Below are 72089 nucleotides of genomic sequence, written 5' to 3'. Positions count from 1 at the left end.
CTCAAAGATAAGGAAACTACCACTGCACCGCAAGATCCTCATACAATCTGATGCATCACAATAACCTATAGACTTACAAAGATCAAGGTACACCATTTTGATGTGAATTTGGATTATGTCTTAATCCCTTTGCTCATTAAAATTAAAATTGAATTAATTTCAGTGAAGTAAGGCTGGTGAAAAAGAAAGTCTGAATTCCTACTGGGTAGAATCCTCCTCCTCAACTTTTCACCATCTATTACTCGCCCTGCTTCAGTCTTAGGTGTATGTTAATAGTAAGCAGATTGACCTCATTTTGGATCAGTGTGATCAAATTGAATTCATTCCCCAGGGTGGAGGGATTTATTCAGATTCAAGTCCATTGCTTTAACCAATACTTCCTCCATGAACCCTTGCTAACTGTTCAAGTGTTCCCTATGGTCTTGGTGTAAACAAGATATACTTGCAGGATAGCCTTTCCTAGTTAGATATCTTCAGAATAAATAAAGTAAATTATTACAGGATGTTAGTTTATCTTAACTCTATATCCACTGTAAGTAACTGCATGTGTTTCTGGGTTGATTTTTATGGAACCTTGGGTTCATTCCAGATTTTATAAATGTTGTGATCTCAGCCAACTTTTGTGAGGTTTAACACTCTACTTATCTATAATCTACTCTGTATTCAAGGCCTTATTCCAGTGAAAAGAATTAGTACACTTAGATCGCAAATGAAAAAATCCATCAAATAAAATATCAATTTCATCAAGGAAACCACTTTTGGAATAAACTCTGTTTGATATACTTCCAATTACCAATCAGTTTAAGGCCCTTTACCTAGAACATTCCTGTGTTCACTATCTCTGTTTTTGAAACTGTTTATCCAGCATGAGCTTGTTTATTTTAAGGACTTTATTTGAAATTTAGTTGGTAATGATAGTTTATACCAGGCCATTTTCAGGATTGTAAATTTTACAACTCCATCTAGATTTGAAAAACGTGTGATTTTTATACTTGTCAAGAGATAGAATGCTGTGCAGTATATGATACAGGATCACCATTAATTGCTCTTAAGTTAGTTGTTCTATCATCTCAGTTCAGACCAAAGTGCAGTTCCCATGCTTCCTCCTACAATGAACATTTTCAGTCTCCTTCCACAATAGAATAGTCATAAACAGCTAAGAGGCTAACTCCTACTCCAAATTAGCAATCACTTCAGCCTTGTGCCAGGTATCATGAGCAGTTTTTGTTCTCTGGTTTTATATTAAACACCTAAGAGATGATGTAATCATAGAGAGAGTCACACAGTTTCTGCAACATGGTAAGAGGTCCTTCATGATGGCCCATCCTGAATGTGCCAGTCATTAAATATCCATCTGTATTAATCCCATTCTCCAGCATTTAGCCCATAGTCTTTTATGCTATGGTTTTCATCTGCTCATCTAAATAGCTCTTAAATGTCTTAAGGGTTCCTTTCAGCCTTTTAGTTCCAAATGACCATAACCAATTACCACCTAATGCAGGTTTCTAGTCACAAAGACATCCTTGACCTTCATACTCTGCTTCTAGCCACTAAACCATTTTTGCATCCAATTTGGCAAATTGCTCTGGGTTCCATGGACTCTTAGTTTCTTAACTAGTCTGTCATGCAAGACCTTGTCAAAAGCCTTACTAAGTCCATCAACTGCACTTCCCTCATTGACACAGTAGTCACCTCTTCGAAAAATTCAAATTTGTTAGACATGCTAAACCTTGCTAAACCTTCCAGACTATCCTTGATCAATCCATGCTTCACCAAGTGGAGATTAATTATGCTCCTCAGAAATGTTTCCAGTAGTTTCCTGATCCCAGGACTCACTGGCCTAGTTTCCTGGTTTACCACTCCTACCCTTTTTTGACTAATAGCACCACATTAGTTGCACTCCTTCATGAGCTCAGAGGATTTGGAGATTATTGTCAGAGCCCCTGCAATCTTCTCCAACGTGGCAACTCCCATTGCATTGAATCATAGAATCCCTACAGTGCAGAAGCAGCCCATCGAGTCTACATCAACCCTCCAAAAAGCATCTCACCCAGAACCACCCTCCCTTGTATTCATCTCAACTGGGCCTGGATATTTATCCATTTTCAACCTGTTAAAAACACTAATGCCTCTTCCCTCTCAAAATGCTAAATTGTTGAAGTTTATTACAACTCTCCCACCCCTCCCTGGCTTCATACCTACACCAACCTCCTCCATTCTGCATACAGCTACAAAGTACTCATTTAGAACTTCAGCTCTGTCTTCCAGTTCCACACGTTGATTGCCACTTTGCTCCCTAATGGGCCTTATTCTTTCCAGCGTTATTCTCTTGTCCCTAATACTCTTAGGAAATACCTTTGGATTATCCTAGATGTTATATGTCAGTGTTTCTAAATGTTCCCTCTTCTTTCTGTACTCCTCTATGACATCTACTGTTTTGAGCCCATGGCATCCTGCATAAGCTTCCTTCTTTTCTCGATCAAATCCTCTATATCCTTTTACGGGAACACATTGGGCCGGCACTTTCACCCTTACCCTTTTGAGCACCTCTCACTGCTCTGAAGTGTATTTTCCTGTAAGTAGCAGTTCTGAGGCACTTTGGCTAAAGCCTGTATACCCTATTAATATCAGCCTTGTCCCAGCTCAGAAACATGATTTCTGGTCTAGCTTTGTGATTATCCATAATTAACTTGCATCTTAGTGAATTATGGGCACTATCACTAAAATGTTCCCCCACAGCCACATCTATCAATTGCCTAGCTTTGATCTCTAAAATTAGGTCCCTTTCCATTGTAGGTCGTATGCATGCTGGATTTAAAAAGCTTTCCTGGACACAATCCAAGAATTCCATCGTCTCTAAGCCTTTCAAATTTGTCTAATATTGGGAAAGTTGAAATCTTCTACTATTATTAGCCTTTTATTTTTTCACTTCCCTAAGATTTGCCAACACGTATATCTTTCTATCTGTCTAGACTGCTTCACCATAATGTTAACTTTAGGACACTCTTCCCAGACTGTTTCACTGTAATACTGATTGCAAGACACTCTTTCCAGACTGCATCACTCTGTTGTTGACTGCTGGACACTCTTCCCAGACTGCCTAACCGCAATGCTGACTTCCAGGCATTCTGCCTAACTTGCTTCACTGTGATGCTGATTTCAGGAAACTCTTCCCAGATCCCCTAAACATCCACCAAAATGAATCATGGGCTGTCCAGAAATTTACCCAATTTAAACATAAGAAAGAAGAGTGCACAAGTAGAACATTTTGCCCCTTCAGTCATCAGATGTGGTTGCCTTCCCTCCATAATGCCTACATCAATCAAGATGCCTACCTTCAAATAAGTTTATTGGCCCAGCCTGGGGGTCGGAATTCCAAACACTAATCTCCCCAATTAATTTCATTTCAGACACTTTAGTGGAAGGATTCAAAAAATTTTTAATGTTATTTTTGATTATATCTGGGTCCCAGAAGTGAAAACCTGGTGTTTTAAATACCTGTCCATCTTCCTTCCCATCTATCCCTCCACCCTCCTCTCCGCCCTATCACCATCACCCCCAACTTCATCTACCTGTCGCACTCTCAGCGACCTTACCCCCAGTCCCACCCCCCTCCCATTTATCTCACCTCCCCCTCAGCTTGCCTCATTCCTGATGAAGGGCTTATGCCCGAAACGCGATTCTCCTGTTCCTCGGATGCTGACTGACCTACTGTGTTTTTCCAGCACCACATTCTTGACTCTGATCTCCAGCATCTGCAGTCCTCACTTTTGCCATTTTAATTTAACAAGCCATTCACCAATTCCTTTTATCAATATTCACATGCTTGGAAAACAACATTCAGATGTTTGCCCTAATTCTACAAATCCAAACTGGCTGTGCCAGATTAGCTCATGCGTTTCTCAGACAAAGTAATTTTTCTTGTCCCTTTTATTGTGCATAAGTACCTGTGCTTTATTTTGTGGTAGGCACTTAATATGTAGGTTCTGCAATCCACAGCTAACTGAAAATTCTCCCTGTCAGTAATTGGAGTTGACTGATTTTTTAAAAAATTATCCAGTCACAGGATGAGGGCGTCGATGGCTAGGCCAGCATTTAATGCCTTTCCCAATTGCCCAGAGGGCAGTTAGAAGTCAACCACATTGCTGCAGGTAGGCCAGACAAAGTAGGAATGGCAGTTTCCTTCCATAAAGGACATTTGTAAACCAGATGGGTTTTCCTGACAATCAACAATGGACCCATGGTCATCAATACATTCTTAATTCCAGATTTTAATTGAATTCAAATTCCACCATCTGCCATGGCAGGATTTGAACATTGCATGGGTCTGTGGATTACCAGTCCAGAAATAATACCACTAGCCCATTGCTTCCCCATGATGTCACTAAAGACTCAAGACCCTACTCTGCTAACAATGGTAGTTTGCTCTCCCCATGCACTTGATTGGTGGTGAAGCTCCTTATACAATTATGAAAATGACATCATTCAATGCTGAGACTCAAGTGAAGCTCGAGGCAGTTATACCGATTGCATGTGACATCAGTGACAGTCTGAGCTTTACAGAAACCTTCAATGTCAATGAAAAGCTGCAGTCTTGCTGCCTGCTGCCTCCTGGGAAAGGGGTTGGAGGAGGAGGCTAAAGACTCACAGTGGCTGTTTTGTTATTGCAGCAAAACATCGCTAAGGCTACACCACTAAGGCTGCACCACTAAGGCTGCATCACTACAGCTGCACCACTAAGGCTATACCACTAATGATTTACCACTTATGCTACACCACTAAGGCTACATCATTAAGGCCAGAGCACTAGGCTACACCACTAAGGCTACAGCGCTAGGCTACATTACTAAAGCTACACCACTAATGCTACACCACTAATGCTGCACCATTAATGCTATACCACTAAGGCTACACCACTAAGGCAAAACCACTAAGCTACACCATTAAGGCCAGAGCACTAGGCTACACCACTAAGGCTACACCTTCAAGAACCATTTGTCAAAATGGTAATCTAGTACTTCTCTCTTGTACATAAGATATAGGAGCAGAATTAGGCCATTTATTCTGCTCCACCATTCAATCATGATTAATATGTTTCTCAAACCCATTCTCCTGCCTTTTCCCTGTAACCCTTGATCCCCTTATGCTTATAATGCTTACATTTAAAAAGTCAAAAACCTCATTTTGCATTCCTGATCAAAAAAGCCAGAAATTATGACACCCCATGATAACTTAATTGGATTGAATCATTTCTGGGTCTCCAGGTCAATCATGGAAGCATAGAAACTAGAAGCAGGAGCTGACTGTTCAGCCCTTTGAACATGATCTGCTGTTCAAAATTATCCTCTATGTCATTCTCGTTTTTTCCCATTTCTCCTTTATGCCTTTAATATCTATAAATTTACCTATTTCTTTCTTGAATATATCCAGTTACCTGCCCTCTACAAGAATTCTGCAGGTTCACGACCCTTTGAGTGAAGTAATATTTCCTCCTCTCTAAATATCCTGAGATTGTGTCTCCTAGTTCCAGACTTCCCAACCAGGAAAACATCCACCTGCATCTAGTCTGTCCAGCACTGTTAGAGTTTTATACATTTCAGTCAGATCCACTTTCATTCCTCTAAACTCTAGTAAATACAGGCCTAGTCAAACTAATCTCTCCTCACAAGATCATGGTGTCAGCCTAGTGGACCCCCACTGCACTTCCTCTATGGCAATTGTGTTCTTTTTCAGCAAGGATATCAAAACTGCACACAGCATTCTCAAGTGTGGTCTCATCAAGGCCCTGTGAGACCTCTGAACTCAAATCCTCTTACAATGAAGGCTAACATACTATTCACCTTCCTAATCGCTTTCTGTACCTGCCTATTTACTTTTGTTGTCCTTTGTGCATCCACACTTCCCAATATATCACCACTGAACTAATATTGTCTTTTTTTTTTGCACTGAAAAGTAAATCTTCAGATTTAGCCTTCTATGTTGAAATCACTATCTGAAGCAAGCCAAAGCTTGTTCTTTTTTGATTGATGAGAAAATTGGAACTGTGATCTCCAGGAGTTTCTGATAAGGATCATTAAACATCTGAAAATGTTGGCACAAACAGTGAGTTTTGTATTACTGATGTGTACAGGTATAGGCCTCATTTAAAAGCCTTGCTGCAAGATTTCTCACTGTGCTAATCCAGTGAGAACCTGGCAAAAACAACTCAATTCCTAGGGCAGAATTTTACTTGAAAAATGAGGTGTCGGGGGGGAGGCCTGTAAAATTCTATGATTGACCTGTCCACTGACCTTCATTCCGGTTCACAATTTTATGAGCCTGAGTTGCCACTCTTAAGCAGGCAATCTTCAGGTGGACAGGAAAGGATGATGAGCAGGAGGGAGATCCAGAAGGTTATCCTGTGATACGACTTCACACAGAGAGAGAAGGGAGACCTCCTTTATCAGCTTAGCTCTTTTTCATCTCAGACAAAACATCAAAAGCTCTGTCCTTATAGATACTCCAGTTGCCAGGGGCAAACGTCCCAACTCCATCCAATCAAAATTGAGCAAAATGGCTGCAATATCAGCGGAGATGCATTCATTGCTGACTTTTCAGATGGATGGAAGGGAATTCCCAACATTCAAAAAAAATTGTGCCTCTGATTTCCAAACTCTTACCTTTCTACCTTCACTGAATTAAAATGTTGGACAATGTACAGTTTTCTGTGGAACTATCAGTTAGGTAGACTAAAATCTACTACTAGATCACTTGGCATCTGGTACAAAATATATTGAACCAACAGGAGTTCAAATATAGCAACATAGGAGCAGGAGTAGGCCACTCAGGCCCCTGACTCTGTTCCAGCATTTGATTAAACCATGTCCAACCAATATTCTAACTGTGTCTACCCACAACGACTATTAATCATTGCCAGGCGAAGATCTTGATTTTAAGAGTTTTAACTGGCCTATCCTAAACAGCTTTCACATTCCAGATTTCTACTGCCCTTTGAGCAAAGGTTTCTCCTAGCATCATTTAAATATCCCAACTATGATTTTGTTATACCCCCTTGCTCTAGGCTCCTGGAACCAAGCTTTCATCTATTTAACCTACGATTTCTTTAATCATATGAAACACCTCAGTAAGATTATTTTAAGTCCTCCATACTCTAGAAAATACATGCCTCGAATATGCAACCTATCCCTCTCATTTAAGCCAATATCCTTTCTATTAGTTGAATTAGAATTGGGTCCAACAAATGGATGTGATGTATCTATAATGTGGATGATGTGCGTTAGCAAGCTTCCCATTTCTGTGCCTTAACTTGCTTTTCATTTTCAGCCTATATCACTGGCTAGATGCAATGCAAAATAGAGAACTAAATGTGGGAGAGCTGTTGGCGTAGTGGCAATGTCACTAGGCTAGTAATCTCAAAACTCCAGGCTAATGTTCTGGGAGCATGGGTTTGAATGACACGGTGGGAAGATGGTGAAAGCTAAATTCAATAAATATCTGAAATTAAAAAGTGAGCCGAACGTCAATTATTGTTTGAAAATCTATCTTGTAGACCAATGACCTTTAAGGAAAGAAATCTGCTGTCCTTATCCAGTCTGTGATTGATTCAATTATAGCATTGTAGTGGTTCTCTGGACAGTTAGGGATGGATAATGAATGCCAGCCCAACCAGAGATGTCCACATCCCATGAATGAATTTTTAAAAAATGTACGTTTCTCTCTGTCACTCACAGTGTCTCCAGCTACCAGCCCTCAGAGGTGCCTCACCAAAGCAACATCCAGAAACTGGGTCCATCGTTCTCCCAAATTAAAACTTAAGAAGTGAGGTATACCAGGCACCCTCCAATGGGCATCACAAATTATCATTGGAGCAGTGTGTTAGAACACGCTGGAACTTTCAAGCCTCTCAAGAAATGAATTAATTTCCAATAATCTTTTTGAAAATTGATTTGGTTACAAAATTATTACAAATGGAGGGTAGGAAAAATGGTAGACTGGATGGTTGGGCTGGGGGGGAACAGGTCATGTGGTTAAAGTCTCTCAGAATATGTCTGACCCACTTGGAAAACATTCTGACACCTATCTGCTTTAATTGCCACATTCGTGTACATTACACTTAAATTTCAGAAATCCTTGTTTGCTATGTTTCAAGAGTCTTTGATCTAGCTTCGAGTTCAATGAAAGTTGGACACCTGATGATAACCCTTGAGGTCACATTCACCCATTTCTTCTTGCCAAGTAAATTTGAACTTTTGCTCAGCGTGTTGCAGGATCTGTTTGGCTTGTGTGGTCTAAAAGTGATTAAATAACTGCTGAGCTTCAGATTAGAAGCTACAGAATAATATAAACAAGAATGTAAGGTCATGACATCAGGGTAGAGAGAAAGCTTACATTTTCTGAAACTTCTAATGATTCTTTCTGAGCGACAGCCTTTGATAAAATCCCACCACTGATACCTAATACTTATTGTAACCAGTATACGTTTTTGATGGGATTGCAGCTGTCCTTTGCTGATTAGGACCTGTCAGGGAAATCAGTTAAACGATGGTTTAAATTTCTTTTTATCGTCTAAGTGCGAATGATGTACAGAGGGAAGGTGCTAAGGAGAGAGGGGCCTGAAATTGTCCTCCCTTTTTAGACCTATATTCGTCAGTGACTAATCATTTTCCAAACATTATATTATTTGCTTTAAAACCATAAAGGAGTATGTGTTCACAGAAGACATTCATCATATCAAAAAGCAGTTAGAGCCTAGTTTATATCTGTTTGCACTTTAAATTTTCAGAAACAGATATACCAATGGGGGAGTTCCAATGCTTTAAACAGGAAATAGTTTCAAGGTGCTTGCTAGGTGGAGGCAAAGGAAACCTCTCAATTGTGTCACAACATATGTCTTTTTTGTGAATTGAAGAACAGGATTGACAGAAGTTAGGGAGCAGCAAGTTCGACCAGCCACCATAATGCTGGACCAGGAACCGAAATAAATTTCTGGTTAGCACCATGTGGAGGAGCTGAATGTTTATATCATTGGTGACCAGTACACTCAATGCAAAGAGCCCTTATTAAGTATGTCAGTGAATGCCAAACAAAATGTAATATGGATTAATACAAATTATATGTCTAGGAAAGGGAAACAAGCACTAAGGGATAGGGATTAAATGCTGTACAGTATAGGATTGTATACAGGAAAGGGAATATTGGTGGATAGTTGGCTTTAACCTTTCAAATATGTCTCCTGGACCTGACTCCCCAACCTACAGAAATAATTGCTCATCACTTTATCTATCTGGTCCTTAAAATCTTGTCAATTTTGATCAAACATCTACTTTACATTCTAACTTTTAGGGAATGCAACTCCAGTTTATGTGAAGAAAAGCTGTAAGAACTGCAGATGCTGGAAATCAAAAATAAAAACAGAAATGCTGGAAAAACTCAGCAGGTTTGGCAGTATCTGTGGAGAGAAATCAGAGTTATTGCTTCGGGTCCTTTGGATACTGGTCACTGGACCCAAAATATTAACTCTGATTTCTCTCCACAGATAATGCCAGACCTACTCAGCTATTTCAGTCTTGTTCCTAACTTACATAATCTATTCTCATAACTTAATAATTAGCACCAAGATATCATTCTGATAAATCGGCACTGCATCTCCTTCAAGGAAACACATCATTTTGAAGATGCAATGGCCAAAACAGTTTGCAGCATTGCGGATGTGATTTAACCAGAATTTTGTACAGATGAAACATAACTTCTTCACCCTTGTATTTTCATCTTTAGGTATTAAAAACATTTAATTTTTCTCTTTTAATTATTGTGCATATCTGTTCATGACATTTTAACAAACCATTTATCAATGCACAGAGTCTCTAAGAATCTCTGCTATTGCTAATTGTTCATTATTTTGAATGTACCATATTATTCATTCAAGTTTCAAAGTGGAGGATTTTATACTTTCCAACAAGGAAATCCATTTGCCACTGTTTTGCAGTTTTAATCACTTTGTGATTTTATACTTTTGTTTACAATGTTTACAATAACACCCGTCTTTGTCATGGGAAATTTGGATGTATAATTTTCTATCTTCCTTCTTTCAAATTATTAATATTTATGAATAAATGAGGTTCCAGCTCAGATCCTTACAGAACACCACTATTCACAGCCTTCAAATTAGAGTAGAGTAATGGCCAACTTCCAATTTCCTAACAACCAATTTCCTAAGCAAGTTTTCAATTTTTTAAAAATTCACTCATGGGACATGAGCATCACTGGCTGAGCTAATATTTATAACCTACCCCTAATTGCCTTTGAGAAGCTGATGGTGAGCTGCCTTCTTGTACTGCTGCAGTCCATGTGCTGTAGCTGAACTCACTATGCCCTTAGGGAGGGACTTCCAGGATTTTGACTTAATGAAAGTGAAGGAACGGCAATATATTTCCCAGTCAGGAACGTGAGTGGCTTAGAGGGGAACCTGCAGGTAGTGCTGTTCCCATCTATTGCTGTCCTTCTAGATGGAGTGGTCATGGGTTTAGAAGGTTCTGACTATGAATTGTTGGTGAATTTCTACAGTGCATCTTGTAGATGGTACATACTCCTTCTCCAGAGCATCGCTGGTGAAGGGAGTGGATATTTGTAGATGTGGTGACAATCAAGTGGGATGCTTTGTCCTGGATAGTGTCAAGCTTCTTCAGTGTTTAATTTTTAATTAGATTCCCTACAATGTGGAAACAGGCCTTCGGCCCAACCAGTCCGCACCGACCCTCTGAAGGGTAACCCACCCAGACCCACTTCCCTCTGACTAACGTACATGGCACTATGGGCAATTTAGCGTGACCAATTCACTTGACCTGCACATCTTTGGACTGTGGGAGAAAACCGGAGCACCTGGATGAAACCCATGCAGACACAGGGAGAACGCGCAAACTCCACACATACAGTCGCCCGAGGCTGGAATCAAACCTGGGAGCCTGGTGCTGTGAGGCAGCATGACTAACCACTGAGCCATCGTACCACCCCAATTGTTGGAGCCCATCCAGGCAAGTGGAGAGCATTCCATCACACTCCTCACTTGTGCTTTGTAGATGATCATCAGGCTTTGGAGAGTCACCAGGTGAGTTAATCTTTGCAATATTCCTAATCTCTGACCTATTTTTGTAGTCACTGTGTTTATGTGTCCAGTTGAGCTTCTGGTCAATAGTAACCCTAAGGATGTTGATAGTGGGGGATTCAGTGATGATACATCATTGAATGTCAAAGGATGGTGGTTAGATTGTCACTGGTTGGAGGTAGTCATTACCTGACATGTGTGTGGTGCAAATATTATTTGCCACTGGTCAGCCCAAGCCTGAATATTGTCCAGATCTGGCTGCATTTCCTTAGTGCTAGGTGTGACCCCAGTGAATGGAGAGTTTGCTCCTTGGTTGATTCCAGTTTTGCTAGGGCTCTTTAATGCCACTCTCGGTCAAATGTGGCCTTGATGTCAAGTGCTATCTCTCTCGGGTTTCCCTGCCCGTGTTTAACCTGAAGCCATGAGACCTCATGGGTCCCAGAGTCAATGTTGAGGACTCCAAGGGCAATTCCGTCCTGACTATATATCACCGTGCCATCACCTCTGCTGGGTCTATCCTGCCGGTGCGGTAGGACCTATCTAGGGATGGTGACAGTGATGTCCGGGCCATTGTCTGTCAGGTATGATTCCTTGAATTTGACTATGTGATCAAAAGTGTCAAACGATGTGAGTGAAGTGTCAACTGTTGAATAGCATGTAAAGAAATGACATATGATCCTATTAATAATTACAAAAAGTCAAAAATAGAGATATAGGTCATTCCTCCATTTGCTATTCAGCTGTTGACACTTTACTCATACCGTCTGACACTTTTGATCATCTGAAAAGACTTGTTATTCAGAATGTCGACACTCCATTCACACCATTTGTATTTATCTTTTGCCATTCATAATTATTTGGAATTATCCTACCATTACCTCTCTGTATATAAAGTCTGTGCCTGTGTGCTTCCCTCTACTTCATCTGGTAAAGGAGCAGTGTTATGAAAGCTTGTGATTTCAAATAAACCTGTAAGACCATAACCTCGTGTCGTGTGACTTCTGACTCTGTCTACCTCAGTCCAACACCGGCACCTCCAAATTTTTAAATTTATATTAGGGGAGTCTGTGATCAAGCATCCTTTCTGTAATGGGGCAATCAGAATTGTACACAATATTCCAAGTGTGACCACACCAGTATTTTATATAGTTGCAGCATGATATTGCAGTTCCGGAACTCAATCCCTCTGCCAATGAAATCTAACACACCGTATGCCTTCTTCACAGCACTATCCACCTAGGTGGCAACTTTCAGGGATCTATGCACATGGACTCCAAGATCCCTCTGCACATCCACACTACCAAGAATCTTTCCATTGACCATCTTCCTGTTATTCTTCCCAAAGTGCATCACCTCACATTTAGCTGCATTGAACTCCATTTGCCACCTCTCATCCCAATTCTGCAGTTTATCCAAGTCCCCCTACAACCTGTAACATCCTTCCAAACTGTCCACTACTCCACCGACTTTAGTGTCGTCTGCAAATTTACTAATCCATCCACCTATGCCTGCATTTAAGTCATTTATAAAAATGACAAACAGCAGTGGTCCCAAAACAGATCCTTGTGGCACACCACTAGTAACTGGACTCCAGACTGAATGTTTGCCATCAACCACCACTTGCTGCCTTCTTCCAGAAAGCCAGTTTCTAATCCAAACTGCTAAATCACTCTCAGTTCCATGCCTCTGCATTTTTTCCATCAGCCTACCATGTGGAACCTTATCAAAGGCTTTACTGAAGTCCAAGTATACCATGAGAACTGCCCTACCCTCATCTACATGCTTAGTCACCTTCTCAAAAAACTCAATGAGGTTTGTGAGACACGACCTGCCCTTAACGAAACCATGTTGACTATCTGAAATCAAATTGTTTCTTGCTAGATGATTATAAATCTTATCTCTTATAATCCTTTCCAAAACCTTTCCTACAACAGAAGTAAGGCTCACTGGTCTATAATTACCTGGATCATCTCTACTGCCCTTCTTGAACAAGGGCACAACATTTGCAATCCTCCAGTCCTCAGGTACTAAACCTGTAGACAATGATGACTCAAATATCAAAGCCAAAGGCTCTGCTATCTCCTCCCGAGCTTCTCAGAGAATTCTTGGATAAATCCCATCCGGGTCAGAGGTCTTGTCTACTTTCACTCCTTCTAGAATTGATAACACCTGTTCGTAACTAACCTCGATACTTTCTAGTCTAATATCTTGTACTCATCCTTCTCCTCTACAATATTCTCCTTTTCCTGAGTGAACACCGATGAGAAATGTTCATTTAGCACCTCTCTGATCTCTACAGGGTCCACACTCAACTTTCCACGTCTGTCTTTGACTGGTCCTATTCCTACCCTAATCATCCTTTTATTGCTCACATACCTATAGAAAGCTTTAGGGTTCTCCTTTATTCTAAAGACTGCTCGTGTCCTCTCTTTGCTCTTCTTAACTCTCTCTTTAAATCCTTCCTAGCTGATCTGTAACTCTCCATCACCTCATCTGTACCATCTTGCCTCATCAACACATAAGTCTCCTTCTTCTCCTTAACAAGAGATGCAATTTCTGTAGTAAACCACGGTTCCCCTACCTTATCACTTTCTCCCTGCCTGACAGGGACATACCTATCTAGGACACATAATATCTGTTCCTTAAACCAGCTCCACATTTCGATTGCCTGCATCCCCTGCATTTTTCTACCCCATTCTATGCATCCTAATTCTTGCCTAATCGCATTATAATTGCCCTTGCCCCATCGATAACTCTTGACCTGTGGCATGTACCGATCCCTTTCCATCGCTAAACTAAACGTAACTGAATTATGGTCACTCTCTCCAAAGTGTTCATCTACAACTAAATCAAACACCTGGCCTGGTTCATTACCAAGTACCAGATCCAGTGTGACCTCCCCTCTTGTTGGCCCTTCAACATACTGTGTCAGGAAACCCTCCTGTACACATTGGACAAAAACTGATCCATCCGACGTACTCGAGCTATAACATTTCCAGTCAATGCTGGGTAAGTTAAAGTCCCCCATAATGACCACCCTGTTCCTTTCACTCCTACTGAGAATAATTTTGCCAATCCTCTCTTCCACCTCCCTGGAACTCTGCAGAGGCCTATAAAAAACTCCAAGCAGTGTGACCTCTCCTCTCCTGTTTCTAACCTCAGCCCACACTACCTCAGTAGATGAGTCCTCATCAAAAATTCTCTCAGCCACCATTATACTATCTTTGACTAACAAGGCCACACCTCCCCCTCTTTTATCGCCTTGCCTATTCTTAATGAAATATCTAAACCCTGGAACCTGCAACATCCATTCCTCACCCTGCTCTATCCATGTCTCCGAAATGGCCACAACATCGAAGTCCCAGGTACCTATCCATGCTGCAAGCTCACCTATCTTATTTTGGATATTTCTGGCATTGAAGTAGACACACTTCAAACCACTTCACTGTCTGCCAGCAATCATTTATATAAACAATGAAAAGCAGTGGACGCAGTACTGATCCTTGTGGTACACCACTGGTCACTGGCCTCCAGAACAAAAAACAACCCTCTACCATCATCCTCTGTCTCATACCTTCAAGCTAATTTAGTATCCAATTGTGTAGCTCCCCGAATCCCATGTGATCTAATCTTACTAACCGGTCTACCATGCAGAACCTTGTTTATTCTATTTTATCTTCATTTCTTTTGTTATAGTCAATTTTTTTATTCATTCATAGGATGAGAGCATCGCTGGTTAGGCCAATATTTATGGCCTATCCCTAATTGCCCAGAGGGTAGTTAAGAGTTTGTGGGTCTGCAGTCACATATTGGCCAGACAAGGTAAGGATAGCAATTTTCTTCCTAAAGGGCATTAGTGAACCAGATTGGATTTCCCAACTATCAACAATGGATTCATAACCATCTTTAAACCCTTGATTTCAGATGTTTATTGAATTCTAATTTCACCATCTGCCATGGCAGGATTCAAACCCATTCCTCAGAACATCACCTGGGTCTCTGGATGAGCTGTCCAGTGAAAATACCACTAGGCCATTGCCTTCCCTACTTGTAGCATTATACACTTTACTTTTCATGAGAGACCGCCTCATTAAAACCAAAACCACAAAAATGTGATCTAACAATCCAGATTTCAGTCTGAGATCTGACCTGCCCAGTATTAACTTCAGCTGGGAATTTAGCGAACGGGATTCAAGCTGAGAAGAATGAAAGACTACTTAGACTGTTAATCACGAAACATTTTGTTTTACTTGCCTAAGTTAATTTGTAAACAAATAAGTGCAGTAGGAGGTAGTGAGGAACCAAAGTAGCTCATAAAAAAGTCAGAACTTTCAAAACCTTAAACCTGCCACCAAAGTTAAGTCTAGTGATTAGTAGCATAGGTACTCTTTAAACAAGGCAAAACAAGATAATTATGAGTGCAAGTAAATCCAGAAAACAAGTAGTTAACTAAGGATTTTCCCTTCTTTGGGTTGTGAAAGGTTTAATAGATTTTAAAAATGGCATTCTTTCCTTTTTGATTTCTTTGTACTCTTTTAATGCATTTAACTTTTTTTTCTCTTAAATTCTCTTTCCATTCCTGCTCTGACATTGAATTGACCCTCTGTCTCAGTCTTTCTTCTTTTTTTATCATATTTTTATCTCATTGCTTAAAGCGTTACACTATTTGTCCCATTATTCACTATGATTCAAGTGCCCTGTTACTCTCACAAGGCTCCTATCAGCTCACACCTCCAACAGCCCTTCCCAGGCAACAGCTTTTAAAAATTAAATGTGCAAGCAAATCTAACTCATGGGGCTCCAACAAAATGTGACCTTTGTGTTTCTAAAATGGAACATAAGTTTGTAATAATGTGTATTATTTAAATATTGCTTTCACTTTGTACTCCTTGGTCCTATGAGTCATGCAGTACCAATTCAGAAGTATCAAGTAACAGACCATGGCACTGTTTTAATTCACCAGACTCTGCAATTTTCAACCAAAAGACTGTCTTCAGATAATTTCCAGTTCTGAAGTATGATTGAAGAATAAGACACAATGATCAAACATAAATTATTTCCTTCCTAAATGGTTTTAATTGGAATCTTTTGGAATTTTAGAGAAACTTCAACTGCATCCAATTTCAATTGCACTCTAACTTTTAAAACATATTTTCTTGTTTATTGCTCTGTTTCCTAGTAGTGCTTTGTATCTTTATGCTCTATGTTTTAACCTATTAGCTATATTCAGCTGCTAGCTACGCACTGATGCAGTTTTTCTTGATATAATTACAATAGCCAAAGTTCAATGGTAGCACTTGTGCCCCAGGGTTTGAGACTTCAGAAATCCAGGCTGACACTTCAGTGCAGTTCAGTGCCAGATGAAATCTAAATTAAGCCCTCATCTGGCTTCTCAGGTGAAGGAAAAATGTTATGACTTGAAAAACAGCAGGGGATTCCTTCCCAGTGTGCTGGCCAATATTTATCCCTCAACCAACATCAATCAAGTCAGATTATTCAGTCATTAGCCACATTATTGCCTGCAGAGTTTACTGTATGAGAATTTATTGACGTATTTTCTACAGTACCATAAGACAATAAGACTACCATACATAAGGACAGAAGTAGGTCATTCAGCCCATCTCGCCCATGCCACCAGGAGATCATGACTGATCTGGTAATCTTCAACTCCACTTTCCTGCCTTTTCCCCATTATCCATGATTCCTTTATTGCTTAAAAATCTGTCAATCTCAATCTTGAATGTACTTAATAACCCAGCTCATCAATGAAATCAATTGATTCTTAACCATTGATCACCGCAGGAGTATATCATCCTGTCTTGAAATCAGTCCAGACCCAAAATCTTATATCATGTTCTATTTCATAATTACAACAGAGTGACCAGACTATGAAATTATTGGAAAGGCTGTTAAAAAAAAATGCAGAAATGTCCTGAGGTTGTGAAAGGTACTATCTAACTAGGTGAAAGGTGATACCTAAATTCCATGGGGATCATCCACAGAAATAGACCTTTTGGGAGCTGCCAGATGTTTATAAAATGCCATTGATGGATTTGGCCACCTCACTCATACCTGAGGCATAAGCAGGATAAACTTCAGCCCTTGAACTCTTTCAACCAACCTGAAAATGGTCCACTAATGACCACATAAGGATCACAATTGGGCCAAGGACAGAAGATTTGTCTTCTCAGTCTTCCTAGTCCCACTCCAACATTGCATAAATATTGGGGAAGATGATGTGAAAAGATGGCCAAGGAATTTTATGCCCACCCCTACCCTCCCCCACCACTCAACCCCTACCCCTATACCCCCAGCCTGAAGATCCATAGGAAGGGAATGGAACATTCTACTCCAAAGTCTTGAGCCCATTAATCTAAACTGATGTCTAATACAGGATTGAGGGAGAGTTACATTGCTGGAGCTGCTGCCTTTCAGATGAGTTATTAAATCTGGTGCCCAGTCTGACTTCTCAATTGGATGTTCAAGTTCCCAGGGTGGCACAGTGGCTCAGTGGTTTGCACTGCTGCCTCATAGCGCTAGGAACCTGGATTCGATTCCAGCCTCGAGTGACTGTGCGGAGTTTTCACATTCTCCCCATGCCTGCGTGGCTTTCCCCCCACAGTCCAAAGATGTGCAGGTTAGGTGAATTGGCCATGTTAAATTGCCCATAGTGTTCAGGGAGGTGTAGGTTAGGTGCATTAGTCAGGGGTAAATATAGGACAATAGGGTAGGGGAATGGGTCTGGTTGGGTTAATCTTTGGAGGGTTGGTGTGGACGTGTTGGGCCGAAGGGCCTGTTTCCACACTGTAGAGATTCTCGGGCATGAATCGAGAAAGAGTAGGAGATAATCGCAAGGATTCTGGCTGATGCTTATCCCTCAATCAACGTAAGAAAAAGATTACCTGGTCCTTATTACACTGGTTTAATGGGAGTTGTTGTGCAGTGTTCCCTAGGGATCACACATTGCCTGTAAAGTACTTTGAGGCATATGCAGTACTGGCTGGTTCAGGACCTATAGCCTTGGTCATGATAATCGAATAGACCATCTTCTTATGGGTACTTAATGGATACAGATACTACAAAGGGCACTGTGGATACGGTGGATATCCCTCCTTCTGCAGACTGCTTTGGCCTGCAAGAGAGAGGGCAGATACTCAGGGACTGTAGCTCAGCATAGTTGAGTAATGTGCTAACTGTTGTCTGAGTAATCTGTACTGTTGCTCTCCAGAAAATCTGCACATATGAGCTCTGTGTGTTGCATGACCTCTCTGTAATCTTGCTCATTGTAAGGCAGGTTTGCTGCCAACGTTGTCTTTCCTAGTAGGGATTTACAGGACTTGTTTGGTCAAGTGAGGAGGAGAATAACTATTTGCTAATCTAAAGAGACTTGACTTAAACAAGCTGTAACTTCTTGCATGATGGAAGCAATGTACAAGTTCTATTAATATGATCGGTAGCATTACAGAGGCTTTAAGAAAGACCCACAAGATGCTGAGCTCGTGTCTCTCCAGCTTTGTATAACATCATCAAAGTAGATGATATTTAAGGCACTGCTGTTAACAAGCTGCCAGCCACTTTCATTGGGAAATATTGTGCTGGCCCACTCCTGTTCCTGCCCCCATCTTCACTCTCCAACTCTACCCGTAGAAACACTTTGCTGTTGAAGCTATTGTAACAGTGGACAAAAATGAAGCCTCCATGAACTTCCACTAGGTATTGCAACAAACTTGGCAACATTCTCCTTATTGCAATATGACATATCACTTAATGTGATGAGGAGAGATTTAAAACCAATATATTAAGCACTTTTTAATTGACTTAAGAAACTTGGGCCCAAATAGCACAGTTAATTTGAGCTTTAACCTATGTTGGTTGATGAACCCCTATCACTTACACCTTTCAAGGGATGTTTTATTGGACACACACAATATCACTCACCAGTAGCGGTGATGAGGAATTTAATCAGCATGCAATATCAGAAGACATATTTTCAATTCGTTGTCCCCGACTCTTCAAACACCAATCTGCTTTCTAGTCGAAGTATAATGATATGCAATGGTGACTGGGAAGTTTTGTATTACATTGCCCTGCTCAATAAAATAATGAAAACATCTGGAGTTTTTGAAGCAAAGGGAAGCATTGCATTTGGATTCAATAAAGTAATTTAAAAGTTCTAGATTATTCTGTTCATTATCTATCTTGCCGATATCATGTAACAGAAGAAACCAATCCCAAACTGTATCGACTAATGAAGGCTTTTATTTATGGGCAGGGGTTCGCACTGACAGCTTTCATGCAACTTTATCCCAACATCAGGTAAAGAGTGTCTCAGTGCTTGACCTGCATTTTACTAATAACATCTGCTTGATATCTTCATCACTTCCTTGAGTTAAATGCAGCCAGTCAATGGCTGACTGTCCACTAAATTCTAATGTTTTATATAGCACTGGTTTGGACAACTGCACTACTGTAATACCTTACATCTGTTCAAACCACAGGCAAATCTCCCTTGGTATCGTACAAGGTAAATTTAAGCATAGATTTTATATTAAGAATGGAAGGACTGTACTGCGCAATGCACAATGGGGTTACATTTGCACACAGCTTCGTGAAATCTTCCATCATACGGTGGCTCAGTGGCTATCACTGCTGCCTCACAAGGCCAAGGACCTGGGTTTGATTCAAGTCATGGGCAACTGTCTGTGTGGAATTTGCACATTCTCTCCGTATCTGCGTGGGTTTTCTCCGGGTGCTCCGGTTTCCTCCCACAATTCAAAGATGTGCAGGTTAGTTGAATTGGCCATGCTAAAATTGCCCATAGTGTTCAGGGATGTGTAAGTTAGGGGTAAGTGTAGAATAGTAGGGGATTGGTCTGGGTGGGTTACTTCTCGGAGGGTCAGTGTGGACTTGTAAGGTTGAATAGCCTGTTTCCACATTGTATGGAATCTATGGTAACTTTGACAGAGGATCTATCATAATCCCATGGAAATGCTATTCTTATGCTGCTAGGAATGAATTTCCAGGGTTTTGACCTAGTGATACATTTCAAGCCCGGACAATAATGGCTTGGAGAGTAACTTGCAGGTGGTAGGGTCCCCATAAATCTACTGCTCTTGTCTTTCTAGATGGTAGTGATCATGGGTTTAGGAGAAGACTTGGTGAATTTCTGCAGTGCATCTTGTAGATGGTACATACTGCTACTTCCATTTCAGGCTTGCTGCAGTGCTCCAGCACAAGCTGGAAGTACAGCTTCTCATTTTCCACTTGGGGTCCTAGCACTCTTCAAGGCTCAATATCAAGCTCAATCAATTTTGAGTCTGAGCACCTTCTCCTATGTCCTTACCCCAACCTCACACACCATGCTTTGTCATCACATGGGCTGCCATCACAATCAATCCATTGTCAGCCACTCATGGTCCTCATTAGCAGCTATTGATTCTCCTAGGCTGATCTTTACCTATTCCTTTGTCTGCCCAACTATATTTCCCTCTGTCTTGGCTCCATTTCCACTTATTGTTTACACTTAATCCTCCCTCCTACCCCATACATACAAGCCTTTTCCCAGCCACAATCAGTTCTGGAGGATCACTGGACCCAAAATGTTAACTCTGCTTTCTCTCCACAGATGCTTCCAGACCTGCTGGATTTTTCCAGCGGTTTCTGTTTTTGATCCACTGATCTTAATGCCCTTCAATGGCAAGGGGTGATGGTTAGATTTGGCTTTGTTGGAGACAGCCAATGTCTGGCACTTGTGTGACATGAGTGTTACTGCCAGCTATCATCTCAAACCTAAATGAAGTTCAGATAATGAGGAATATGGCCATGGACCACAGAGACATGACATCAGGATGGCAAATACTGGAACTTAAATACTTAAAGGTGTAAACATTTGGGAAAGATGGATTGCTGAGGAAAGGTGGAGGAATAGCTCTGTTAATTAAGGCTGACGTTGGTAAAATAGAGAGATGACTACAGTTCTGGAGATTATGATATAGAATCAATCTGGGTAGAGATGAGGAAGAGTAAAGGTAAGAAGTTAATTTAGGAGTGGTTTTTTTTGACACCTGGACAACAACCACACTGTTGGTTGAGGCATGCAGGAAGAAACAATGGGACTTGATCATGATTTTAATCTGCATTGGATAGGGTAAATCAGATTGACAAAGATTAAACCTGCATGATGTTCATTAAGTATTTTTCGGTTAATTTCTCAGAGTAGTGGATCCAAAATCAAGCAGACAGCAGGTTCTACTAGCTGTGTGCAATGAGTCAAATTAATTAATAGCCTCATAATAATAAAGGTGTCCGAAGTTACATTAATCATAATATGATCAAAATTGTTTGCCTTCCTGTTCTAAAATTTAAACAAAGCCAGGTGGTTACTTGTCAATCAGAACTGACTTGAACATTCTCCATGGCAACATTACTACCGATCACTTACCAACCAATCAGCATTCTTTTCATACAGTTGGTTTTCTCTTTAAACTGATATTCTAACCAATTGCCCTGATTAGTGCAAGACAAAAATCTTTGACAAAATGTCTTTCACAGAAGCACTCAAGTTCTGTACTACTGAACGATTAATCACAGAATTGTTACAACATGTCACTCAGTCTGTCATGTCTGTGCTTACTCTCCAAATGAGTAACTCACCTAATGCTATTCTCCTGCTTTCTCCCTTTTCTGATAATAATTCAATGCCCTCTAAAATGCCTCAGTTAAACTTGCTTCGCTACGTGCTCAAGCAGTGCACTTCAGAGCTTAATTACTCACTGCAGGAAAATATTTCCCCTCATGTTAGCATTGCATTTTTTTTGCCTATCAACCTTAAATCTGTGTCTTTTTGTTCTTGACCAATAGAAGCAGTTTCTCCCTATCTGCTCGATCTGGATCTCTCATAAATTTGAAAATTTCCACCAACTTCTCCTCTCAACTTTCTCCATTCCTCGGACAACTGCCCCAACTTCTCCAATCTATCCAGGTAACTCAATTCAACATCCCTGGAATCATTCTTGTGAATCTCTTTTGCATATTCTTGCATCCAATCACGTCCTTCTGAAAATGGGATGCCCAGAATGCAGGCGTAGTTGCAGTACTCCAGTGTCAGTGTCAGGCAGCACAGTGTGACAACTCAGCTGTCTGCTAATACACAGGAGGGGTCAATGAAAGGAAGAATAAATAAAGGCCAAATCTTAGATATTTTTTAATCGACATATTCAGAGATGTTATTGCATGTCCCTGCCTGGGGTAGGTGGAACTTGAACCTGGGTCTCATGAGAGAGGGGCACTACCACTGCTCTGCAAGAATCCTTCCACAAAAGCTAATTCCTATGTTATTACAGAGAACATCTACAGCTGGAAAGCTGGGAAGCATTTGGGAAGCAAAACACTATAGAAGAAAGCCAGGCATGGAAATCCTAGAAAGTATGCCAATCCTAGAAAGTGTACTGTCCTGTTGCTTTTTTTCTGACCTTGAAATGCTTTGCGTAGAGTAAGCTCAAACAAAGAGCAGTGAGATAAAGGAGATGATGACTGAGGTCTAAATGTTGGGCAGGACACTATGAATAAGTCCCCTTCTTTGAAATAGTGCAATCTTTTACCTTGACCTGAAAGGACAGATTAGATCCTCTCCAGCATTTACTGTCTCATCCAAAATATGGCACTTCCGACAGACAATGCTCCTTGCCAGGTTAGAAACTTAATAGCATAACCAAGCTCCAAATCGTAAGATACTCAGTAATACCCCAGTAGGTCAGATTTTTCCGACATGCCACAGAAATAGATAAGCTTCACCATTTACAAAAACACATACAAAGCAATCTGAGAAGTAGTTTTTGTTTGCACAGTCTTCTGGTGAAAGAATGTTCAAGAATGAATAAACAATAAAATGCATCTTTTTTTGCCTTTACATTGATGTTGCTTCTACGATATTCATGCTGGCTACCATTGCAGTTGTAATTTGAGTTGGGAGCAGAGTGATAAAGAAGCAATATCCTTATCGTTGTCAATTTAAATCTCCCCTTGCCCCACTCCCCAAAATATATTTATGACTTTCTGTTTTACATATAATGCAACACAGCCAGATTTTAAAGTATAAGATCATAAGAAAATAAGAGGAGTAGGCCATTCAGCCCTTCAAGCCTGCTACACCATTCAATAAAATCATGGTTGACCTGCTCAATGTCTCAACTTTCTTTTACTGCCAGCATAGCCATCAACAACCCAATATTTTAAAAAACTATCTGTTTCCTCTTTCAATACTTTCAATAATCTAGCCTCCACAACTATCTGGGGTAGAGAATTCCAGACATTCTCTATCCTGTCAGAGAAGAAATTCCTTCACATCTGTTTTAAAGGAGTGCCCCTTATTCTATAACTATGCCCCCAATTCAAGATTCCCCCGTTGCTGGAAACATCTTCACAATATTTAGCCTGTCAAGCCCCCTCAAAACCTTATATGTTTCAAAAACATCATCCCTTATCACTCATTTTTCTAAATCTAAAGATCTAACATTTTTGGCTGTTCTTGATAAACCTTTATCCCAGAAATCAGCCTAAGAATCACTTTTGAATGGACTCCAATGCCAATGTATTTTTTTAAATACAGGAATTAAAGTGAGGCCTCACCATCACCATCACCCTGTAACAACGCATCCCTGTTTTTAAACTCAAACTTCCTTGCAATAATGGCCAAAATTTCATTCACCTTCTTAATTACGTGCTGCACCTACATGCTAACTTCTTATGTTTTATGCAAAAAGCATCCAAATCCTTCTGCATGCACATTTTGAAATCACTCTCCATTTAATCCATGGAATGCCTTTTGATTCTTCCTAACCAAGCACATGATCTCACACTTTCCTATTTTAAACAGCATCCGCCATGTTTTTGCCCACACACTCAACCTATCGATAATCCCTTTGCAGATACTTTACGTCTTCATGCCATCCATCTATTTTTATATTGTCAGCAAACTGAATACATTGCATTCTGCCTTCCACCTCTTCTCCTCTAAGGCATTAATATAGACAGAAAATAATGAGGCCCTAGGACTGATCCTTGTGCCATTCAACTTGTTATTTTAAAGAGACCACTTTATTCCAAATCTCCAACTTCCATGTGTTAATCAATCCTTAATCCATGCTAACATATTACCACTAATCAGCTTCTATCTTGTGCAATGATCTTTCACAACATACCTTTTTAAATGCATTCTGAAAATCCAAATTTACTACAATCTACTAGGTCTCCTTTATCAACTTGTTTGATATATCTTCAAAGAACTCTAGCAAATTTATCTAAAAGAAGTGTGTTGACACTGTGTGATTGTGTTAAGATTTTTGAAATATCCTGCTATTTCTTCCTTAATGATGGACTCCAGCAAATGTCAAATTAGTGGTTTCCAATCTACTGGAACCCTTCTGGAATCCAGTGAGTTCTGGAATATTTCGACTAATGTCTCCATTATCTCTGCAGGCATTCCTTCAAACCCCTTCGATACATGCTATCAGGTCCTGACAACCTGTCTGCCTTTGGTCTCATCAGCTTGTCTCTGTCTCTTTCTCTTCCCTCCTATTAGCACTTGGTTATCTGATACCTTTGAGCTATTTATTACATCCTCCACCATGAAGATTGATGCAAAATATTAGTTTAAATTGCTTTCACCTGCCATTCCTCTGTTATCAATTCCCCAATCACATCCTCCAAGGATTTCACTCACTTTAGCTGCTGTCCTTTTTATATGCCAAAAGAAGCTCTTGCTGTTTGTTAGAGTATTTCATGCCAGTAGACTTTCATCATCAATTTCCTTTATTAACTTCTTAATCATTCTAAAAAAAAATCCAAATCCTCTGGCTTACCATTCTGCATTCCTTAAAAGTTCACCTCTCTCTTCTCCTTTGATAGACAGTTCTTCTTCATTACAATTTATTTTACAGAATGTAATAGCAGAACATTTAGAAACTTTTATAATCAAGTATGCTGCATGACTTCATGCAGGTACAATCATGCCTGACAAATTTATTAGATTTTCCTCGAGGAGGTCACAAGCGGGATAGATAAGAGGGAACATGTAGATGCAATATATTTGGGTTTCCAAAAGGCATTCAATAAGGTACCATCATAAGGAGTACCACACTCAATTAGAGAAGTGTTGGGGGAAATATGTTAGTAATATATGAGTATGGATAGGGATTGACTAACTAATTGGAGACAGAAAAAGGTGGCATTTTCAGGATGGCAATCTATACTAGTGGAATGCCACTGGGATCCATGCTGGGACATTGTTTATTTATAATGTATAATGACTAAGTTGATGGGTGTGAATGTACTCTTGCCAAATTTGGAGCTTGTGCAAAAATAGTGGAGGGCAAGTGGCAACAAAGGGATATAGCCAGGTTAAGTGAGTTGCTAAATCCTTGGCTGATGGAATGTAATGTGGGAAGATACGTGATTAAGTGCTTTGACTAGAAGGACTAGAAGATTATTTAAGTGGAGAAAGACTGCAGAAAACTGCAGCACAGTGAAATGTGGGATCTTAATAAATGAATCACAAAATCTAGCATCCAATTTCAGCAGGTAATATGAAGACAAGTGGAATGTTGGCCTTTATTTCAAAGGGAATGAAATAGAAAAGCAGAGAGATTTTACTAAAACTACACAAGGCACTAGCCAGACCACACCTAGACTACTGTGAACAGTTTTGATCTCCGATCTAAGGAAAGATCACAAAAGACAGTCCAGAAAGGTCTGGGTACAGAAGGATTGTCTTCTGAAGAAAGGTTGAGTAGGCTGGACTTGTATTCATTGAAATTTAAAACAATGAGAGATGACTTCATTGAAGCATGCATGAGTCTTTGGGGAGTTGACAGCGTAGATGTTGAAAGTCTGTTTCTCCTTGTGGAAAGGACCAGAGAACATAATCTCAAAGTGAAGTGTCACCCACTTAAGACTAAAATGTGGAGAAATCTCTTCATTCACAATGTGAAATTCTTTACTTCAGGAGCTATAGAGGTTGGCTCATTAAATATATTCGGCACTGAGTTAGACTGATTTTCAATCATTAAGGGAATCAAGAACAATGAGGTAAAGTCAAGAAGTGGAGTTGAGGATTATCAGAGCAGCCGTGATATTATTGAATGGTGGAGCAGACTCAATGGGCCAAATGGCCTATTTCTACTCCAATATCTTTTGGTCTTATGGTCTTTTTAAGGTGCTCCTTATAGCCTCACAGAGGAATAACTTCACAGAGGCTGGTATCCATCACCAACTCATCATTTATTTATACATGAACAGTCCTTGACTTTAGTACTACCTCATTCAGAGTCAGCGACCACAGTGTCAGCTTGTCTGACACCCCTCTTTTTATGTCAGCCTGATTGGATCAGATTTACAGCCCCAATCAGGGAACACATATTCTACAAAGGCTAGCTGGCTGACCTGGTTACAATTGTGACAGTACCATTTTGACAAAGTTTTGGTTCCTTGGCCTAATAACTCCTTATGTGGTTGGAGTCAATGTGCAAGCACTTTGTGATGCTGCACTGTGTTAAAGGCTGTATATTGTTGCAAATTATCGTTGGAATGTTGGGTGAATTTAATGTGCAATGTCAGGTTCTGAGATATAATATTGTGCTTTAGTAAACTGTTGTCCCTATCAGAGTGGCCACCTTCTACACTGTAGCAATTCAGTGATCTTCAGCTGAAGATTCAGAAGCAATTATTAGGGGCAACAAAGTACCATTCATTTTGAGAAATTTGACTTTTGGGAATGGCCAACTGAATGAAAGTGGGTGATTAGATTAGATTTCTTTCAGAATGGAAACAGGCCATTTGGCCCAACAAGTTCACACCGACCGTCCGAAGAGTAACCCACCCAGACCCATTCCCCGACCGTATATTTACCCCTGACTAATGCACCTAACACTACGGGGAATTTAGCACGGCCAATTCACCTAGTCTGCACATCTTTTGGAGTGTGGGAGGAAACCGGAGCACCCAGAGGAATCATACACAAACTCCACACAGACAGTCGCCCGAGGTGGGAATCAAACCCAGGTCCCTGGCGCTGTGAGGTAGCAGTGCTTACCACTGAGCCACCACACTACCTCAAGAAATTAGATGGCGAGCCCTTCATGGGGGCCTCAGCCAGTATAGGAATTGAACCCAGTTATCGGCATCGCTCTGCATCGCGGACTGGCTATCCAGCCAACTGAGTTCACCAATAAACTGGGTGGACATTGAAGGCAAGGCAGTCTGCGCTAAGACCAGCAGGGAGGCAGTAGGTAATTTAACCCCCGGTCTTTTCACAGCCCTGATCTATTTCATATCCTTCAGCCCTTGAAATTCCATCCCTTTAACTGCCTGGAGACAAATTTTATACTAAAACAAAACATGTCAGAAGCTGTTATACTTGAGAGAAAACTAAGGAACTGTACATATCCAAACAAGCTTCTCCATAATTCAGGTTAAGTGGGAGAGGGAGGTTGGGCGCTGGTGTTAATTGCGGTTGGTCTGAATCGTCAGCAATTAAAATAGTCTCATTGATCCGCACTCTCGCTTGGCAGTCACGCTACTTTATACAAAGTAATCCGAGAGTGGCCTGTGTGTGTCTAGGACAACAGCAGTTTGCAGCATTTGATGGAATTATTGTCACTATTGACGTGACGGAGGGAAACTCAACAAACTGGGATCTTGTAGGAAAACAATGGGCCCTTAATTGGGGTCCATCAGGGAATTGTAGACTCGCCGTTAACTGCCAGTTCACTTGGGGCTTTCCAAATGTTCGATCGTTGGGATCATTTTTTTTAACATCAGATCCTAAAACTAACAGTTTCCTAATCCCTCTGTGTCTTTCTGTAAACACAGGGAGCCTCAACAACCTTCATGTGAGTTATTTTCTCAGTGTTATTAGTATCTTACTTTTGAAGCTGACTTTTAAGGGTAAGCAATGGAGTTTCCTCCGGTCAGAATTAACATGGGTAACTCTGCAGTCTCAGTTTACAGTAGATTGGTGTACAGTTCTCACTCATTGGCTTTACATGAATAATAACACTTAGCTCTAGACAGACCCATTAAGTATTAGATTGGCACACAATTAGGTTGGGAAATGCCAAACTTATCGAACACAAAGGAAGCACATCAGGCTTTCTAACTCCAGCAAGAAACTTATCATTCCTCATTTACCACCCAGTAGGTTACACATTCACAGGCATATAATTCTCTTCTCACTACAAGCAACATGTTCATACACTGAGCTTGATATCTTAGATTGTTAGAACATAGAATATAGAACACAGGAATGGGCTATTGGGCCAACGATGCTGTACCGAACATGACACAAAATTAAACTAACCCCTTTTGCCTGCCCATGGTCCATATTCCTCCATTCCTACAATATTCATGTGCTTGACAAAGAGTCCTTTGAACACCCCTAAAGTATCTGCCTACACCTCCATCCTCCCGCAGCACGTTCCAGACTCTGTGAAAAAAGCTAGTTGCAACCAATATCCTAAATCCATTTAATATAGTTAATGCAACAAAACATTCATTCCCATTACTAGTTAGCACTCCAGTTCTGCTGTTGGTTCAAGGTTTTTATTCATTCACAATATGGACTAGCCCAGTATTCACTGCCCATCTCAAATAAGAGTCATTGACAGAAAGAGAAAAGCTTTAAGCAACATCACCCAATCTCTCACACCCACCCATCTTCCCTTTCATTACAAAACAGATGGCAACACAAAAGGTAGAATTTAGAGAGTTTCAGAGAGGATCCCAATGTTGAGGGGACATTAGACTCACAGCCTCGTACTGAACTGGCTAATTATTGTCCAGACCTTGTGACCGATTCAGGATGGCAGGTGGGTTCTCAAGGCTAGAGAGCAGATTGTGAGCTGCAATCCACCCTTCAGGTCAGGGCCAAAGAGAAGGTGTGTCCCCAATACTTTTAAAAATGTTAAAGGAAAAAGAAATAGTTATAGCTGCCATCTCACCATTTGGAAGAGAAAGCCTCTGCACAGGGTAGTATGTGGTTGCAAATACAGCTTGGTCAGTGGGAAAACATCAAAGCCTGCCTGGTATGCTGCTACCTCTCCCTATCCACGCTTCCCTAAACAGCTAGCCCTGGTCTGCCACTAAAATACCACCTTCAGACAGCTAGCCTCTTCTTGACAAAGGTGGGGTCCACAGGCCAAGAGAAAAAACCCAATTGTCCTTTCTGAAATTGGCCTTGATTGGCCATAACATATTACCTATCACTTGGAGATGGGTCACCATTCCACACTCTTCATTCACAAATCCCACCTCCAGGGACGTAGCCAGGAGGAGGATGGTGCTGGTAAAGCTGCATATTGGCCACAATTATGTCTTCTCAGACTCCTTCGCCCCCACGTATGGGCAAAATAACTCTGCCACATCTTTTACTGCAAGACAGTTGGAGTACAAGAGCAGTGACTTCTTGATGCAAATATGCAGGATCTTGGTGCGACATTACCTGGAGTACTGTGTTCAAGTTGGGCCTTCATAGCTACGGAAAGACCATAGTTATCTTGACAAAGAGCAACAAAGCTTCATTAGACAGATTTCTGGGATAAGAGGCTTGACTTGTGACGGGTGATTGAGTAGAATAAAAGGTAAAGTCCCTAGTCCCGGAGGACTATAGGGGTACTCTCTCATTAGAGAGAGAATTTTAGTTTTGTTTTATCTCAAGCCATCATCAATCTATGGACAACCAACCATGACAGTGTTTATCGGTGGTGAATTTAACCTGCGAGTCACCACACCTTATGTAAGGGGTGAGATTGAGAGGGTGGCACCCTCACGGTAAGGTAAGGAAGTGCAGGTGTGGTGACCTATCTCCAAGTGATGAGTAATAAAGTATAGCCAATCAAGGCCAACTCATGAAGGACAATTGGATTTTTCCTGTCAGCCTGTTGGTCCCTAACTATGCCAGGAACAGGCTAGCTGTTGGAGGTAACATTCTTGTGGCAGACCAAGGCTGGGGAGATAGCAGCTTGAGTAGTGTAAGCCTGTACTCTCTACAGTTTAGGATAAACTGCAACAATCTATCTGGAATATATGAGAGAAGAACACTATAAAGTTTAGCCCTAGGGGGCATAACTTCATGTTAATTGGATGGTCATTCAGGAATTAGATAAGGAGTTTTTTTTACTCAGATGGTTTGTAAATTTTTGGAAATCTCAATCCCAGGGAATTTATGGATATAGGGATTACACAGGCCTAAGGAGCTGCATAACTTACCCCAGTTCATTTTTTCTTATTTTCCAAGTGTAGTCTTCAATTAGGTGGAGAATGAAATCTCCGAGGGCATGCAATAATGATCCAACATCTATTTTAATGTCTCGCCTTCTCTTTTTTAAAATTTCCACTACTACGTTTTGTATCCAGATCTTGAATGGAAACTACCCAAGTAAACATAAAAGACTATGATCACCCACTTTGACCAGTAAGAGGATTGTAGTATGGTGGGATATGGGAATGTAGATTGAAAAAAACTAAATGAGTGTAAACATAATACTTGGGCATCACACTCAAAGAACAAGGGCTGGAGGGACACAGAGGAGATTTACTAGATTGATACCAGGAGTGAGACGCATCTGTTAAATGGAGATATTCAAAAAGCTGGGATTGTTGTCCTTTGAGGAGATTTAATAGAGCCTTTCAAAACCGTGAAGGGATTTCAAGATGTAAATAAAGAGGAACTGTTCTAACTAGCAGAAGGACTTGTAACCAGAGGACATGTTTAACGTACACACAAGAGAGCCAGAGGTAAGGTAAGGATATTTTTTTTCTGACATGTTGAGTTGTTAGTATGCTGCTTGAAAGGCTGGTGAAGCTGATGCAATAATAATGTTTGAAAGGGAAATGAATTAATATTTAAAGAAAATTGCAGCTTTGGGGAGGTGCAGTGGAGTCAGGTTAATTGAAAGGTACTTTCAAAGAGTCAAATGACCTCCTTCTGTGCTGCATGGATCTTTTATGTGGATCTTGTTCCAACAGGTCGGTTTCCTTTGATTTATCTCAGCACCCACTTACTAAATCCTTGCTTTCTATTCTCCCAGTTTCCCCATTTTTAAACTTCTGCCCCTTATAGTTTAACAAAAGGTGAAAGTCAACATCAGGTTGCTCTCAAATATTTATTTCCAAGCAACAGTGAAAGGGTCCTCGGAGGATTCCCATTTGACTTCACAATAATTTCACAGGAGGTTGAGAGACAACCTCATAAAAATTTATAAAATAATGAGGGGTATGTATAGATGGAGCTAATGATAGTTGTCTTTTCCCGAGAGTGGGGGATTTCAAGATTATGGGGCACATATTTAAGCGAGAGGAGAGAGATATTATAAAGACATGAGGGGCATTCTCTTTTCACAGAGGATGGTTCGACATGGACTGGTTGGACTGAAGGGTCTGTTTCCATGTTGTATGACTCTATGTCCCTAAATGGGCTACAAAGTGCTTTGGACATACTGAGGTCATGAAAGACTTTGCCTAAGAATTAATCTTTCTCTTTCTTCAATATTTTACAGCATTTGAAAGATGTGGGAGTGATAAGTAGGCATAACTGGGGAGGAAGGAAAACAGAAACCATTGGAATGATTAAGGGTTCAATTCTAAAATCCATTCTAGGTCTCTGCACATTTTTTCAATTCTCAGATCCTCCCCAAGTGATTGTTACCACACGTATACCAACTGCACCCTAGCATCTGATTTAACTGATACCAATCTGCTTACTCACAGAACTTCAATGCCTTAAAGGTAATCTAAACATATCTTCTTAAACTTGAGTATGGCTTTTTTTTTCTCCAGTCCTCCTTAGATAAAGTGTATAATAAAGAGAATGTTGAACAATAACAGATGGACATCAATCACTTCTACTGCCTCACATGCTGTTGAAGTTTAACACTCCCATGAAATATGCATTGGAATAGTCTGTGTGCAGAAAATATAGCATTAATACCAAGTGTTATTGTAGATACCACATGTGCCTCAACATAAATATTTCTTGACATATCACTAGTCTGCTCCAAATTAATCTTTTTATTGAATTTCTTGAGAATCAGGAATGCTTGAAAAGGTCCCCAACCTAAATGATGTGCTTTTAAAAAACTAATTTTAAATTGAACTAAATTATTGAATAATTCTATACGCCTTGGCCCATATTTTTACTGTCTTTCAGTGAACTTTTGTGACCATTTTAAAATTGTAAGTTTGAAGCAGATGGGGAGTGGGGGGGAAGGGAGAGGGAGGCATTTTGTGTAGAGCTCCCCCTAGTGTGGCACCATCAAAAGTCATGTGTCAGCTAACCACTGTTTCCCATATGAAGTTACTACACTTGATGTGCTAGTTGACAGATAATGTGCTTTATATCAAGCTTTTTCTATATGCTTTTTTCAATAGAATCCTGAATTGTGAGTTTGAATCAGGATCCCAACATTGGGGTCACATCGGGGTCACAGGCCAATGAATGACTTGAATCAGCACAATACAAGATTAGGCAGCGGCATGGTAATAGAGGGGTTATATTACTAAAGTACTAACCCAGGAACCTGGATTAATGGATCAATGTGAGTTCAAATCTGCCCATGGCAGTGAGAGGAATTTAAATTCAATTAATTAAATAAGTCTGGAACTTTTTTTAAAAATAGCCCCAGTATCAGTAATGGTGATCACAAAACAACCAGTTTGTAATTTTTGTAAAAACCCCTCCTTGGTTCACTGACATCGATTAGGAAAGGAAATTTGCTGTCCTTACCCACTCTGACCCACATGTAGCTCCAGACCCACAACTTGGTAGACTTTTAACTTCCTCTGAAAACACCAAGCAATCCTCTCCATTGTTAAAGCAGCTCACCATCACCTTCTGAAGGCAATAACTGCTAGTCTTGCCACCAATGCCCAAATCCTGTGAATGAGCTATTTTTTTAGAAAGCATTTGTTTATAGGACTAAATCCTCTGGGAATCTGGCCTGCATTAGCAACATCAGTTTCTCTTTATGTAGCACCTTTCATTGTTGTAAAAACATCCGGAGGCACTTTACTGGAACATTATCGGACAAAATGTAGCACCAGGCCACATATAGAGATGTTAGTTTTCCAAAATATGCAAATTTTATAGTGCAACCTGAAGGAGTAGAGACAGAGGTAAAGTGTACAGGAAGGGAACTCTCCACCAAGGACTTAGGCAGCTGGAGGTAATCCAGAACTATCATTAAAACATCAAAAATAACTTGCATTCTTATAGCACCCTAATTAAAAATAATCCCAAAGCACCTCATATAGTGGAGAGTAGACAAACATGGTAGAACTACAAGGGATAATAAAAGTCATGATCATAAATAGCACGCAAGACAATACTTTTCACTGTAATAAATCAAACCAAATGTTTGTAAGAAGGTTTTTAAAATTAGAAAAGTTGGGTATAAGGTTGAAAAAGCCTAGAAGGTGAGTTTCACCATGAAGGAACTAGGCATTTCAATAGTCTGCCACAATCATGTTTGCCCATATCACTTCACTGGATAAATCTAATCTTGATTATTTCCACTGATTCTACTTCAATCACCAACTCAGGATCTGAGTGCCACAGCTTCACTATTATATGTAAAGGAGTTTCTCTCACTCTTAGTTAAAAATCTTTTGCATTTAATTTTATTTCAATTGCCCTTCAAAATTGAGCTCCCTCTACAACTCTCCCAGCTACAGCAATCAGTCTGATTTATTTACCCTGTCCCATCCATTCATAATATTAAAGGCTTCTGTCATACAGCCATACAATCTGCATTGTTTAACCAGAAATAAACAAAAGTGAGTGAGGTCTTGGAGAGATTTGTAAATGAAGACAGTGAATTTCAATTTGCTGTTTTGGCCATTGACTGCTTTGTAAATAGAAAGGTGCTCAGCAAGGATGAACACCCAGCCAAATTGCTCAAGCATTAATTGCCAGAACGTTAGAACCTTCTCCTCGAATGGAAAGTAGGTTCTTTCCACAAGAGATGGACAGTGCAGAAATTGTCACATGGCACACAAACAAAGGCAATGACAGGGGCACTTCACTCCTTAGTGTCAAGGGGAAGGCCCTAGCTACAGTGCTACTTTAAAGACTCCTCACAGATCAAGTGCAGCCAGAAACACAGCACTGTTTCTATGCCGTTCAGATCTACCAGGGACATGATCTTTTCCATATGACGATTACAAGAGAAATGTAGGAAAGCAGCATCCCTCTTTGCCTTACTTTGGTGGATTTCAGTAAGGACCTCAATGCCATCCACCAAAGCTCTTCAGTTTCATCTGCTTCCACCATCAGAGCTGAGTAGTTTGGTGGCTTTACTTCCAACATGTGGAGGTGCAGGTGTTGGATTGGGGTGGACAAGGTCAGAAAGCACACAACATCATTTGAAATCACAAGCTTTCAGAGCGCTGCTCCATTGTCAGCTGAAGTGAAGTACACAGGCATGAATGTATTTGCAGAGAGACCAAAAGATTGTACAAATGGTGTGAGTGGAGTGTTGCCAGGCTGAATAATAAGTCTCTGCAGATGATCAAGAGTGTCAGATGGTGTGAGTAACGTATCAACAGCTGAATAACAAGTGAAGGTGACCTATAATCCAATTAATTCAGGCAAAAAGATAATTACAAAAAATTAAAAATAAGATAGTGCTGGAGTCAAACCAAATGGCTGGAATAACATGTTAGATATAAGAGTCACATGCTGAGGGTCTAACCAAAGTAACAAAACTGTACAAACTAATTGAGGTAGAAAGATCATAACAAGTTATCAATGTGATGGCATCAAAACAGGAGAGTAAGGAAGATTTTACAGATACAGAACAGTGTGGTGGGGTCACATGTAGCATAACATGAGTGCAAGATCATGGTTGAGGCCATCTTCATGGGTCCAGAACTTGGCTATCAGTTCCTGCTCAGCGATTCTGCTTTATTGTGTATCTTGAAGTCCACCTTGGAGGACGCTGACCCAAAAACGGAGGCTGAGTGTCCATGACCGCTGAATTGTTCCCTGGCTGTTCCCAGGAGGGCAATTGATAACACCATCACCTTGATAACTTGTTATGATCTTTCTACCTCAATTAGTTTGTACAGTTTTGAGTTACTTGATACTTAGGTTAGACCCTCAGCATGCAACCCTTATACCTATCATGTTACTCCAGCCATTTGGTTTGTCTCCAGCACCAGCTTATTTTTAATTTTTTTGTAATTATCTCTCTGCCTCAATTATTCAGATCATAGATCATCTCTTCACTTGTAATTCAGCTGTTGATACCTTACTCACACCGTCTGATACCTTTGATCCTGCAGAAACTTATTATTCAGCCTGTCAACATTCCACTCACACCATTTGTACGATCTTTTGATCTCTCTCTGCCTATAAATCTTGTGCCTGTGTGCTTCTCTTCACCTGGTGAAGGAGCAGCATTCCAAAAGCTTATGATTTCAAATAAACCTGTTGGACAATAAACTGGTGCTGTGTGACCTCTGATCTTTGCTTCCAACAGTTTCAGAGTGACAATGAGAGTTATACAGGGCTGTGTCCTCATCCCACTCTGCCAGTCTCCTGTGTTTTGCCTATGCTGCAGATGTGGGTGGAGTTTGCTTGCACACCAGCTCCAATGGCAGGGTCTATAATATGTCAGGTGAAAGGGAAGGCAAAAACACATTATGTCCTGATCCGAGAACTCTACTATTGATGATGCTGAATTAGCCTCTTCACATGGAAATTCAGCCATAAAGACTCATGGGCTGTCTCTCCCACACTTGTAACTTGCTCTCCTGACTATAAGCATCAAGGACACCATGGTTATTAGGAACCTGTTCCTGGTCCCAGGAACAACAGCCCACTAGAAGTGATGAGCAAATTTTGCCATCTCAAATTAATGTCCACAGACAATAAATCCCTTGATATAAAACTTCAATATATGCAAAGGGAAAGCAGCTATTGCCTTTGACCTACTCACAAAACACCGGTGGGATAGCATCACACTAAGCTTTGGAGCCAAGCTGATGGGACATAAATTCTGTTCTCAGCAGATTATTGTGTGGCTGTGAAACTTGTTCCTGAAGAAGGGTTACACCCGAAACATTGACTTCTCCACCTCTTGATGCTGCCTAGCTTGCTGTGTTCTCCCAGCCTCCTGCCTGTCCACTATGAAACTTGAACAACTTACAAAACATCAAAAAACGAGGCTCAACAGTTTCCAACTTTGCTGGCAGCAGCATATATTCTAGCAGGGGGGAAAAAAAAATCACAAATGTAGCACGCAAGCAGAGGTGGCAGCATAGGTGTGGACACACCAACAACATGGAGGACGATCACATACTCTCTTAAGAATTGACCTCTTCAGTTATCGGCAAAGGTGATGAAGACACACCACCTGAAATGAGTTGTTTCCTGGATATCTGTCATGTTTCACAGGTAGAAGAAAGCCAGTGATGGTTTGGGAGTAAATGGAAGCCAGCAATTGAGAAGAACTGGCAGTGATGAACTCCTAACCAAGCAAAAACACAACATTCTCATCAGAGATAGGCAAGAAAGAGAAAAAAAAAGCAGTGAAATGAAAGAAAAATATGGACAATTCTGCTTTTCAAGAAATGTACATTATTTACAACACTTATACCTTGAATCTCTATAGTTTGGAAGCAGGCCATTCAGCCTACGCCTGCATTTTCCTATGGCTAACCCACCTAGCCTGCATGGTGTGGACAATTTAACGTAGCCAATCCACCTAAACGTCTTTGGACTGTGGGAGAAAACCAAAGCACCTGGTAAAAACAGGGAGAATATGCAAACTCCACAGTCACCTGAGGCTGGAATTGAACTAGGTGCCCTGGTACTGTGAGGTAGCAGTTAACCGTTGAGCCACCAAGCCACCTGCTATGGAAAAGGATAAGAAGTAATTTATTAGACTGTAAGTTGAAAGATAAAAATATTAAGTGCAAGTAAGGACTGCAGATACTGGAGATTAGAGTCGAGAGTGTGGCGCTGGAAAAGCACAGCAGATCAGGCAGCATCCGAGGAGCAGGAGCGTTGATGTTTCGAGCAAAAGCCCTTCATCAGGGCTTTTGCCTGAAACGTCGATTCTCCTGCTCCTCAGATGCTGCTTGACTTGCTGTGCTTTTCCAGCACCACACTCTCAACAGATGAAAACAATAGTTCAATCAACTTTATAGGATTATAGCATGTTGTTTTTGCATTATAAGAATATGAGAAGTAGGAGCTGGAATAGGCTATAAGATCTCTACAGCCTCCTCTCTGACCCATCACCTCCATCCCCACCCCCATTCACCTATTGTACTCTATGCTACTTTCTCCCCACCCCCACCCCCCTCTCATTTATTTCTCCATTCTGCAGGCACCCTGCCTCTATTCCTAATGAAGTGCTTTTTCCCAAAACGTCGATTTTCTGCTCCTTAGATGCTGCCTGACCTGCTGTGCTTTTCCAGCACTACTCTAATCTAGACTCTGGTTTCCAACTTCTGCAGTCCTAGTTTTTACCTATAAGATCTCTACAGTCTGTTGCAATATTGACTATGATCCTGTCTGCCTCAGTATCATTTTTTGGCCCTATCCCTTGATTATTGTGGTGTTCCAAATGTATGTTTTTTTCAGAAAAAACACAAGTAGTATGTTTATGGAATCATTTTAACCTATGTGAGCTAAATGGCCTGCTTCCACACTGTAGGGATTCTATATTGTGCAACTCATAGTTGGGAAATGCTGATAGATTACCCATTGACAAAGCCATGTATTAAATGTAATTTTAGAAAACATATGAAACAAGAAAGATTTAATATGCTGTGAATTATCCACAATCGGTTACACCAGCTTTCTCAAAAATGACAACAGTGTAATTTGAAAGTATTTATAGCTGCTTTTCATCACTTTGAATTTATTTACATAATTCATCATACACCATGCACTTTCATGGTTTGCAGAGGTTAAACCAGTTTGATCACACAGCCACAGAAATTATAACCCTAACCCTCTTAAAGAACAGACCATATCCTGCTCCGTTTTCTTTCCTATACTCCATGTATCTATCACCTGTATGAGCCATGTTTGATATGCCTGGAAATAATGGAAATTATAGAATCATAGAATCCCTACTGTATGGAATCAGACCATTCAGCCCATCAAGTGCACACCAACCCACTGAAGAGCATCCCATTCACTCCTACCTCCCCAACCTATAACCCTGCAATTCCCATGGCTAATCCTCCTAACCTACACTCCTCTGGACACTCTAGAAAATTTAATTGATGGTGGAATAATGGAAAGGCCAGACTATTTTTATCTCCCAGTGGTTGTAAATCTAGTATGCCCAAGTCTTCTAGTTCAATGTTATTCCAAATATGAAACTACAGGCGTCTGAATGAACTATCAGGGTATCTTTTGGCACTGATTTTGTTTTCCTATCTAAATCATGGAATGAAACATTCAGACCTGCTGATTGGCATTTTAATGAAGGAAATATTTTAGGAATTAGTTCTAATTTTGTTTCTTAATCTGTTGATATGTTTTTTCAACACAGTGATTTGTATTGAGAAAAGTGCAAAGACATCCAAATGACAGAATAGGCACAATACAAAATTCCAAACTATATAACTACCAAGGTAACACAGAAGAGTTTGGTTATTTATCCATGTGGCATTTCCCTTGTCATTGCAAAAACATATTAAGATAATGCATGTATAAATTGTATATAGTAATCAGTATAATTATTTTTAACTGGGCTAAATAATCTTATGATGATGCTCAAAAACTGAAAAGTGATTTAAAAATGTTAGAATGTCACCTGATCGCCATTTTTAATGAGAACATTCAAGGAAAATTAGGTTAATACCCTCTGTTAATATTTATTGTAAGTGTTGCTTTTATATTCCATACCACGGACAGACATTTCTTTATAAAATGAGAACTAAAATGATCTACAGAAATATCTTAGCTCTGTTAGAATGACCAAATCTTCAGGTAAAAACAACTGTGTATTGCAGAAACTTGAAATAAAATCAAAATGCACAAAATATTAATCTAGCATGCTCCTTCAAACATAATTTGGCTAGCTCTGCTTTTTGCAGCATTCCTTTCTCTTATTTACTTCATTATGCAATTGCAACTGATCTTTCATCTGAAACGAAACCATCCCAACACTTAAGGTATGAGCAAATTGAAAATGAAGATAATCAAAATGGTCAATTTATTAAACTGATGTGAAATGCTTTCAGGCATCACCTTTGTCATTAAAGAATTGGCAGAATTGTCGCACAGAGGCACAGTGGTTAGCACTGCTACCTCACAGCGCCAGAGACCCGGGTTCAATTCCCACCTCAGGCGACTCTCTGTGTGGATTATGCACATTCTCCCTGTGGGTGCTCTGGCTTCCTCCCAGAATCCACAAATGTGCAGGGTAGGTGAATTGCCCACGCTAAATTGCCCGTAGTGTTAGGTTAAGGGGTGAATGTGTCTGGGTGGGTTGCAGGTTGGTGTGGACTTGTTGGGCCGAAGGGCCTGTTTCCACACTGTAACTAATCTAATTTAATAAACTAAGCACTCTTCTGTCCCCTCGATATGGAGTTAGAGTCTTCCAGTCAATACAATATTTTAGTTATTTTTTGGTAAAGTTGTCAACAGGGAGAGTTTAAACTCTTTTGTATCCTATAATAACTATCCTTACCTGTGAGATAATCCCTAGTATGACTGTTGGAGATTTTCAAAGAAAAACAACATCCTGTGATCCTATGTACTAAGAATAGTGATGAAGAACAGAGGCAGGTGTTTTTTTGAAGAAAGCAATGGCAAGAGCAGAAGATAGTTAGCTAAAGATAATCAGGTATACCTAGAATTGTCTTTGAGTAATGTTGAGTCAGGTTAATACTGCTGATGTGGGTATTACAGAAGTGGTTTTGTCTCCATCTTCCCTGAGATTTCTACCAGTCCGCCCTTGGAGGTAGACTAAATTATGTGCAGACACAGGTCCATGTCTTTAAAAAAAATAGATCAGTTAAAGAAACAAAACAAAATCAATGACATAGAACTGTTCATGACCTCAGAATATCTTAAAAGTACTTTTTAATAAATGAGTGATTTTGGAGTGTAGTCACTTGTAATGGGGAGAACATGGTCATAATACAGCAGAGGTAATCAGCAGGTCATCTGTTGAAATGATGTTGATAAATATTATCCAGAATACAAGATACAATAGGGCTCTTGTGGCACAATGGTAGTGACCACTCTGGGTCAGGAGGGATATTCAAGTCTCACATTCCCCAGATGTGTCACAATGTGTCTGAACAGGTTGATTGAAGAGTCAATTGCTCTGCTCTTCTTTGACCAGCACCAGGGGTATTTTATTCTGGTTTGAACTCAGCCATGGCTGAGTTGGTAAGAACATCCCAGTTAGGAGGGTAAGTAGGCCATTGGGCCCCTCAAGCAAATTGGTAAGACTTTTGTTCTGAATGACAAGGTTCTGGGTCCAAATCCCATTGGACCGGGGTTGAGCACAGACATCAAAGCTTACTCTCCAATGCAGTACTACGGGCCCAACGCCAGGCCTCCCTCAGGTGGAGGTAAAAACTTCCATGGCACTATTACAAAGAAGAGTAAGGCAGTTATCCCTAATGGCCTGGCTGATAGTAATCGTTCAGTCAACATCACAAAACAAATTAAGTGGTTGCTATCTCAATATTGTTTGTGGGGTGTTGTCATTCATATATTGGCTGCTACCAATATTTCTTACATTGCAACAATGACTACACCCCAGAAACATTTTATTGGCTGAGGCTATCAGTAGTTGTGCAAAATGCTATATGCAAAATGCAAATTGTTAATCTTTTTCTCTTAGCATCTCATTCAATGAAATAATCTGATAGTATTAAAATGTGATTGTTGTATGCATTTGCAATGCTCACAAAATGTTACCACTTCTTACACTGTCATAGCTTTAGCATGATGTAAAACTAAACTTGTGTGAGGAAGGGAGCATATTTGAAGCTGTACTGTGAATGGATGCACAGGATCATTTGATAGTGGGTCAGGCCGATTCAGCTGAGTTCCCAACAGTGGTCCTGTCAGATGTCTTTTTCATGAAGATTGACTGCAATAGTTAATGCTGACAGGTAAAAACACTGCAGGGTTTGAGAAACCACCTGTGAGAGACCTCAGGACAATTTGAGTGAACAACTCTCAGTCAAACCCAGTCAGTAGTGTCAGCTTATGTTGTCAGTGAGATGAATGAACATAAGCTTTTGCTATCTTTTATCCTATTGCCTTGGCTCCAGTAATAAACATGTTTGAGGTGACATAATGGCATGAAATACAGGGCAGTGAAACGCTCCTCTGTGGATAGTGTGCATGTCTAAAAGGTAAGGGCTCTTGTGGTACAGTGGCAGACTTCCAAGCTCTGAGTCAGGAGGCCCAGGTTTAAACCCCATCCCCTGCTCCAGAGGTGTGTGGTAATATCTTTGAGTAGGTTGACTAGGAAAATATTTACAAATTGAAAAATTGCTGTATACAGGATTCTGAACATTGAGTTCTTTATCCAGTGGGCTTGTGAGGTTATTTGTGTGCACCAGGAAATGAACTTTACAATGGACCAGGTCCATTTCAATGCTATTTTAAAACTCAAGATTTACCTTCACTTGGATGGCTTATAAATTAAATCAATGTTAGACTGCTTCCTAGAAATCTCATTTACCAGTTTTGTGGAGTCAGATGAGGACATGTTACACAGTAGTGCATTGTCACTTCCACAATAGTGAATACAGTTATGGGTGTGCACCAACATGCGAGTAGCAGGAACGTGTCTTGGATCTGGATTGGAATTGGCTCCTTGTCTCTTATCCTAACTCACTGCTGCCCTCTAGTCTTTGATATCTATATTGGTGACAGGAATTGTAATGGGAGTTTGCAGAATGGATTGAACTGAATTTACGCTGTAACCTTTTAAAATAATTGTGACATATAACAGGACTTTTTTGACATGGGATGTGTTAGGGTAATGGCTGTAATGTATCAAAAGTAAAATAGCAAGGTTTCTGAAAGAAGAAAATAAGGTTAGCAGAGAGCCGAATGGCCTGTACTATCCCCATTCTGTGATTTACCAAGAAAGTGGCTTCGAACCTGGCGCCTGTCCTAACCATGCTGGAGAAAGCGCTTTGAGAACTTACCCAAATCGATCAGAGATTAGAAAGGGTGATTCGAAAGGAGAATTGGGATTTAATTTCCGAGTCAGGAATCGGAGCTGTGTAGGAAAGACGTGGTAAGTGACCTGGTGGAAAAACAACAAGCCCTTCCCTGTGTGTGTGTGTGTGTGTGTGCGAGTGTCTACCACAAGAAACGATCGTCATAAACTCATCCCTTTGATGTAGCGCCTAAGAGGCAGAGTCTCCACCTCCTGACCCACAGCCAGTGTTGATGGGCTTGGGAACGGAGAGGCCTCTCCACACACACACACACACAGACAGACTCACTCTCTCTCTAACACTGAAAGGTCCAGGCGCCGATCCTGTGGGTGCGCTTCTCCGGATCGGAGGCACTTCCACACGGTGCCTCAGCTCCTGTTCGTATTCTTGGAAAATCAAGGGAAAAAAAACTGAAAGAAACACTCGTGCACAGATTAGCTGTTGGAATTCAGCGGCTGGTTTACCGACGGGCAGAGTATGTCCGGGCTGTGAGTGAGGAACAGAAAGGGACATAGCTGTGTCTCTAACCCCCCTCCCACACACACACACACACGCCGGGTCTGAAGGACAGCTCGGAGTGGCGCTTGGTTTTGGAAGTGATCACGGGAGTGAAGGCGGATCGGGGAGGGGGCTCCGGGAGGATATGGACGGAATGTGGAAACAGCGGCTGGGAGTGATGTCCCGGTCCCTGCTACTCACACTCATCATCATGGGTAAGTCCCCTGGCTCCAGACTGCACTTCTCAGTGTCAGTGTGTGCCCGTGTGTTTGTGTGTCTACGTATGTTCGTATTGCCCCGTGTCCATGTATGTTTATGTCTTTTGTCCATGTTTGTCATGTGCGTTTGAATGTTTCCGTGTCCGCGTGTGTGTCATATGGCCATCTGTATGCGAGTCCTGTTGTACATATGTTTGTATGTCCTATGTACATGTTTGTATGTCATGTGTACATGCGTATGTGTATATGCCCTCTGTACATACGTGCATATGTCCTGTGTACATGAATGTATATCCTGTGTACATATATTTGCATGTCCTGTGTACGTGTGTCCTATGTGTATGTCCTGTGTGTATGTATGTCCTATGTGCACGTGTGTGTTTGTCCTGTAGCTGTACGTGTCCTGTAGTTATGTGTGTGAGTGTATGTCCTGTGGCCATGCGTGTCCGTGGGAGTTGCGACGGTACCTAGAGACATTCAGCATGGAAACACGCTGCGTTTCTTTAAAAAGTGATGAACGTTTTAAGGTTTGAATGGATGTAGCGGAGTGTTTGGGCTGGAGCTCTGTCTGTGACATACACTGGGACCTGTCACCTGTCAGTTGTGTGGGAGGGTGAATGTAAAGGCGCGCTATCTGAGCGCTTTCTCCCCGGGACCTGCCATCTCTATCGGGAGAGGGTGGGTGGATGAAAGCTCTCCCCTGGGGGAGGTGGAGGGTTTGCGACTGCTCAGAGCCACAGATTCAGCCTTGCAGGGTTTGGGGTGTGAGCTCCGAAACACACCCAGCAGTGGCAGTTAGAGAGGGAATAGATAAGCTGGCCATATGGGAGAATTCTTAAAAGCAGATGGAACGTTATTATCCAAAGTAGCTTTTTAATCTCGGGTTATGGAATGAATTTATTGAGCTGTTTGGACAGTTTGGTATTCTCTGTGGTAGTATGGTCCTGTATGTGTGTAACAAGACAGGTTCTGTAAGGTAGAACAAACTGGCAGAGTTGTAGAACCGGAGGTGATGGGTAAGTTGTCAGAAGTTGCTGGTGGAGAAACAGCTGAGCTACATTCAGATCAGCGAAGGCAGTCCTGTTCTCCTCAGAGGGAGAGAATTCACCCAGAATGGAATCAGTCTGCGAATCGTTGACGGATCGGGACTTTTTTTTAAAAAAAAAACCCCATCTGTTTGAAATTATCGAGCGATCTTTCTTCTTTGGCTGAATCCAGTAATTAAATCAGGGCCGACCCACTAGCAGAAAATCTGCCCGATCTGAAGATGTTCTCTCAAAGCTCTTCAACCATCTCGGCCAGAGTAAATCGCTGGGTAATTATTATCACCAGCCCCTTCCCGGTCTGTAACAATGTCAGGGGATTTCCCTGGGACTCCGTTAGACTGTGAAACGCTCAGCTTTCTGTTTGCAAACTTCAGCCTGCAGAGGGTTACCTTGTGGTGAAAGAACAAAACAAAACACAGGAACAGTTCTTCCTGCCTGGATTCGTATTAGGGTTCGCAGTTAGGCTTCTGCTGAATCAGTTTGTTCAGAGACTGTGTCAGGATGCTGGCTCTGTGCCAAAGACTGCCTTTTAAAATATAGAGGATACGAATCTACTCGCCCCCTTCACTCCAACTTTGCCGATGGCGAGACCAGGAGCATGAACACAGACCGGGAGCTGCTCTGTGTAACTGCACTTCAGGAGCTTGATAGGCGTCCCTTAAGTGGCCAAATAGATGGAGGAGACTCTAATAGCTTCCAGGAGGACTGAGCTTGATGAGTGCTATTCCACCCTCGATTCCATGTTTTCCTGTGCTGGCTAGCTCTCTGTTAATCTCTATTCTCTGTGCTAGCATCTTTGTCCTCAAAGTCTTCTATCCTCTTCCAGTTCCATTCTCCATTTCCAGTCACACCCAGTAACTCTGACAGTGTCTTCCCAGCATTGACATGCTACTTCTACAATCTGCATTTATCTACATTCCCACAGAAAAATGAAGAATCATTCCTCCAAGTGCTTGACATAAATGTTTTCTGAGCCAGACGCATTGAGATATAGCAGATAACCACAAACTAGTATTTATTTTTTTAAAAATTCTTCTAAGGGCCAAAGTTGCAGAGGAGATTCAGCAAGATGTTCAGTTATAAGGAAAAACTGGGGTTGTTTTCCTTAGGCTGGATGTGGGGGGGGGGGGGGATGTTGATGGAAGAGGGTGTGAGGGGAAGTGTTGGCTGATTGAGGTGTATAATAGAGTAGGGGTGGGCGGCACGGTGGCACAGTGGTTAGCACTGCTGCCTCACAGCGCCAGAGACCCGGGTTCAATTCCCGCCTCAGGCGACTGACTGTGTGGAGTTTGCACATTCTCCCCGTGTCTGCGTGGGTTTCCTCCGGGTGCTCTGGTTTCCTCCCACAGTCCAAAGATGTGCAGGTTAGGTGGATTGGCCATGCTAAATTGCCCACAGTGTTAGGTAAGGGGTAAATGTAGGGGTATGGGTGGGTTGCGCTTCGGCGGGTCGGTGTGGACTTGTTGGGCCGAAGGGCCTGTTTCCACAGTAAGTAATCTAATCTAATCTAATAAGCAGAAACTTTTCTCTTTAGTAAAGGAGTGAAGAACCAGGAGAGCACTTTTAAGGAAGGGAGCAGAAAACTTCAAGAGGATTTGAGAAAATATTTATTTACCCAGAGAGTTGTGGGTATCTGGAACTCACTGTTTAAAAGGATGGTAGATACAAGAGCCTTTGAACTTTAAGGGTTATTTAGATGAACACTTAAAACACTATAGCATACATGGCTATGAGCCAAGTGCTGGAAAATGGGATTAGAATAGATAGATGTTTGAGGATTGTTTCAGACATGATGGGCCAAAGGGCCTTTTATCATACTGTAAAAACTCTATTACTCTATGACTCTGTGACAGTGGAGTTATTGAGGTCATGGTGCTTATTTCAAATAAATTGAAATGACTGAGCCACATCAGATTCAGTCAGAGCATATTACCATCCACTAGCTAGGGAGTCAACAATAAAGGGCCTACAATTTAATTTAAAAGTGTTACTAAGGAGAGTGAGGTTGGCAGGCATGTTGTCATAAAATAGTTTCTTTGAATATCCATGCTTTCTCATGGGGAATGGTTGTGACAGAAACCATTATATCTTGTATGGAAAAACATCGATATTTGATGTTTGCTTTGAGGAGAGAGCAGGGCAGTATAATTAGTTCTGGATCGTTCCAGCAAAGAGCAAGTAAACACACAAGAGGGCTGAAAGTATCCTCTCTGGTTCAAAATAAAATCTTTAATGATGCATTTAATGAATCTGAGATTTCTACTTTCAGTTTAGGGTCAGCCAGGCATTGCCTGTTTCACATCACTGAAACTCTTTCGAAGACAGTTAAAGATTAACTAGAATATATATTTGCATATCACAGTCTCTAATCAGTTAGAGATTTTGATTATTTAAAGGACAGAAGGGACAGTGTCTTATCTCTAATCAGTCATAGAGTCATAGAGATGTACAGCATGGAAACAGACCCTTCGGTCCAACCCGTCTATGTCGACTAGATATCCCAACCCAATCTAGTCCCACCTGCCAGCACCTAGCCCATATCTCTCCAAACCCTTCCTATTCATATACCCATTCAAGTGCCTCTTAAAATGTTGCAATTGTACTAGCCTCCGCCACATCCTCTGGCAGCTCATTCCATACACGTACCACCCTCTGCGTGAAAACATTGTCCCTTAGGTCTCTTTTATATCTTTGCCCTCTCACCCTAAACCTATGCCCTCTAGTTCTGGACTCCCCGACCCCAGGGAAAAGACTTTGTCTATTTATCCTATCTATGCTCCTCATAATTTTGTAAACCTCTGTAAGGTCACCCCTCAGCCTCCGACGCTCCAGGGAAAACAGCCCCAGCCTGTTCAGCTTCTCCCTGTAGCTCAGATCCTCCAACCCTGGCAACGTTCTTGTAAATCTTTTCTGAACTCTTTCAAGTTTCACAACATCTTTCCGATAGGAAGGAGACTAGAATTGCACGCAATATTCCAACAGTGGCCGAACCAATGTCCTGTACAGCCGCAACATGACCTCCCAACTCCTGTACTCAATACTCTGACCAAAAAAGGAAAGCATACCAAACGCCTTCTTCACTATCCTATCTACCTGCGACTCCACTTTCAAGGAGCTATGAACCTGCACTCCAAGGTCTCTTTGTTCAGCAACACTCCCTAGGACCTTCCCATTAAGTGTATAAGTCCTGCTAAGATTTGCTTTCCCAAAATGCAGCACCTCACATTTATCTGAAATAAACTCCATCTGCCTCTTCTCAGACAACTTTCAAACATACTCAAGGGTCCAGCATCCAAATTTGATGCTGCTCTGAATTTACAGTCCATACAATGTTAAACTGAAGTGGCGTTTCTAAAGTTTCCACAGTATCTCACTCCACCTCGATCCAAAACTTTGGTTTTCCACAAATGTAGCATTGGTAAATGGTTTATGTACTCAATAAGAAAGCAGCCTAAGGTGCACTGCATCCTGCAAAAGGCTATTGTTACAGGAGGGAAGAAGGAATGAACTTACCTCATCCGGTCATTTAAGAAAAGGAGTTAATGGAGTGAAGAGAAAGAAATTCCCAAAATATGTTCAGGACTACTTCCTCAAGCAGTTCTACCAGTGTAGAGATAGTGTCATATCTAATTATGAGAGTTTCTAAATAGTTGGAACTGATGTATAATGTCCCGCAATGTTTAGTTTTAGGCAGCTGCTATTTACAGCATAGAACACTGTAAGCCCAAAGAGTGTGGAGATAACACTTACAAATAATGCCCTGCAGAACATTACAGGAAACTGCAGAGAATTATTGATAAGAAGAGGGTAATGAACTAAAAAGACAGATGGAGCTAAATATCAATGGAAGATATTTCATTTGATTAAACAAAATAACAACATTTATACTCTTGATGGAAGTAGGCTTGCTATTACTCAGGAAAACAAAGATTTTGAAAGAGAGGTTTGTAAGGCATGAAAAGCATGCTTTGCACAAAACAATGACAAGCTCAAACAAAGGTGTTTCGTATGCTTGCCTTTGTTGGTCAGTGCATTGAGTATAAGAGTTGGGAGGTCATGTTGCAGCTGTACAGGACATTAGTTCGGCCACTTTTGGAATACTGCATTCAATTCTGGTCTCCCTGCTACAGGAAGGATGTTGTGAAACTTGAAAGGATTCTGAAAAGATTTACAAGGATGTTGCCAGGGTTGAAGGGTTGAAGCTATAGGGAGAGGCTGTGGTTATTTTTCCTGGAGCATTGGAGGCCGAGGAGTGACCTTACAGGGGTTCATAAAATCATGAGGGGAATGGATAGGATGAATAGCCAAGGTCTTTTCCCTGGGATGGGGGAGTCCAGAACTAGAGGGCATAGATTTAAGGTGAAAGACAAAAGATTTAAAAAGGACCTAAGTGGCAACTTTTTCACACAGAGGATGTATGGAATAAGCTGCTAAAGGAAGTAGTGGAGGCTGATACAATTACAACATCTGAATAGATAAATGAATAGGAAAGGTTTAGAAGGATGTGAGCCAAATACTGGCAAATGGAAGTAGATTAATTTAGGATATCTGGTCGGCATGGGCAAGTTGGACTGAAGGGTCTGTTTCTATGCTGTATAGCTCTATGACTCTAAGAGGGATTCTAACAATCAGCCCTTGAAATCAATGGTGTTACCATCACTGAAACCCCTACTATGAACATCCTGGGGGTTAGCTTGAACAGAAGTTGAACTAGATTAGCTATATCATGAGATATATATAACAACAGCAGCTAGAGACTATAAACTCTGTGATGAGTATCTGTCCTTCTGAACCCTTCAATGCCTGTACAAGACATAGATCAGGAGTGGAATATCTCCCACATGCCTGGATGAATGCAAGCTCTAACAACACTCAAGAAGCTTAAGACCATCCAAGACAAAGCGGCCCAATTGATTGACACACTATCCAGGATGTTGAGTTAACAACAGGGATGGAACAGTGCTATATTTTAACATTCTTTCCCTACACCACTGATTCACAGTGGCAACAGTGGGTGCAGTTTACATGATGCACTACAGCAAGATTCCTTAGACAGCACCTTCCAAATTCACAACCACTTCCATCAAGAGAGACAAGTGCAGCAGAGGCATGGAAAACATCCCACCTGTAAGTTCCCCTCCAAGCCACACACCATCCTGATTTGAAAATATAGCACTGTTCCATCCCTGTTGTTAACTCAACATCCTGGAACTTCCTCCCTACCTGCAGTGTGAATGTTCTTACACTCAAAGACTGCAATGGCTCCAAGAAAGTGGCTCACTACCACCTTCAGGACAATTAGGGGAAATAGTAAATGCTGACCTACCCAGTGATACCCAAATACCCTTGAATGAATTTTTATAAGTTCAAGTCTGCAAAAATATTGGTGATATCCTAGATTTTATCATTAGATGCAGAATCTAAAAAACAATGCCAACTCTGCACATGACCTTAAAAATAACTCTGGTAAGTGTGCTCTGACTAGACTAGACTCCACACTGCAAAAAAGGCATGGTGACATTAAAGAGACAACAACACATTCAATGGTATGCCATATGGAACTGACCAAATACAATGCAGGGATGGTTTGAAATATGGGATTTGAAGGAGTAGGAGTGGAAAAGGGTTAGAAAGAAATCCCCTGCCTTGTGTGTGAGTGAACCATTCAGCTTTGCTGTTGCCAGCACTGACCTCCACCCCAGCACCATCACCACCATCTGCTTCTTTCTAACCTTCTTCTCCAAGAGTAATGCGGAAGCAGTGAAGTCCTAACTCCTGTTCTCTCACCTTCAATTCCAACTATGTTGTAATTCAGAGTGGAGGAAATCTCAGCTGACAAGCTTTTGGTTGGGTAGGGGCTACTGCAGTTTTGAAGAGTTTTTAAGAGAGATCCTCATTGCGCAGTTTCCTAACCATTAACAAGTCATTGGGAGGGTAGTCCTTCTGGTAGTAAATTAAATATGGGTAGGATATATCCTGCCTTGTACTATATAACAACAACATCAAGGATTGGAGTTCAATGTTTATCATATTATCAGTATTGCTTCAGTCTCACAGTATGCTGGCATATTGCTATATGGAGGATTAACATTAATTTCGTTTCTTTTCAACCTTCTGCTTTTTCTTGGCTCCTTTGAAACAATGCCACGGCATCAGTGTTGGCTCATACAATCAAGTAACTTGAACAGAAGAGGCATTGTAACATAAGATTTCAAATGCAGCAAAATCAGGATTATTCCACCTTATGTTGGAAAAGAAGATGAGAGCAGAGATAAATTATTTAATTGCACAATCCTGTATTCCTGCTGTGTGTTAACCCAGTTTAATTAAAAACTGATAGCAACACTTTTTGTTTAATAAGGATTAATCTGAAAGACCATCACCTGCTCCAAAGCAATTCTAAGCTTGTTCTGACCACAATAGGAATGTGTTACAAGAGTTGAGTATAATTAATGGGGCCAAATCAAACCTGTCATCTCATGTAGCTTCTGAGTGCCAGTAGACGCCAAATGCAGATTCTGCCATCTGCTGTTAAAGGTAGCTATTAAATAGTCTTTGAAAATACTAACTTCCCATTCTTCAGAAGCCTCCTGATGCTTTGAAGGAACTGGGTGCGACAAGCAATATCCATAAGCATTGTGACGAGAACTAGTATTGACTCACCATGCAAAGATATATTGGCTGTCACCTCTAACAGAAACTAAAGACAATGTCAGAGGTTGCACTGTCACAGTCCTGTATCATTAATATGTAATCTATTCCCATAAAAGGATGTAATGTGAATGGATGACTTGGCACAACAAATCTCTGCACTTATTTTTTTCAACATTTTCCCCTGAAAGTTAAAATAGTTTAAATCAGGGGAATCAGTCCTAAACAGCTCAGATTTCCTTTCAGCTCAAAAGAAAGGGTTAAATAGACAACAAAGTGGTTGGGTATTTGAACCTTCAGGAGAGGATGTTTCATGGATTTTCATATGAATGGTAGTTTGAGGATAATTGAGAACAGGATTCACTGAGCGAATATCAACCTAATCTCAGAACTGGTATTTAGAGGAAGCAAACAGCAAGTTTTTCAAGGAAGGTGTAAACAACATTTCGCACTGAATTTCAACTGAAGGACATGTCAAGTTTTATCAATACCAACCAATAGCAGCTTGTAGTTGGGTTGAGAGTTGCCACCAATTCTCCTTGCTGTGCTAAGTGCAAGGGCTTATCTAATCAACAATAGAAAAGGATAAACCACTCAGCTCTTAACAGCAAGAGTCACTTGGCTCAATAACAAGTTAAAGCAACCTTATACAACAGCCTACTTAGTGTTACTGAACCTAACTAGATTCTATAGTTCATTCTGTATCATGGCAGGCTTTGATTTAAACTGTGAAGTAAATTAACCAGTTTATTTTATTCAAAATAACCAAGTCAAGCAACAAGTTGAAAATTGTTGAAACTACTTCAATCATAAAATATCAATCAAGTCACAGTCAATCCATGTTTTAATCTCAAAATTCTATAGTTTCATGTACACAGAATAGGAAAGCAGGTGTCCGTCTAAAATGTGCAGAGATGAGTAGATTTATCACCGGTTTATATTCCTACCTGTGAAAACCATTCCTTTTAGCATACTGAATATTATCAGAATATACTCAAAAGATAAACTTTGAAGGTCCATTTGTTTAAAAAAAAAACTCACTTACAAATTATAGATAATTTAAATTTAATAAAATAATGGCATTAACAGAACTTAAATAGGAATATTCTTATTTCTGAAAAGTTCATGGTATGTTTATTTTCAAAATTAATAACCTGTAATGAACTGCCAGAGGAAGTGGTAGAGGCAGGTACCATTGTAGCATTTAAAAGACATTTAGATAAGGACATGAATAGGAAAGGTTTAGAAGAATGTGGGCCAAATGTAGGCAAATGACAGGAGTTTAGTTTGGGAAACCTGGTTGGCATGGATGAGTTGGATGGAAGGGTCTGTCTCTGTGCTACATGACTCTGTGACTCCAAACCCAGTTTGTTGTTACTTACTAATCTCTGCAACAACTTGAATTGAGGAGTTCAATGGTTGGGACTGTACTTTCTGTGTTTAACATTGATTTACTTATGTTCATCCATTATAGATATTACATTCCATGTCTCTTAATTCCAGGACTGGGTAGTACTTCATCTCTCCATTCCTTAGAGGGAATATCCAGCAGGTCCATCGAGAAAATCCTGGGCAAATTTAGCAAAGATTTTCAATGTCACCACGTGTTGAAGCACCTGTACAATGGAGCCAGGATAACTGTGCAAATGCCCCCTCAGGTAGAGAGCCACTGGGTCTCTACAAGGTGAGTAAACAACAATAGTCCATTGATATGAATAACTGATAGCATAAAATTCTATTAAATTAAGATGACTTCCACTTTCTAGCTATTGCATTCCCAGATAAGGTACAAGAATCTCCCCATGTTTTTCTATTTTATCAATACTTGTAGTGTTATTTCCTCTCTGAGACAACTTCTCTTATTCCTCATTTGCTGTATGTATGCCATTCCTGATTGTTTCTTCCTCCTTGTATCCATAGTTTATTCAAATTAAGGCACTTTTCACCATTTCATTCTCTCATTCACATGACCTCTAAGCTACTAAATTTTTTCCTGTTAGAATCTATCTTGTTTTTAAACATTCAATCACTTACTTGCTATTTCCTGATCTAAAACTCTGTGGGAAGCTAGGGAAGTGATTGCTAGGCCCCTTGCTGAGATACTTGTTTCATTAACAACCATTGGTGAAGTGCTAGAAGACTGGAGGTTGGCTAATGTGGTGCAATTAAAGGTGATAAGGAAAATCCAGGGAACAATAGACAAGCGAGCCTTATGTCAGTGGTGGAGAGGATTCTGAGGGACAGATTTTACATGCATTTGGAAAGGCAAAGACTGATTAGGAATAGTCAACATGGATTGGGAAATCATGCCTCACTAACTTGATGGAGTTTTGATGGAGATCGATGAAAGCAGAGTGGTAGACTTTGTCTATATGGCCCTCAGTGAGGTTTTCGACAGGATTCCACATGGTAGACTGGTTAGGACGGTTACAGCACATGGAATCCAGGGGGGCTAGGCAATTGGATACAAAATTAGCTTGAAAATAGGACACAGAGGGAGGTGGGAGAGGATTGCTTTTTGGACTGGAGGCCTGTGACCAGCGGTGTGCTACAAGGAGCAGTGTTGGCTCCACTGCTTTTTGTCATTTATGAAAATAATTGGATGTTGTAGCTATATAACATCCTTGATGGGGCCACTTTTAGACCACTGCATTCAAAGATTTACAAGGACTGGACGATTTGAGCTATATAAGAGGCTGAATAGGGTGGGGCTTTCTTCCCTGGAGTGTTAGAGACTAATGGTGACCTTGCAGAGGTTTATAAAGTCATGAGGGGCTTGGATAGGGTGAATAGCCAAGGTCTTTTTCACAGGGTAGGAAAGTCCTACAAGAGGGCATAGTTTAAGGTAAGAGGGGAAAGATTTAAAAGGGACATGAGGGGTAATATTTTCTTGCAGATGGTAGTTTAGGTACAGAATGAACTGCCAGAGGAGATGGTGGGGGCAAGTACAATTACAAGGCATTTGGATGGGTACATGAATAGGAAGGGTTTAGAGGGACACTGGCAAATGGGACTAAATCAGTTTAGGACATCTGGTTGGCACAAACGAGTTGGACTGAAAGGTCAGTTTCCATGACATATAACTCTATGATTCTCTGACTTTACTCACCTATGGTCTCCACCTAATGTGGTGAGATTTGAACCTCAATCGTCAGTATATTAACCTGGGGCTCTGAATTACTGCTCCAGTAATATTACCACTATGCTTCCAATTTATGCTGTATGAATAATTTACTTAATACTTAACTCAATACCAGTCTTCGGATAGAAGAAACTGTCAGTTATTATTGTAGTAGAATGTTGCATCTCCAGCTAAGGAGAAGCAAGGGAAGTAAATTTAGATAAGCAATAATTCGAGAAGTATTGATAAGATAAGAGTATTTCCCAATTCCAATTATTGCACATGTTTAACAGTCTGGTATGAAGTCTTTCTTGACTATATTTTATCAGAAGCGAAGAGAAGGAGAAATTTGAAATCAAACTGTTAATTGTTCATATAGTAACATTAGTATCTTCTACCTTTTTAATATGCCATAGCATGTTTAGCTAACAATTAAATGTAAGAAATTGGACAACAAAAACCACATAAATCAGACATATCAGTGAGTAAATAAAGTGCAAAGAGTAGGCTACCCAACTAGAAATGCCAATTAGAATCAGAAACAAAATTCAAAAGTTAGAGGTGAGTTTATTAAAATATCTAAAGTGCACAGGTCAATTGCAAATTAAGTTTAGTGCAGATGAGCATAAGTGTTTTAGTAAATTAGTATTGTTATACCTGATTCTATGCATACCCACTCCTGAGGAAGGGCTTATGCCCAAAATGTCGATTTTCCTGCTCCTCAGATGCTGCCTGACTGGCTGTACTTTTCCAGCACCACAGTCTCAACTCTGATCTCCAGCATCTGCAGTCCTCACTTTCTCCTCTAAACATACCTAACCAAAGCATAAACAATAGAGTATGAAAAGACATAGCAAAATAGTCAAATATATTAAAGAAAGTTATGATCCATCTGAACAGTGCTCTTGGCCAGAAAAGACCTTGTTTCGGTAATCAAGGCAGAATTTCTAATGCATCATGGTCAAGTGCTTGATCCGTAGTATAAAGGACCTGATTTATGAGAAAGGACTGAAGTAACTGGGCTTTGCAACTAGTCAGAGAAGGGACCTTACAGAGAGGTGTATCAAATGGTTAAGAAAATGGCAAAAAGGGATCCAGAATGCTACTTTAAAGTCATTGGTTGAATAGGAAGTTATGGATAAAAAGTAATTTTAGGACTGTCTTCAAGATATTTTTAAAATAAAGACTTAGTTGCAGAATAAATTTCCAGAAAGAATTGCAAATGGAATAATACTGGAATAATTTACAGAACAGTGAAGAGCTGTAGAATGAATGAATTACAAAGGGCCAAATGATCTTTGCCATTTGTAATCATTGTTATCTTGTCAACATCCTACAGATAGAGTCATAGAGTCATATACAACACAGAAACAGACCCTTCAGTCCAACTTGACCATACCAGCCAAATATCCTAAATTAATCTAGTCCCTTTGCCAGCACTTGGCCCATATCCCTCTAAACCCTTCCTATTCATGTACCCATCCAAGTGCCTTTTAAATGTTGTAATTGTACCAGTCTCCACCACTTCCTCTGGCAGCTCATTCCAGACATGCACCACCTTTGCGTGAAAATGTTACCCCTTAAATCCCTTTTAAATCTTTTCCTTCTAACTCTAAACTTATGCCCTCTAGTTCTGGACTTCCCTAACTCAGGAAAATACCATGTCTATTTACCCTATCTATGCCCCACATGATTTTATAAACCTGTGTAATGATGCTTCAGAGAAAATAGCACCAGCCTATTTAGCCTCTCCCTATCGCTCAAACCCTCCAATCCTGGAAACATCCTTGTAACTGTTTTCTGAGCTCTCTCAAATTTAGCAAACATCAAAACATTTCTTTGTTCAGTTGATGAATTCATCAGTACTCAGTAAATGTGTTTGTTGGGTTAGGGTTAGGGAGCTTCATCCACTGAAGTGGAAAGTTTTCCCATATTCTGTACAGTAATGATACTGGTTACTGTAGGGTCAGGTATAATATAGATCACACTCAGATTAATGTCATAATTTGACTCTTGGCAACTGAAAGCACAATTGCTAAAGTCGTAGCAATTGAAGTCTAGGATGTGCAAAGGCTACAATAGGAGGAGTTCTCAAACAGCTGTAGGGCTGGAGAAGATTACAGAAATTTGGAGGTCTTGAGGCCAGGATGGGATTCGAAAACAAGCATGAGAATTTTAAATGAAGGTGTTGCCAATTGTGAACCCAATATCAGGTTTTTGGAGGGTGGCAAAAGGGAGACAATGGAGCAAGGTGTTGGTATAGTCAAATCTAAAGGTAACCAGAGCATCCATGAAGATTTCAGTAGCAGATGAATTGAGACAACAGATTTGTATGTTGGAACAGAGGTGGAAATAGACAGAATTGGTGAGAGGGTGGGTACACATGTGTCAGAAGCAGTTTTTAGTCAATAATAATTTAAACATTCTGGTTCCACCTGATTACCAAGGAGATGAATCTATTTCTGCCAATGTTAGTTTATTGTTTAAGAGTATGAATTGTCTTACTGTTCTATTATACTGTTCTCGGGCATAACTCTGTAATACAGATGCTGAAAACAGTTCTCTCTAGATTGTTAGTATGACAGAAATACAAAAACTTCTTTTCTCTACACTGCTCTCGCAGTGCTCTTTAATTACGCCTTCCTTCCATCCAGATCTCTCAAATACGACAGCATTTTTTTTTACTGAGTCAGCTCCTGACACATTGTTGTTAGGACAAGGGAGTTGACTGATTTCAAAAAGAAGGACAAACACACTTGGATTTCTATCACAAACATCACAAAATAACCAGTTAATGAAACATCAAGGAGCAGGAATAGATTTTATTCCTGATGTAGATAGACAATGCAGATGTAGGTTTTAAAAGAGAGAAAATAGAATTTAATTTATTAAAGTTCATGCTGAAAATGTAAATTTTTCAAACAACTATCAAGCTTTGTAAATTGTGCTCAAGCCAAAGGTTATTGTCTGACGATGGTGAAGCTAATTATCTTCTCTCTGCAGTTGCGAAGTGAGACCGGGTCCTGAGTTCATTACCAGATCCTACAGATTTTATTCCAACAACACATTCAAGGCTTATCAGTTTCATTATGGAGACAACCACTGCACACATCCCACCTACACCTTAGTGATCAAAGGAAAACTCCGATTGCACCAAGCTTCCTGGATCATTCGAGGAGGAACCGAGGCTGATTACCACCTTCACAGAGTGCAGATCGTCTGCCATAACAAGGTGACAGCTGAGGAGATGAGCCTGAAGCTGAACGGATCATGCCCAGGGTTCATACCAGGAGAGAAGGTGTGGGAGCCGAACGTGAGCTACAACCTGTGGAATGATGATACCGGGTGCAACTGTTTCCGGGCTCTGAACTTTGCCATGCACGAACTGCAGCTCCTCAGGGTCGAGAAGCAGCACCTACACCACAATCCTGAGCACATGGTGCAAGAGCTCTTTCTGGGGGATATCCACACAGATTGGTCCCAGAGAATGTATTACAGACCCTCCAGCTATCAACCTCCACTGCAGAATGCCAAGGTAACTCTAATTTCCTGACTCATAGAAATCCAAGTGAAGTTCACTGTTACCTAGAAATACCTCTGTTAACCTTCAGTGTAGTTTCCTCATAATTGCCAGTTCTGCAGAGTTTCCTCTGCATATAACTTTATCATTTATTTATTTCTATTGTTCTTGCGTTTGAGCATTAGTACCAGGAGAAACATGGTGGCCAGTAGCAAAGCATTAACTTTTGGTAGTGTGCAGCTTGTGTCTATCACTGTTATTGGATAATATCATTGAACTCCTTACCTTAGATTACCCTGAGCTCAAAGCCCCTTTAAGTAATAATCTGGATCCAAATTACTTCTATTGAAGGCTATTGTTAATGAATTAACATTGAATAAATACTTGAAGAGAAAAAATACAGAGTGTGGGGTAAAGAGTGTTAATTGGGATTAATTGTATCGCTTTCACTGGGTCAGCATGAGCACGATGGCCCAAATGGCCTCCTGTTTTGTAATCCTCTATGATTCAGTCATCTTACTTTTTTTGTTCACTTCTTCAAACACTCCATGTTAGGTCATGCTGTTAGCTTAAAACAATCTTTTTTAATGTCACACCATCTCTGAATAGAAGTTTGGAGAAATAGAGGTTGCAAGATTTTTGCCAAAAGTCAACACCGAATAGAACTCAGCATAAGGATAACAGATGGCAGGAGTCGTACAGCCAAATTTCAGGATCATGTCTTGAAAGTTGTTCAACGAATTGAAGCCCAGTAATTCCAGAAGCCCAGAATGAAAAAAATGCACTTCTATTTGAAATACCTGGACTTCTCCATTAACAGCCCTATTCCCTTAAGTTTGTGCCAATAAGTACCAGTTACTTTATCACCCAATATATTTATGCAATGGTTCCACTTGTTCAATCTGCTGAATACAAGTCAGCTTTCCATTTGGCTTGGGAACTTCTCAATGTCCAACTTTCCCTGTGTCCAACTTTCCCTATGTCATCTTGCATTATGATATTTCATTATGAATGCATACTCCTCTTTGTTTTACCAACTTTAACACTCCCACTATCTTCAAACAATGCACTTTATTTCCTTGTCTATCCTGATCTAAAATATACTGCTTAAGCATTTCCTTATGTAGATTGCAAAACCATAATTATACATTGTCTGTTGCTTGAAGACATTACAGCTTAAGGATCATGTTAGGAAAATGAAAGTTAAAATTTACTCATGATTGAAACAAAACAAAGCAATGTTAATCTAGCAGATTCCCTAATAAATAATTTCAGTAAAAGTCTAAAGAATTGTAGATGCTGTAAGTCAGAGACAAAACTGCTGGAAAAGCTCAGCAGGTCTGGCAGCATCTGTGGAGAGAAATCAGAGTTAATATTTTGGGTCCAGTGACCTTTCCACAGAACTGAGTCACCGGACCTGAAACGTTAACTCTGATTTCTCTCCACAGATGCTGCCAGACCTGCTGAGCTTTTCCAGCAATTCCCCCTAAATACTGTCAGTATTTCAACTTCTGCTCTGAATGCCATTTTTATGTTGCTTTCTTACATTTTCAAATTCATTGTCTATCAACTTGTATGGCAGCAAAGAATGTTGGCAAATTGTCATTAAAAGTGACCAGTGTCCGCAACAATCAGACTTGGCACTCATTCACTTGAAGAACTATAAATAGGCAGCAAGAAACATGATCAAAGTTTCTCAAAATAACACATAGAGACCCTCAATATATAATACTAAGTTAAAAATCACACAAGACCAGATTATAGTCCAACAGATTTAGTTGGAAGCACTAGCTTTCTGAGCGCTGCTCCTTCATCAGGCAGTGCTCCAAAAGCTAGTGCTTCCAATTAAATCTGTTGAACTATAACCTGGTGTTGCGAGATATTTAACCCCAGTCCAACACCGGCATCTCCAAATCATATATAATACTAGTTTATCCATTTGACCCAGATGCAGGAAACTGAAATCATAAAGTATGTTTACATTTTATTTCCACAATGTCTAATTTTTAATCTTTTATATATCCTAATTAAGGATATATATAATGTCATTATAATGTTGTAATATATTTTCCATCAATATATTCTAGTACAAGTATGGCAAAGGTGCTTAGAGGTAAATTTCTAAAGGAAATCTTTGACAAAAACTAAGTATTCCTGTGAGGATCCATTCCCAGTAATTTACTGACTTGCATTTTCCTGTCATATTGAAAGAACAATGGATCAAGGAGTGAATGCACCATGTAATGTGTTTACAAACCTTATTCAATAGGAAAGCCCAGAGTCTATGACACATGCTGAATTAAACCTGAGTTATGGTTGGAATAAGCAAACTATCCTTCACCTCCCAGGTTGAGAAGAAAATAAATGGGAAAATAATATAAGTTTCTGGTTTTGATTATTACTGACTCATCATTGCTTGGAAATTGGACTCAGTTTGAGGAGAAGGTCTACCTTGGAAGCAAATTCTATGATCTATTATCTTTCACATCTTGAAAGATGCTTCAAAGAAAACCAAATAAGCGATAAAGGAGTTTGAGCTTAGAAAGCTTTTTGTTTAGGGCTGGTTATGGCTTCATCAATGAATGGAAGCAAGAAATTTTCGTTAAATCTCTCCTCAGGGCACTTGACAACATCATCTAGACATTCATAATAAAACATCACTTGATTCATACAGCTTCTCAATGTCCATCTGACCTATGATTAAGGGCAGAAATATGAGCATTTTTGCAGAAAGTAAAGCACACCGCATGAATTTATTGGTCAACAAGACACGCAAGGAAGGGCCCTAAAGAGATTTTTCATCCAGGACTTCATGCATTTGATGTAGTCGGCCTGTACTATTACAGAAATGCATAAATGATTGCACAAACTGCACAAACTTTAAGACTACCATGCACTTCATTAATTTGATATCAAACACATTAATGTTTTCAACACAGCACTTGCAGCATGTATGTGACTGTCAACAGCAGGTTGAGGGAGGGACTGTTTAAGAATGGATAAACAATGGACGTAAATACTGAACTTAGGAACATCGAGAAGAGGGACAAGAATTGGTCATCTAGCCCCTTGAGCCTGCTCCAGCACTCAGCCAGATCATGGCTGATCTTTGACCTCAACATCATTTTCCAGCACTACTCCACATCTTCTGGTATCTTTAATATTCAGAAGACGATTAATTTGTGTCATGAGCATATTCAATGACCTTCAAAATCTCCTGATGTTTCAGCTGCCAAAGATTTCTGTCAGGGAAGAAATTTCTCGTCATCTCATTGTTAAACGGCTTGCCCGTTATTCCGAGGCTGTTTTGCTAGGTTGTATATTTCTAGCCAAGAGAAACATGTTTCCTACGTATACACTGTTGAGCCCTGTAAGATGTCTGTATGCTCCAATGAGATGACCTCACATTCTTCTAAACTCTTATTGGAACCAAGGGTTATGGGGATAAGGCAGGAACAGGATACTGATTGAGGATGATCAGCCATGATCGTAATAAATAGTGGTGCTGGCTCGAAGGGCACAATGGCCTGCACCTATTGTCTATTGGTCCTCCTGTCCTCTACCACCCTCAATGCTGATTATGATTGGAGGCAGCTCATGTGGAAACATAAGCACTATGACAGACCTATTGTACCAAATAGTCTAAATACAACACATTTAGTTCAGTTCCACAAGATGACCAGAAAAGATTTTACATATGAATCGATATCAATTACAGGAATTCCAATGAGACATTCCTAAATTGAAGCACCAATTAATGTCATTGATAATTATCCAATGGGGCCAATATCAGAGGTGCTGTCCATGATCACTCCAAAATACTTTGACAATGATCAAGTGCAAATGGGTATGGGAAGCTCTTAGTGAAGAATTTAAATGATTTGAAGAAACTAAATAACAGCAACTTTATATTGAGCCAGCACTTTTAACATAGTTAAATGTCCCAAGATGCTTCACAGGCATACATTAAAACAAAGTATGAGACTGAGTCACATAAGGAGATATGAGATCAGATGACCAGATATTTGGTTAAAAAGCTGAGGTTTAAGAAGTGTCATAAAGGGAAGAGAGAGAGAGGCAGAGGAATGTAAGGAGGGAATGACAGAGGCTTGGGCTGAAGGAATGGCCAACAACAGTTGGAATATTAAAATTGGAAATGCAAAAGAGGCCAGAATTAGAGGAATTCCGATATCTTGGAAAATGTGGGAGTGGAGGAGATCACAAAGATGGAGTGTCGCTTTGGTTGAAGCATTTAAACAAGGGTGAGAATTGTAAAACCAAGAAGTTGCTCAGCTGAGAAACAATGTAGGTCAGAGCACACTGGGGTGAGAGGGAAATAGAACTTAACAAATGGCTTTAAAGGACAAATATACTTTATTCCTTGCTATAACTTTAATTTACAATCATTGAATATAACTGTTTCCTTCACATCACCAACAGATTATTCTTTACATAGAAAGGGTTTAAGAAAAGTCATTGTTGTCACAGAATAGTAATTTGAAAAACACATCCAATTATAATTTGATTTCATAGTGGCTTGATACATTAATGAATAATACCACAGATGGAGTCAAAATACATGCACTGTTTATTCTGAAATCTTCCACATGCTGAATTCTTAACCATCAGCAAGGTCACCAGTGAAAGTAACTTATGCTCTTGCAGCTAGTTTAAAGAGTGCCCTCGATCTGGGAAAGTGTATCTCTGAATTTGTTTGGTGAGTGGTTTGCAATTTGAGAACTGCAACTCAGGTGAAAAATTCTTTTCCAAAACATGCCGGAATGGAAATTAATCGATGGAACGATCGGCTTAGTGCTAGCAGCCAACTTGACAGAGCTCCCAGACAGTGACGCTGAAATAGTACCAGGTGGGATATGAAACTCAATATCTAACACTTGCCTGGCACTAGTCAAAAATTTATAATGAAGCACCAAGGTTTAGGAAAAGAGGTGCTTTCTACCCTGCAAGCAGTCATGCTGCATTAGATTTGCACAAAGACCATCTCTGTAGCAACCTAGTTTCCATCTGCAGCAAAAGAAATATATGTGGTGCAGATTGTCTGCTCTGACTGAGAAACATGGGGCTTCATGCAGCAGTGAGTCAAGCTGACGAAAACAATGAATCTCAGGTTCACTCAATGCACAGTGATGGCTTCATTTAGCTAGCTCCCTTCAATCAGGATTCTTGAATTTGCTGTTACATGTATAATTTGTTTGGTAAGTCATTGCATGAGAAATATACAGGCATTTTGTTTTTCCATTATCTGTTATGTTGCTGCTTGTGGAGCTGTGCAGGGAAGAACTACCTGACCCATTCCTAATCACTGTCCAATGTGATTTACATTGGGTGATGACTGAATAAGACATGGGTTCATTCTAATCCGTTTGATTAGAGTATGCTGAAGCTCACATACAATGAAAGGACAAGGACTGGGGAGTAACAGCTGTGGAATTGTGCCCTGTCCATTAACTTGTAAAATAATGTTAAAACAGTGACAGGAGAATCAATCGCATTTGCTTCTTGCCCCTGCTGAAAAGCGAGTTTTTACAGCTGTGAATAGAGATAGCATAGATCTTCTCCAGCAACTTCTGTTTTTGTTTCTGATGAACAGCATCCGCAGTTGGTTTGGTTTTTATTTCGAGATAGCATTGGTCTGGTTCTGATAGTCTCCAGATGTGAACGGAGCTGCACACCCACTACCGACATTTACATTTACAGAATGAACATACAAACTTCAGGAGAGATAAGCAAAAAAAAAAACTGCTCAAGAATAGATGGCTGAAGAGGTGAATAAATCATCTCAGAGAAAAACAGCAAATGCTGGAAAAACTCAGCAGGTCTGGCAGCATCTGTGGAGAGAAAGCAGAATTATCAGTTTGGTTCCCATTGTCAGACGAACAAGTCGGTCATCAGCAAACTAGATCAGTTTCCTGTAGCAGCAATGTTCGTCCAATGTTCCAGAAAATGACCAGCAGGTTTTTGTGTATATTGTTCAATTGGACTCAATAGCAGATTAAGAGTTGTTTAAGAAAACAAATCTTTGACATGGAAAAGGAACTCAGGTCTCATTGAGGACAATTTTGTGAAGATGTAGATGTGCCACGACAGATCTAATGAGAGGATAAGATCAAGAATACAATTAGCAAGAAAGAAAAAGGTGGAAGCTTCAAGGTAAAGAAAGGCCATGTTACCTTATACTCACAAGAGACAGAAGGAAACCACATGTTCCATTTTAATAACCAGTAATTGGATGTATTTTGAATAAAATCTCATCCAAAGTGATCCCATAAAATAGCAGAAATTTTAGCCAAACAGTTTTAGCCAAACTGTCTCTCTGGTTACTTACTGGAAGGTTTAACTCCTATTTTAAAGAAGTTAGCAACCCTGTTATTACATGGAGCAATGAGATAGGATTTTTCTTAGCATTGCTTTTCAGCATCTATGTAGGCATGAGAAGAAATTAGATCATAGGTTCCCAAACTGTTTTGTTTTAGTTACTGCTTAACTTCAATTACTCAATGATTCAAATGTCTGCGGCTCCATCCAAGGATAAATAAGATTAAAATCTGCTGAGTTCAGAGAAGATTGTACTTTGTCCATGGTGTAGGAAGTTGCTGAATGTTTTGAGAGCCTGAGGTGGATTATTATAACAGATCATGGCATACAGGAAATGGAGCAGAAGAGAGGGCAAACTGATGGGAAACCCTGAGTTCATCAAAGGAAAGGGAGAGGATGAACCAGCTGGCATCATAAATTCTCATGTGAATCTAATGACATTATCTGGCAAACAAACTTTTAAAAGTCCTGCTTTTAATGAGCCTGGAACTTGGCAAACTATGACTTATGTACATAGACTGCTAACTCACTCCCAGATCTCATTTTGAGACAAGCTCTTGTGATAAAATGTTTCATATAAACATGCGTTCACAAAAAAAAGTCTTTACTCAGAAATAAAGATAAGAAAAATGGTTCTTTAAAGTCTGAGATTCTTGCTGTTTCCCACAGTCTATCAACATGGAAGCAGGTGGTGATGATTCAGCCAAAGCTATTTTCAGTCTGTCATCTACCACAGTTATTATAAAAACTTTATTTGAATTACTAGACAATTTAAAGTTGTGCTTAAAATGGCTACCTGGAGTATTTTAATATATTTGAATTGATTTATTCTGGTCATAAATATCTACGTACAGTGAAAAGCTTTGTTTCACTTGCAGTACAGGCAGATTTAATACAAATAAATTTTAATTCAACTTGATGGGTAATTCAATTTTTAGACTAAATCAACTTTGAATATAAGTAAACTGGATTGATTTTCTTTTACTTTGACTATTTAAGTCCTCCTGAGATAATAAAAAAAGTCCATACATATCACACCTTTCATGATCACCAAACACCTCAAAGCACTTTACAGTTGGTGAAGTATTATTGGTGTAAGTATTGTTACAATCCCTATAGAGACAGAAACCTTTTACAGTGATGTGAATTACACTTGACTGACTCAAAGGGCCACATGAAAATATTTTACATTGAAGGTTTCACAGTAAAAAAACACACTGAAAATGACACTAATCAGTAGGCAAGAAATAGTGGATTATAACGGGATCTTGACCAGATGGGCCAATGGGCTAAGGAGTGGCAGATGGAGTTTAATTTAGATAACTGGGAGGTGCTGCATTTTGGGAAAGCAAATCTTAGCAGGACTTATACATTTAATGTTAAGGTCCTAGGGAGTGTTGCTGAACAAGGAGACCTTGGAGTGCAGCTTCATAGTTCCTTGAAAGTGGAGTCACAGGTAGATAGGATAGTGAAGAAGGCGTTTGGTATGCTTTTGTTTATGGGTCAGAGTATTGAGTACAGGAGTTGGGAGGTTATGTTGCGACTGTACAGGACATTGGTTAGGCCACTGTTGGAATATTGCATGCAATTCTGGTCTCCTTCCTATCGGAAAGATGTTGTGAAACTTGAAAGGATTTAGAAAAGATGTACAAGGATATTGCCACGGTTGGGGGATTTGAACTATGGGGAGAGGCTGAACAGGCTGGGGCTGTTTTCCCTGGAGCATCGGAGGCCTTATATAGAGATTTATTAAATCATGAGGGGCATGGATAGTGTAAATAGACAAGGTCTTTTCCCTGGGGCGGGAGAGTCCAGAACTAGAAGGCATAGATTTAGGGTGAGGGGGGAAAGATATAAGGGGCAATATTTTCATGTAGAGGGTGGTACGTGTATGGAATGAGCTGCCAGAGGAAGTGGTGGAGGCTAGTACAATTACAACATTTAAAAGGCATCTGGATAGGTATATGAATAGGAAGGGTTTGGAGGGATATGGACCGGGTGCTGGCAGGTGGGACTAGATTGGGTTGGGATATCTAGTCGGCATGGACGAGTTGGACCGAAGGGTCTATTTCCATGCTGTGCATCTCTAAGAGAAATAATAGTGTCCAAACAGTGTCCCCTCCACAACTTGGTAACATGATCAAAAACCTATATTATACTGCACTCTTTGCAGATTGTAGTCATTACAGGAAACATTCCAAAGTTACTCATAGCTTCTGATGGACCCACTTTCCACACTTCACAGACTCAAACCAATTACCAACAGCAATCCCCTCCAGATGATTCCTTCTCCTTGCCTTCTCCAAGGATGAATCTTTCAGTCTTCTTAAATTTCTTTGGATTCTGTCTCTTTGACCAGAGAACATTCTCCTACCTGCATTCTTCCTGGTGACTAACAGACACGAGAGCATTCCCTGGCTGTTTCCAACATCTATGGTTTCTATATTCTGCTCCTTCCTCTTCTTCTGAGACCCTTCTTCTCTCTGTACCCAGGCTTTGTCTCTTGTGCTCCTCGGATGCTGCCTGACCTGCTGTGCTTTTCCAGTGCCACACCTGTCGAATTTCTCCTGCATCTGCACTCCTCACTTCCTCTTTTGAGAGTCAGTAAGTAAGCAATGTCCCTTTACATTTGGATGTTAAATTTGGTCCTTAGGTTTCAATAGGAATTTAGTCGGTTCCCTCTCCTGCCCAACTGTACAGCCCCTTCCCCCTGGCCATCCCCATGGTAACTAGATCTCTTTAGTTTATCTCTGTGCAGAGATAAATGGAGGTTACAAGCTCCACTTTACTTTTAATTAAAACAAGAGTTTAAAACATGACCATCTTGTAAAACCTCACATTTGTAACAGTGTGTCATAATGTAAGATCTGTGGAAGTCAATTTGCACACAGAAAGCACCCACAAAGTACAATATGGTGATGACTTGGTAATCTGTTTTTGTGAGTGTTTGGGGAATAAGGATTCCCTTGCTCTTTTCCAAAATGGTGCCATTCGATCTTTCACATCCACCTGAGCAGGCAGGTAAGTTTCAGTGAAAGGCCTCATCTGAAATGTGGTGTCTCTCTGAAAGTATCGCACTCTATCAGTGCTGCATTGGTGGGGTAGTCTTGAGTTTTCTGCTCAATGGTATGAACCTGGTTTGATTTGGGTCAGGTGGAATTAATACAGTTCTTGCATTATGAGGAGAGTATTTCATACCTACATAAAATGCACAAAAGTTTTGTTGTCTGATAGTTTTGTAACTAATGATCCATCGTCAAATAAATGTACCAAGACTCAAAGTCTCTTTGACAAAGTAATCAGACTGGGCACTACTGTAAAAATGAGACAGTAAATCAAACAACTGCATTTACTGAATTTAAAACAAGAATTATGTGCGAAGTATTTTATTGAGTCCCTCTTTGGTTAACATGCAGATTTATTAACTTAGTCTAAAAGTCAATGAGCTGAGTATTAAATTTGCGGTATTTGTTCTATAGCTTTTGTAAGTCTGCTAAAGTTGTAAAGTAGTAATGAAATATGCATTGACTAAAGTTAAGCCCAAATACTATCTAATTTGATAATTTGTCATTTAGAATTGCTACCTTATGTCATTTTCAGAACCACGATCATTCGTGCATGGCCTGTCGAATAATCTACCGATCAGACGAGCATCACCCTCCCATTCTACCTCCGAAGGCAGACCTGACTGTAGGACTGCACGGCCAATGGGCGAGCCAACGGTGTGAGGTCCGGCCGGAGGTGCTCTTCCTCACCCGGCACTTCATCTTCCATGACAACAACAACACCTGGGAAGGGCATTACTACCATTTCTCGGACCCTGTGTGCAAGCATCCAACATTCACCATCTACGCCAAGGGCCGTTACAGCCGAGGCATCCCTTCAACTAAAGTGATGGGAGGAACAGAGTTTGTGTTCAAAGGTAATATCAAAATGATTGATTAATAGTTCTAATTGTGACCCTTATTCAGTTATAGGAATCATTTCTTCTGTCCTTGAGCATCACATCCCCAAAACAGACTGCGCTTAGTTTCCACATTCATACTATTTGAAATAGCCATTAACTGTTCAACTCTTCAGCAATGTAGTTATAAAGATGTTAAACAGATGTAGATAAACCTTGCAGAGTGCACATCATATGCACTGCTTGTAAGTGGCACCATGTCTTCAATTGTCCTGCCCTAATTCTCCTGCCATGGGTCATCCACAAAGCACATTGAAGGGTAACAAGGTGGCTCAGTGGTTAGCACTACTGACTCACAGCTCCAGGGACCAGGGTTGATTCCAGCCTTAGATGACTGTCTGTGTAGAGTTTGTATGTTCTCTCTATGTCTTATGTGCGTTTCTGCCAGGTGTTTCAGTTTCCTCCCACAGTCCAGAGATGTGTGGATTGGCCATGGGAAATACAGGGATGGGTGGGTCTGAGCAGGAAGGTCAGTGCAAACACGAGCTAAATGGCCTCTTTCATATTGTAGGGATTCCATGATTCACATTGCCCTTCCCGCAGAAACTTAAAATGTTATTCAATTGTTTGTGATGTTAGCCAAAATATTTCTCTCATTTTCATGTGGTTTTATGAACAATGAAGAAAGTCTTTGAAGAAAATTTCAAACTGTTTCTCTGAACAATTCTGAAATATTTCACTGGGCTGCTTAATACATTTCCCTCGATTTTCTCTTTCTGGTCACTTAAAGATAGTCCTGAAATCACGCTTTCACCTTGAGCAAAGAGACTGTAAACATAACTTCATCTTATCCAATGGCTAACAACGCATTGTACCCGTGTCCAACAGCACAAGGCTGAAGATTGCAGCATGCCATAACAATGCTAACGTTGCATTGTGAATGGTTAAGCGTGCATGATCGGCATATAGAGGGGCTGCCAAAAATCTACTGTAGCTGGCATTCAATCTAACAGAGCAATAGAATGGCTGGCTTTTACTTTATCTCACAATGCAGGCATTTAGTTACTGGAAGCAAAATGTATTCATAGTTTGTGACATGTCCAAGTGGCCCTTTCCAGATGAATTCCTATTCTTACAATTCAAACCACTCCCAAACTTTATTATAATCCTGCTACTTAAAGTGTAAAATGATTTCACAAATGCTAAGATTATGTGCACAACATGGTCAACTCCACTACTTAACACTTTTGTTTTTCGACCGTAGCTTTAAATACTATATTTGAAATAGGCGCTGTGAACTGCATTATAAACGTTCCTGCTGGGGAGGTTTGAATGTGGTGGGATGGGGCGATGCCCACTACAATTTCATCAGCAACTAAATCACCAGCTGATGGACAGCCCCTTTTCCCTGGCAGAATTGTCCCTGACCTTTCTCCCACATGCTTCACCAAATCCAGCTGCTACTCTTTAGGCTTGTTAAATTGTTTCATTCGGCGGCTTGTGAAAATTTACTGATCTGGTCTTTGAGTAAACAAGTATACATCTTGGAGCTGTGGAGAAGCCTTTTGCACTGGACAACAAAGAATATTCCTGCAAGTGAAGAATTGTAGAATGTCTGTCTATATACGGTAGTAGAATGATTATCATGATGAGTATGTCACAGGGCTTCTTCATGGATCCAATTTGCCACATGTATACCCGTGCCAGTCAAAACAAAAATCACGGGAGGTGTGTACACAATGTTAGCTGTAAAATGTGTTGTTAAGCAGAGCTAAGCTATACTGCTAGACGTTGCTTTATTCCCCCATAGTTTGTCTATTAGTTCGAGAGTCCTTTGTGCACAGAGTAAATGTATGCATTTTCGTTCTTCAGTTTGTCATGGGATGTGGGCATCTTTGGTAAGACCAGCATCGGCTGCTCATCCTTAATTGAACTGAATGCTTGTTTGAAAATTGCAAGGCATTTAAGAGTCAACCACATTTCTGGGGTCTGGAGTCACATGGAGGCCGGCTAAGGATAGCAGATTTCCTTCCCTGAAGAATATTAATGAAACAGATCAGGTTTTATGACATTGGTTCCATTGTAACCATTAAGGCGAGCTTTATAACCAAGATATATTAATTAGAATTACGTTTATTGCACTTGTACTCAAGTACAGGGATACAAGGGTACAGTGAAAAGTATACAAAGTTACAATTCCTGGCACCATCTTGGGTACAGGTACAAAATTGCATGGTGGGATTTGAAACAATGCACCTGAACATTAGCCTAGACCTCAGGGATTGCTAGTCTAGTAACATTACCATTCTGCTTCAGCCTGTCTTGAATTCCTATGCGTATGCAATAAAATAATAGTAGAGGAAAACTAAAGTCACATTTAAAAGCATCGCGCTTCACTGGGTAAATTAATCTCTATTGTTGTAGTAAAGATAATTCTAACATCAAATGATATGAACTGTACCCTGGAACCTTCTGAGTCTGAAAGTAGAGGCCCGAAATGGGACATTTTCTAATTGTTGCAATCCCCTCCCTTTGGAATCAGAAAACACATTGAAACCTGCAAACCTTCTCAACATTAATAACGGTATCTGTTAATAACTCTTCACTGAGCAAATGTAGATGGTATACTTTTATTGACTGTTTTGTGTAATGTTCTCAAATTTCGTTCCAGTGAACCACATGAAGGTAACACCAATGGATGCTGCTACTGCATCTCTCTTGAATGTCTTCAATGGAAATGCATGTGGTGCTGAGGGTTCCTGGCATGTGGGAGTGGAGCAGGATGTCACTCACACCAACGGCTGTGTGGCTCTAGGGATACGCCTCCCTCACACAGAGTATGAACTCTTTAAAATGGAGCAAGATGCTAAAGGTCGATACTTGCTGTTCAATGGACAAAGACCTAGTGATGGATCCAGTCCGGACAGGCCAGAGAAGAGGGCTACATCTTATCAGGCCCCTTTAGTTCAATGTGCTGCAGCTACAGTGGGATTTGATGAATCAGTAGAAGATGGCAAACAAACCAGATCAACCAACAATGGATCCAAGATAAATGAGCACTCTGTTGTATTACTGTGTATTTGTGCATTGCATTCAATGATCAAGCATATCTTCAGCTAAGCACAAGCTCGTCTTCCTATGGTCTCTATGATGGAAAACTCTGACTAGGATTACTTTCTCCATCCAGACAGTTCATTTATTTGATGCACTTCAATGCTGAAGTACTGTTCCTCCATTTGAAGGCATCACTTTGATGGTTTTCCACATTGAACTCTCTCCAGTCAATTTCAGACATGGAACAAGTAGCATCTACTGCACAACCGTAATAGCACTTTATTACAGTAGAAGATTTTATCTGGCACGCACTGTAAAAATGTACATAGTTTGCCAAGTATATTCAAGCTAGTGTCATCTGTGGCATTCTCCTCCCAATGCCTATACGCTTCAGGTAACTCGAGAGGATATTTGTATTGGTAAATTGAACTAGTTTTTGTATATTTGAGTCAATTATTTCAATGTACAAGATCTGGAGTTGTAAAAATGAACTATTGGTAAAAGTTAGAAAGAAACTATTGTATTCCTTAAACAGGAACAGCAGTAAAACAAAATGGCATTAATTAAGGTAACAATTAAGAAAATACTGCTTTTACATTTTATTTTTCTTTACATTAATACAAGTCAATATTTGTATCATTTCTACAAATAATATTTCTGCTGTGGGTTAAGTGTGGCACTTGTTTATCAGTTACTTTGTTAAAAACTTAGGTGTAGGTGACATTATTTATATATCAAGCCACCAGATATTGTTTTTATAGTCTGGTTTTAACTTCTGGCATCATTAATTTTCTTACGATTTTTAGAAATCACATATTTTTGAGAAGTGCCTTTCGGCAATTATATAAGTAAATCATTATAATGTTGATTAACTCCTGTTTGATTTAAAAATTCTTGTCTATTTCACTGTTCTCTCTTTCTACAACATTTCAACAGAAATCACAAAAATGCTTCAGGTCAAATCAATGTGCCTGATGCTGTTCTTAAATTGCAAATGATATTTCATAATTACACCATTGAGAATATTATTGAAATCATATTTAATTTATGACAATTCATTGGAAAACCTTGTAATAATGACATAAGATAATAGTAAGCGGTGTGAGAGTAGACCATTCCGTCCATAAGACCAGAGACAGGAGTAAAGGAAGGCCATTCAGCCTATCACATCAGCTCTGCCATTCAAAGAGATCTGATAATTCTCAACTTCACTTTCCTGCCTTTTCCCCATAATCTTGATTCACTCCCTGATTAAAAATCTCTCTCTATCAGCCTTGAACATACTTGATGACCCAGCCTCTCAGCTCTGTGATAAATAATTCTATAGATTTACTACCCACTGAGAGAAGAAATTTCTCCCTTTCTCCGCCTTAAATGGGTGAGCTCTTATTCTGAGATTGTGGTCTAGATTTTCCTAGAAGGGGAAAC

At 40.3% G+C, this 72089-nt stretch overlaps 1 protein-coding gene across 1 annotated transcript; it reads left to right on the top strand.

The window, feature by feature from the left end:
* The first annotated feature begins 42074 nt into the window (after window positions 1-42074).
* Window positions 42075-71538, top strand: LOC122548867 (protein APCDD1-like). Its single transcript, XM_043687754.2, has 5 exons — window positions 42075-43026; window positions 52230-52410; window positions 56851-57382; window positions 67304-67625; window positions 70279-71538. The coding sequence occupies exons 1-5, from the start codon at window positions 42957-42959 to the stop codon at window positions 70725-70727; spliced, it is 1554 nt and encodes a 517-aa protein (XP_043543689.1). The 5' UTR covers window positions 42075-42956; the 3' UTR covers window positions 70728-71538.
* Window positions 71539-72089: the final 551 nt, after the last annotated feature.

The sequence above is a fragment of the Chiloscyllium plagiosum genome, unplaced genomic scaffold (genome assembly GCF_037043375.1).
Source record: "Chiloscyllium plagiosum isolate Xiang-an unplaced genomic scaffold, Cpla_swu_hap1 HiC_scaffold_4, whole genome shotgun sequence".
In the NCBI taxonomy this organism is placed as follows: Eukaryota; Metazoa; Chordata; class Chondrichthyes; order Orectolobiformes; family Hemiscylliidae; genus Chiloscyllium; species Chiloscyllium plagiosum.
The sequence above is the reverse complement of the archived record's forward strand: the minus strand, read 5'-3'. Positions and strand labels throughout refer to the sequence as shown.

What these genes read in the sequence shown, in the direction of transcription:
- LOC122548867 (XM_043687754.2), top strand. Translation starts at nt 42,957, where the DNA reads ATGGACGGAATGTGGAAACAGCGGCTGGGAGTGATGTCCCGGTCCCTG. An exon ending in ACTCACACTCATCATCATGG is followed by an intron (nt 43,027 to 52,229) that starts GTAAGTCCCCTG and finishes TCTTAATTCCAG; the next exon opens with GACTGGGTAGTACTTCATCT. An exon ending in AGCCACTGGGTCTCTACAAG is followed by an intron (nt 52,411 to 56,850) that starts GTGAGTAAACAA and finishes TTCTCTCTGCAG; the next exon opens with TTGCGAAGTGAGACCGGGTC.